This window comes from Loxodonta africana, chromosome 7 (genome assembly GCF_030014295.1).
Source record: "Loxodonta africana isolate mLoxAfr1 chromosome 7, mLoxAfr1.hap2, whole genome shotgun sequence".
NCBI classification, from domain to species: Eukaryota; Metazoa; Chordata; class Mammalia; order Proboscidea; family Elephantidae; genus Loxodonta; species Loxodonta africana.
The window spans coordinates 25,526,103-25,598,191 of NC_087348.1; the positions used below are offsets into that span (position 1 = coordinate 25,526,103).

The 72,089-nt window shown below is 36.2% G+C and overlaps 4 protein-coding genes and 1 pseudogene across 4 annotated transcripts; all 5 read right to left on the reverse strand.

Annotated features, from left to right (window-relative positions):
* Positions 1–11,754: 11,754 nt before the first annotated feature.
* On the reverse strand, positions 11,755–14,563 carry LOC100668226 (olfactory receptor 8K5-like). The gene has a single exon (XM_064288079.1). The coding sequence runs from the start codon at positions 12,773–12,775 to the stop codon at positions 11,957–11,959; it is 819 nt and encodes a 272-aa protein (XP_064144149.1). The 5' UTR covers positions 12,776–14,563; the 3' UTR covers positions 11,755–11,956.
* A 7,178-nt stretch (positions 14,564–21,741) lies between these two features.
* On the reverse strand, positions 21,742–24,803 carry LOC100664056 (olfactory receptor 8K5-like). Its single transcript, XM_003423086.3, has one exon. The coding sequence runs from the start codon at positions 23,366–23,368 to the stop codon at positions 22,427–22,429; it is 942 nt and encodes a 313-aa protein (XP_003423134.2). The 5' UTR covers positions 23,369–24,803; the 3' UTR covers positions 21,742–22,426.
* A 7,863-nt stretch (positions 24,804–32,666) lies between these two features.
* LOC100664338 (olfactory receptor 8K5-like) lies at positions 32,667–33,610 on the reverse strand. Its single transcript, XM_064289063.1, has one exon. It carries the CDS (start codon positions 33,592–33,594, stop codon positions 32,668–32,670), a length of 927 nt encoding a protein of 308 aa, XP_064145133.1. The 5' UTR covers positions 33,595–33,610; the 3' UTR covers position 32,667.
* An 18,265-nt stretch (positions 33,611–51,875) lies between these two features.
* Positions 51,876–52,828, reverse strand: LOC100664905 (olfactory receptor 5AP2-like). The gene has a single exon (XM_064289346.1). The coding sequence runs from the start codon at positions 52,785–52,787 to the stop codon at positions 51,876–51,878; it is 912 nt and encodes a 303-aa protein (XP_064145416.1). The 5' UTR covers positions 52,788–52,828.
* Positions 52,829–64,836: 12,008 nt separating this feature from the next.
* On the reverse strand, positions 64,837–70,228 carry LOC135232063 (olfactory receptor 8K5-like; annotated as a pseudogene).
* Positions 70,229–72,089: the final 1,861 nt, after the last annotated feature.

Below are 72,089 nucleotides of genomic sequence, written 5' to 3' on the forward strand. Positions count from 1 at the left end.
TTTCAAAATCTATTTCACCTGTTAGGATTTCCTGATTAGCATAACATGTTTTCGCTTCCTCATAGCTCTAGTATTTTTTATTGTATGCTGAATATTGTGAAGTTTATGTTAATGGGTGCCACATTTTATTGTACTGTGTAAGAATATTAAAATTTCTATCCAAGACTTGCTTATTTTTAACTCATTATTTTATAAAATTTATTTATTTTATTTGTTAAATATAATTTATTTCGAACTCCCTAGTCCTCCTTCCCTTATCACTGGGAACCAATAATATTCTTCTGTCTTGGTTATTTTGTCTAGTCTACATATTTCACATAAGTGGGATAAGACAGTAATTTTTATTTTGCATCTGACATTTCAGTGAGCATAAGGCTTGCAAGGCTAATACATGTGGCGGCACATACCAGAACTTCATTTCTCTTTATGGCTGAATGATACCTCGTTGTATGTATATACCACATCTGTTTTACCCACTCATCCTTAGGTGGGTACTTCGGTTGCTTCCAGCTTTGGCTATTGTGAACAATGCTATGATAACTTTGGTGTACATGTGTCTGCTTGAGTCAACGCTTTCAACTCTTTTCGGATATACTTTAAGTTGTAATTGCTGGGGCATATGGCGATGGTATGTTTGTATTGAGAGGAACCACGAAACTGTTTCTAGAGTGGCTGGAACATTTTATTCCCACCAGCAATGCATGAGGGTTTAATTTCTCCAATACTTGATGTTTTCTGCTTTCTTGATGATAGCCATTCTAGTGGGTGTGAAGTGCTATTTCACTGTAGTCTGATTTGCATTTCCCTAATGATTGACGGAGGCGTTGGTGGTTCAGAATTCTCAAATTCCTTGTGGGAGACCTAGGTGCAATCCTTGGCCAACCCGCCTCATGCACAGCCACTGTCCATCTGTCAGTGGATGCTTGTGTGTTGATAGGATTGCTGAACAGGGTTCAGTGGAGCTTCCAGACTAAGACGGCCTAGCAAGAAAGGTCTAGTGACCTACTTACAAAAATCAGCCAGTGAAAACCTTCTGGATTACAAGGATACAATCCACAACTGCTCACGGGGATGGTGCAGGACCTGGCAGTGATTTGTTCCTTTGTGCAGCGGTCATCCTGAGTTGGGGGCCAATTTAATGACAGCTAAGAATAACAACAATGACTAATGACTTTGAACATCTTTTCATCTGCTTATTGGACCTATATATCTTCTTTGGAGAAATGTTTATTCAGGTCATTTGCTCATTTTTTAATTGAGTTCTTTGTCTTTTTGTTGCTGAATTATTGGAGTACTTTATATATTCTGGCTATTAAACCATTATCAGATATATGATTTCCAAAAATTTTCTTCTATTTTCTAGGTCATCTTACAACTTTCTTGATAATGTCCCTTGATGTATACATTTTTTTTTTTTTTTCTCACACCCCACTGCTCTCCTGTTCCCTCAGGGGTTCTCTGTTGTGTTCCCTGTCAGGGCAGTCATCGGTTGTGGCCAGGCACCATCTGGTTCTTCTGGTTTCAGGCTGATGTAGTCTCTAGTTTATGTGGTCCTTTCTGTCCCTTAGGCTCATAATTACCTTGTGTCTTTGTTGTTCTTCATTCTTCCTTGCTCCACGTGGGTTGAGACCAATTGATGCATCTAAGATGGCCACTCGCTGGCATTGAAGACCACCGACACCATTCTCCAAAGTGGGATGCAGAATGTTTTCTTAATAGATTTTATTATGCCAATCGACTTAGACGTCCCCTGAAACCATATTCCTCAAACCCCACCCCTGCTACTTTGGCCTTTGAAGGGTTAAGTTTATTCAGGAAACTTCTTTGCTCTTTGCTCTTGGTTTAGTCTAGTTGTGTTGACCTCTCCTGTATTGTGTATTCTCTTTCCCTTAACCTAAAATAAAACTTATCTACTATCTGATTAGTGAATACCCCTCTCCCTCCCTCCTCTTTCCCCCCTCTCGTAACCATCAAAGCACATTTTCTGTCTGCTTAAACTATTTCTCCAGTTCTTATAATAGTGGTCTTGATACAATATTTGTCCTTTTGCAACTGACTGATTTCACTCAGCATAATGTCTTCCAGATTCCTCCATGTTATGAAATGTTTCATGGATTCACCACTGTTCTTTATCGATGTGTAGTATTCCGTTGTGTGAACATACCATAATTTATTTATCCATTCATTTGTTGATGGGCACCTTTGTTGCTTTCAACTTTTTACTACTGTAAACAGTGCTGCAGTGAACATGGGTGTGCATATATCTGTTCATGTAAAGGCTCTTATTTCTCTAGGATATATTATAAGGATTGGGATTGCTGCATTGTATGGTAGTTCTATTTCTAGTTTTTTAAGGATGCGCCAAATCGATTTCCAAAGTGATTGTACCATTTGACATTCCCATCAGCAGTGTATAAGTGTTCCAGTCTCTCCACAACCTCTCCAATATTTATTATTATGTGTATTTTGGATTAATGCCAGCCTTGTTTGAGTGAGATGGAATCTCATTGTAGTTTTGATTTGCATTTCTCTAACGGCTAATGATCCTGAGTATTTCTTCATGTATCTGTTAATAGCCTGAATGTCTTCTTTAGTGAAGTGCCTGTTCATATTCTTTGCCCATTTTTTAATTGTGTTATTTGTCTTTTTGTAGTTGAATTTTAGCAGAATCATGTAGATTTTGGATATTAGGTGCTGATCTGAAATGTCATAGCTAAAAACATTTTCCCAGTCTGTAGGTAGCCTTTTTACTCTTTTGATGAAGTTTTTGGATGAGTATAGGTGTTTGACTTTTAGGATCTCCCAGGCTGTTTTGGCTACTGTGACGGTATAATAGGTTCTAAAATCAGGTAGAGTGAGGCCTCCCACTTTGTTCTTCTTTTTGAGTAACTCTTTACTTGTCGGGGGTCTCTTGCCCTTCTGTATGAAGTTGGTGATTTGTTTCTCCATCTCATTAAAAAGTGTTGTTGGAATTTGGATTGGAATTGCATTGGACCTATAGATGCTTCTTACAATGTTAACTCTTCCTATCCATGAGCAAGTTATGTTTTTCCACTTACGTAGGTCTCTTTTGGTTTCTTGCAGTAGTGTCTCGTAGTTTTCTTTGTGTAGGTCTTTTACATCTCTGGTAAGATTTATTCCTAAGTATTTTGTCTTCTTGGGGGCTACTCTAAATGGTATTGATTTGTTCATTTCATCTTCTATGTTCTTTTTGTTGGTGTAGAGGAATCCAACTGATTTTTGTATGTTTATCGTGTACCCTGATACTTTGCTGAACTCTTCTATTAGTTTCAGTAGTTTTCTTGAGGATTCCTTAGGGTTTTCTGTGTTTATGATCATGTCATCTGCAAATACAGATACTTTTACTTCTTCCTTACCAATATGGATGCTGTTTATGTCTTTATCAAGCCCAATTGCTCTGACTAGGACCTCCAGCACAATGTTGAATAAGAGTGGTGATAAGGGGCATCCTTGTGTGGTCCCTGTTCTCAGGGGGAGTGCTTTCAGAACCTCTCCATGTAGGATGATTTTGGCTGTGGCTTTGTATAAATGCCCTTTATTATGTTGAGGAATTTTCCTTCTATTCTTGTTTTTCTGAGAGGTTTTATCATGAGTAGATTTTGTCAAATGCCTTTTCTGCATCAATTGATAAAATCATTTGATTCTTGTCTTTTGTTTTATTTATGTGATGGATTACATTAATTGTTTTTCTAATGTTGAACCATCCCTGCATACCTGATATGAATCCAACTTAGCCATGTCAAGTTATTTATTTATTTTTTTTGATATGCTGTTGAATTCTATTGGCTAGAATTTTGTTGAGGATTTTTGCATCTAAGTTCATGAGGGATATAGGGCTGTAATTTTCTTTTTTTGTGGTGTCCTTACCTAGTTTTGGTATCAGGGATATGCTGGCCTCATAGAATGAGTTTGGGAGTATTCCGTCCTTTTCTATGCTCTACTACCTTTGGTAGTAGTGGTGTTAATTGTTCTCTGAAAGTTTGGTAGAACTCTGCAGTAAAGCCATCCGGGCCAGGGCTTTTTTTTATTGGGAGTTTTTTTTTATTATTATCTTTTTAATCTCTTTTTTTGTTATGGGTCTATTTAGTTGTTCTACTTCTTATTGTGTTAGTTTAGGTAGGTAGTGTGTTTCTAGGAATTCATCCATTTCTTCTAGGTTTTCAAATTTGTTAGTGTACAATTTTTCATAGTAGTCTGATATGATTCTTTTAATTTCAGTTGGGTGTCTTGTGATATCACCCATCTCATTTCTTATTCGAGTTACTTGTTTCCTTGTCTGTATTTTTTTTTTTTTTGTCAGTCTGGCCAGTGGTTTATCAATTTTGTTAATTTTTTCCAAGAACCAGCTTTTGGTCTTGTTAAGTCTTTCATTTCTTTTTCTGTTCTCTAATTCATTTCTTTCTGCTCTAGTTGTTATTATTTGTTTTCTTCTGGTGCCTGTTACTTTCTTTTGTTGCTCTCTTTCTATTTGTTTGATTGATTTTGGCCCTTTCTTCTTTTTTATGTGTATGTTTATTGGTATAAATTGACCTCTGAGCACTGCTTTTGCTGTGTCCCAAATGTTCTGATAGGAAGTCTTTTCATTCTCATTGGATTCTATGAATTTCTTTATTCCACCCTTAATGTCTTCTATAACCCAGTCTTTTTTGAGCAGGATATTGTTCTGTTTCCAAGCATGTGATTTCTTTTCCCTGGTTTTTCTGTTATTGATTTCTACTTTTATAGCCTTATGGCCTGAGAAGATGCTTTGTAATATTTATGTTTTGGATTCTGCAAAGGCTTTATTTATGACCTAATATATGGTCTATTCTAGAGAATGTTCCATGTGCTCTAGAAAAGAAAGTATACTTTGCAGCTGTTGGGTGGAATCTTCTGAATGTGCCTGTGAGGTCAAGTTGGTTGATTGTGGCATTTAGATCTTCCATGTCTTTAATGAGCTTCTTTCTGGATGTCCTGTCCTTCACTGAAAGTGGTGTCTTGAAGTTCCCTACTATAATTGTGGAGTTGTCTATCTCACATTTTAGTGCTGTTAGAGTTTGTTTTATGTATCTTGCAGCCCTGTCATTGAGTGCATAAATATTTAATATTGCTATTTCTTCCAGGTAAATAGTTCCTTTGCTCATTATATAAAGTGCCCTTCTTTATCCTTCGTGGTGGATTTAACTATAAAGTCTATTTGTCAGAAATTAATATTGTCACTCCTGCTTGTTTTTGATTGTTGTTTGCTTGCAATATTTTTTTACCATCATTTGAGTTTTAGTTTATTTGTGTCTCTAAGTCTAAGGTGTGACTCTTGTAGGCAGCGTGTAGCTGGATTAGGTTTTTTATCCACTGTGCAACTCTCTGTCTCTTTATTGTTGCATTTATTCCATTTACATTCAGTATAATTATGGATAAGTATGAGTTTAGTGCTGTCATTTTGATGCCATTTTTTGTGTGTTGTTGACAATTTCATTTTCCCACTTACTTTTTTGTGCTGAGAAGTTTTTCTTTGTAAATTGTGTGTTCCTCTTTTTCATTGTAGTTGAATTTGTTTTTGCTGAGTGTTTATGTTTATCTTGGTTTTTATTTTGAAATATGGGATTTTTAGTCTTGTTTGTGGTTACCTTAATATTTATCCCTATTTTTCTAATTATGAACCTAACTTGTATCTCCCTATATTGCCTTGATTTCCTCTCCATATGGAAGATCTATGCCTCCTCTATTTAGTCCCACTTTATTGATTATTGTCATCTTTTACATAATGACATCAGTGATTCCCTGTTTTGAGTTTTTTTTTTAAATCTTATTTTATTTTTATGATTTCCCTCTCTGAGTTGATATCAGGATGCTCTGTTCTTTGTCCTTGTGTTGTTCTGATTTCTGATTTTATTGATTTTCTAACCAAAGAATATCCTTTAGTAATTTTTGTAGCTTTGGTTTGGTTTTTGAAAATTCTCTAAGCTTGTGTTTATCTGTAAATGTTTTAATTTCACCTTCGTATTTGAGAGTTTTGATGGATATATGATTCTTCACTGGCAATTTTTCTCCTTCAGTGCTCCATATATATCATCCTATTGCCTTCTTGCCCACATGGTTTCTGCTGAGTAGTCTGAACTTATTCTTATTGATCCTCCTTTGTAGGTGACTTTACATTTATCTCCAGTTGCCTTTAAAATTTTCTCTTTACCTTTGGTTTTGGCACGTTTGATGATAATATGTCTTGGTGATTTTATTTTTGAATCTAGCTCGTATGGGGCTCAATGAGTATCTTGGAAGATATCCATTAATCTTTCACAATGTCAGGAAAGTTTTGCCAACAAATCTTCAACAATTCTCTGTGTATTTTCTGTTATCTCTCCCTGGAATTCCAGTCTCATGCAAGTTATTCTTCTTGATAGATTCCCACGTGATTCTTAGAGTTTATTCATTTAAAAAAAAATTCTTTTATATGATTTTTCTTCAAATATATTGGTGCCAATTGTCTTACCCTCCATCTCCCCAATTCTGCATTCCAGTTCCTCAATTCTGCTCCTCTGACTTCCTATTGAGTTGTCTGATTCTGTAATTTTATTGTTAATCTTTTGAATTTTTGAATGCTGTTTCTCTATGGATTCTTAAAGCTTATTTAATTTTTCATTATATTCTTGAACAATGATTTTAATTTCGTCAACTGCTTTATCTGTGTGTTCCTTGGCCTTTTCTGTATGTTGCCTAATTTCATTTCTGATGTCATCCCTGATATCTTGAAGCGTACTGTATATTAATCTTTTGTATTCTCCATCTGGTAATTCCAGGAATATATCTTCATCTGGGAGAGATTTTGATTCTCTGTTTTGGGGGGTTGTAGAAGTAATCATGGTCTGCTTCTTTATGTGATCTGATATCAACTGCTGTCTCCAAGCCATCTATAAGTTACTGTAATAATTTATTTTACATTTATTCACTGAGTCCTATCTTTTTGTTTGTTTTTTTGTTTTTTGCTTCCAAAATACCCAGATAGGCTACTAGAGTGTGCTAACTTCATTATTGGATCCGTCGAAGCACTAATGTACTATTACCAGGTGGTAAGAGTTGTTGCCAGGGATATGAGCCTATGAATCCACTAACTGTCCTTGAATAGAATCAGCTCAGGTATCCTGATAGTCGGTCACCTAGTGTGTGGTGTAGACTCTTACCTACTATCTTAGAGGAGTAGTGGTGATGGTTGTAGGCACCGGCTTCTGGTAGTGGCAGAGGGTCACACTGAGGAGGGCAGGGTGCAGACAGCCTCCCCCCAAGTTCCAGTGAGGATGGAGCATCTCTGTTCTCTAGAATTGCTCTGGTGGGTGGGCTCTGCAGCTGTACCTTTGGCATCAATGTTTATACCTGTAAAGAATGGTAGGCACCACTATCCTCAGACCCCTTTCACGGGTGACTAGGTGGTGTGGGTGGAGCCTCATCCCTCAGTTCCCTCCTGTGGGTAAAAGAGGGTTCTGTTTAATAGGTAGAGTGGTATCAGACCTCCAAAACCTACCTCTCCAAAGCTCAGCTGACACAATTATAGTCATACCTCTCACAGATTTGCTGTTGCATTACAATAGCCACCTGGTTCCATGTAGGGGTGAAAGCCAAAGCCTGTGGATCTCTTATGCCCGAACTGGAGATGCTTCTGCTCTGATCTTCCAGTTTAGGGGGGTCAGGAAAGTATTTTTCCCCCTTTTGTTCATTTGCTGCTTCTCCCAGGCCAGGAGAATGGGTCAGAAAAAGCAGGGCACTTCTATCTCAGGCCCAGGGAAGTTGAATGTTAATGAAGCTGGCTGGGGCACAGAGGGAAGGGATCAGACAGATAGGAGAGAGTAGTGAGGAAAAATAGGCAAAATCACTTATCTTGTGTCAAGAACATTGTTTTATCTCGGATTCCAGAGGGTTGTGTAGCCTGTGTGCGCTGGCTGGGTCCCCGCTGAGATCGCCCCAGAGGTTTAGGACTGCATCCCGTGCTTCCTGTGTCTCAGAAAACTACCATCAGCCCCACTGCATTCATGCCAAAAGATGGCACAATGTTTAAAATTTTTGATGAAGTCCAGTTAACCTATTTTTTCCTCTTATTTCCTGTCCTGTTGGTATCGTAGCTAAGACTCTGTTGTCAAAAACAAGGTCATAAAATTTAAGCCCCATGTTTTTCTTCTAGGGGTTGTATTTTTATATTTAAATCACTGACCCATTTTGAATTAATTTTTTTATATGGTGTGAGGTGTGGGTTCCACTTCATTCTTTTGCAATTGGAGATCAGTCGTCCAATCACTATTTGTTGAAGAGACTCTTTTCTCCATATTGAATGGATTTGGTAATTTTATCAAAAATCAGTTGGTCATACATGTATGGATTTATTTCTGGATTCTCAAATCTATTTTATTGGCCTATAAGTCTATGCTTAAACTAATACCACACTGTTTTTGATCACTGTATGTTTTGAAATCAAGAAAGGTGAGTCCTCTTATGTTGTTTTTACTTTTTAAGATTGTTTCGGTTATTTGGGGACTGTTATGGATTGAATTGTGTCCTCCAAAAATGTGTGTCGTGTCCATGATTCTCAGTGTTGTGTGATAGTCCACCATTTTGTCATCTGATGTAATCTTGCAATGTGTTGTAAATCCTACCGCTTTGGTGTTAATGAGGCAGGATTAGAGGCAGTTATGTTAATGAGGCAGGACTCAACTTACAAGATTAGGTTGTATCTTGAGTTAATCTCTTCTGAGTTGTAAAAAACAGAAGCTAGCAGTGAGACAGGAGGACTTTATACCGCCAAGAATCTAGTGCCAAAAGCAGTGTGCATCCCTTGGACCCAGATCCCCTGTGCTGAGAAGCTCCTAGACCAGGGGAAGACTGATGACAAGTACCTTCCCCCAGAACCAACAGAGATAGAAAGTCTTCCCCTGTAGCTGACACCCTGAATTCATACTTCTAGCCTCCTAAACTGTGAGAGAATAAATTTCTCTTTGTTAAAGCCATCTACTTGTGGCATTTCTGTTATAGCACCACTAGATAAACTAAGAGAGGAATCCTTGCAATTTCATTGAATTTGAGGATCCTCTTTTCCATTTCTGAAAAAAGTCTTGGAATTTTGATAGGGATTACATCATACCTGCAGATTTCTTTGGGTAGAAAAGACATCTTAACAATATTGTTTCCATTCCATGAAGACAGGATGTCTTTCCATTTAATTAGATATTCTTTAATTACATTCACCAATGTTTTATAGTTTCCGGAGTTGCCACAATATAACATCCAATGTGCCTCATTTCCAAAACAAAATCATGAATCCTGCAAAGAAACAAACAATGTCCCATTCATAGGGCAAAAAAGAAAGAAAGGAATTAACAGAAACTATCCCTGAGGAAGGAAACCCTGGCGGTTTAGTGGTTAAGTGCTATGGCTGCTAACCAAAAGGTTGGCAGTTCGAATCCATAAGGCACTCCTTGGAAACTCTACAGGGTAGTTCTACTCTGTCCTATAGGGTTGCTATGAGTTGGAATCAACTCAGTGACAATGGGTTGGTTTTTCTGGTCTATCCCTAAGGAAACATATGTTGGACTTACTATACAAAGATTGTTAATAAACTGTCTTAAATAAGTTCAGTGAGCTAAAGAAAATTGTGGATAAAAAACTGAAGAGAACCAGGATAACTATGCTTCAACAAATAGAGAATATCAACAAAATTATGATAGAGAAATAATGGAGGTATAAAGTATAATAACTGAAATGAAATGAAACATTGATTGAGATTGCCCAACCTGGGGAGCAGAAAAAAAAAAATGGATAAAGAAAAATTTACATGGCCTAAGAGACCTGTAGTAAACTATTAAGTGTACCAGCATATACATAATGGGAGCCCCAGAAGATAAGGAGAGAAAAAGAAACAGAAAAACATTTGAAAAAATAATGGCTCAAAACTTATAAACTTGGATAAAATACATGAATCTGCATAACCAAGAGCTAAAGTAATCAAGTACGATAAACACAAAGATACTCATGTTTAGACAAATTATAATCAAACGGTCAAAATCAAAGACAAAGGAGACTCTTCAATATTGCAAGTGAGTAGCAACTGATCACATACAATGAATCTCACTAAGATTAACAGTTTATTCTCCTCAGAAAGCATGGAGGTTAAAAGGTAGTGAGATGATGTATTTAAAGTGCTGGGAAGAAATTTTCAACCAAGAATTTCGTATCTGAGAAAATTATCTTAAAATGAAGGTAGTCCTTTGGGATGAAATGAATGAACACTAGACAGTAACTCAAAATGATACAAAGAAATAAGTAAAACTAATTGGCAAAGATAAATGCATGGGCAAATATAAAAGCCAGTATCATTATATTTTGGGTTTTAATTCCTCTTTTTGGTCCAAATGTCAGTGAAAGCAAAATAAAAATTAATAGATAAGTACTGTTGGTATTATGCCATTATGGTAAAATTTATTTAAATGTTTGTTTACTATTTTCTTATTTGACAGTTTAAAATATCTTCTTAGGGCACTATCTATGAAAAAAGAGTTTCATCTATAAGAAAAAAAAATCATCTATGCATTGTGTAAATTACAGTGCTTGATGAGAATTTTTCCTTGTAATTATCCTCTTAAATTAGTTGACTAAGATGAAGAAAGTTTGCTCTTGGTTGTTGTTGTTTCATTGAAGAGAACAAGAATTTGGAATGATATAATTTTATTTCTAGTGAATAAGCACAAAATAATGTAAAAAATGTACTTTATTTTAGTATGATATGTATTTCAGTAAAATTTGCCTACTATCTTTTTGGAGCCCTGGTGGTGCAGTGGATAAGCTTTTGGCTGCTAATCACCAGCTGTTGTTTATAAACTACGGGGCAATTCTACTCTGTCCTATAGGGTGGATATGAGTCAGAATTGAGTGGATGGCAATGGGTTTGGTTTTTTGGTTTAATCCTTTTATACTTTCTCTGTTAATTAATGGCACCGTCTTCCACATAATGCATTTAACAAGATATGTGGGCATTCAGCAATAAAAAAATAAATAAATAAATTTCATCCAAGAGTAATGTGCCCATTTAACATGCCGTTCTTACTTTTTTTTTTTTTTTTACCAGTGTAACGTGTTCCAATCCATTGAAAACAGGAATTAGAAATGTATCAACATTTTCTCTTCATTCTTATAATACTTCTCATCTTCTGGCTGTCCATTAGTTACACTGTTTAATAAATCTTTTAGTCTTTCCCAACAGAGTTCTAGTTTTCCCTTCTTCCTATTGTCATCCTCTCTGTTTTAATTCACTTTGCATTATCCATTCTTTTTTTTTTCCCATAAGTACTATACGGTAATCTGGAATATGGCCATGAGAATCAACATGTAAGACACTAGTTATCTAAGGATGAAATAAATCAAACTAAATGTTAAGAAATCGAAATCATCTAGTCAAATTTACACATTTTAGTTCATCACTGTTAAGAATTTATTTTCACAACAGAATTGACTGATAACGAAAGGACAAATAAAGTCTTCATGTGTTAATTGTAACACAGATAACCCTTTGTCTCCAACATTGTTTACGCGGTTGCTTTAGGCTTAGAAAACGGAATAGAAAAAAGATTGAGAAGATCCTTATAGTTAGAAAAACTGACAGAAACAAACACATATTTTATTAATCAAGAGAGTAATAAATATAATCATTGCAGAAGTATGAGGGTCTATGAAATCACATAAGTAATCAATGACCAGGAAGCAAGGAATGTTGGGGAGGTGACATCTAATTTGAGATCTAAAATAGGATTGGTTTGTCTGAGTATAATCTAAAAAAAAAATCTGTCTAGGATAATTCGTCTTTGCTTTGGAACCAAAGAGAATGCATTTATATCTATAAGAAATATTGTCAAATGATATTACCTTTGACATTGTTTACTAAAACAAGGTTGAATATCGAATATTAAATACAAAGCTGGCATCAGTTTTTAAAAACTCTGTGGAATGCATCTTTTACCTCTTTGTTTCTTAAGCTGTATATCAAAGGGTTAAGCATGGGGATGACCAAAGTGTAAAACACAGAGGCCACTGTGTCAGTATCATATGAGTGAGCAGATTTGGGTTGCATGTACATAAATAATAGAGTTCCATAAAACACAACCACCACTGTCAGATGAGAACCACATGTGGAGAAAGCTTTTTTCCTGCCCTCAGCAGAATGCATTCGAAATATGGCTATCAGAATCAGCAGGTAGGACAGCAGGACAACCAGGAGGGAGGATATCAAATTAAATGCTGAAAACATTATGACCAACAACTGTACCTCTTGTGCATTTGTGCAGAGCATAGGTATCAAGGGGACATCATCACAGTAGAAATGACTGATGACATTAGAGCCACAGGAGGTCAATATGAAAATCTTAATGGTGAACATCAGAGACTGAAAAGTACTATAGAGGTATGGAATATCCATGAGCACATGACAACGTCTTGGGGACATGATAACATTATAGAGCAGAGGGTTACAGATGGCCACGTAGCGGTCATAGGCCATGGCTGACAGCATAAAAAGTTCACTGACAAAGAACAAAATGAAGAAAGCCATCTGTGTGGCACATACATAATAGGAAATGGTACTTTGATCCACAGCAAAATTTTCCAGCACCTTGGGGCAAATGACAGTAGAATTACCAAGATCAATGAAGGCCAGGTGTCTGATGAAAAAATACATAGGTGTGTATAGGTGGGAGTCCACCTTGGTCAAGATGATTATCCCCAGGTTTCCCACTAGTGTTATCATGTAGATAATAAGAAAGACCCCCAAAAGGGGGAGCTGCAGCTCAGGGTGCCTTGTGACTCCTATTAGAATTAATTCAGTGAACACTGTTAGATTCTATTGGCCCATCTGGTCCAGTTACTCCTCTGGGAAGAAACAGTAGTATTTTCTAAACAAATTATAACATTTGAAGAAACAATGGAAAAACAATTCGCATTTTTTGTTGTTATACGTCTTTGAGTTAGTGCTGAATTCACAGTGACCCCAAGTGCAAAGAAATAAAAAGATGCTTAGTCCTGCACCATTGGCATGATCTGTTTGGGATTGAACCCTTGTAATCCATAGGATTTTTACTAGCTGGTTTTCAGAGGATGATCCCTAGGTATTTTTTCGTAGTCTGTCTTAGTCTGGAACCCCTCTGAAACCTGTTCAGCAACATTGCAAGGAATTTACCACTGACAGACCAGTGCTGGCAATGCATAAGTTACATTGGCCAGAAATCTAACTGGGTTACCCACACAGACTATCACTGAACAACCACTGTCCTTTTTCTTCATATTGTTGTTGTTGTGTGTCATTGAGTTGATTCCAACTCTTAGCGACCCTACAGGATGAAGTAGAACCTCTCCATAGGTTTGTCAAGGCTGTAATCTTTATGAAAGCAGATTGCCCATTTTCTCCCACAGGGTGGCTGATCTTTCTGCTAGCAACTGCTGACCTTTCTGTCACTTAACCAGTTAACCACTCTGCCACCAGGACTTTTCATCTGACTTTGAGGTTAAAGTAAGCTTTAGAATCTTCTACATCCCCAAAAATGTAATATATAACACATTACTCATTGATAAACATAGATTAAATTCTAAAGAAATTCAACAGAAATTAATCTATGTTGTGTCAATGAATAATGTGTTTTATGTGGATTCCCCAATCTGGGGACGTAGAAGATTCTAAAGTTTATTTAAACTTCAAGAACCCATAGAGTTGGTAATACAGAGATAGTATACTTAATTTTATCTACAAAGTAACATCAAAGTTTTCCTTTAGTTCGCTTCATTTTTGTCTGAGAATTTATGTGAGATTTTTAGTCTTAGGAAGGAAACCCTGGTGCTATAGCAGATAAGAGTTCTGTTAACCAAAAGGTGGGCAGTTCAAATCTACCAGGCACTCCTTGGAAACGCTGTGGGGCAGTTTTACTCTGTCTATAGGATTGCTATGAGTCAGAATCAACTCGATAACAATAGTTTTTTTTTTTTTTTTTTAAATAGAGAAATGCTGAGGTAATGCAAGTTTAGTGAAAGTTATATGGTAAAACCCATTGCCCTCAAGCCGAGTCTGACTCATAGTGACACCATAGGACTAACTGGAATTGCCCTATAGGGTTTAGAAAGCTATAATTTTTATGGAAGCAGCCTGCCATGTATTTCTCCTGTGGGGTGACTGGTGTGTTTGAACTAGCAACCTTACAGTTAGCATCTGAGCGCTTAACTACTGTGCCACCAGGTATCCCCAACCATAATTGATTTAGAGCACATTCGCTTCCCATTCTGACTTCTACTCTATTGTACTTCACCTAATGTCAGTTTGCACTGGAGTGTCAGCAGGCATTCCTGGGGTCCAGATAGGTGGGAATTGAGTTAATGACACTTTATTCCCTGTTGCCGTCAAGTCAATTCTGACTCATAGTGACCCTATAGTAGGTATATTTCTATGATTCAAAAACAATGGCGTGTATCATTTATTAAAGAGATCTTTCTGGTGTTAGAATAGCTTTTAAGAACACCTAGCACCTGGCATGCTGAGAAGTGTCTTGAATATAATTTAATAATTTTTTTTATATTTATGATTTTGCAAATTTTTTGACCGAGGTCAGTTTGCTTATAACTGAAATTTATTTCTATTTCTTTTTCAGTCTAAATATATATTCACATTTATGCTTCAATTGTGTAAATGAAACTTGAAAAAATTGGGGAGTTTTCGTTAAAAAGTGTAATGCAATTATATATTGCATTACACTTTTTAATTTGCATTAAAGTTGTATTTATAATTGCATTACACTTTTTAATGAAAACTCCCCAATTTTTACAAGTTTCAAGACACATAATATCTGGATACATTCCTCCTAAAAGCTATGGTTTATATCAATATTTAGGGATTTTGACTTTAATTGTATATGCTTTGTTGACTGTAATATGACACCATGGAGAAGACCAATTTCATAAGCCAGTTAAAGTGTTCATTTGTGCATTTATTACATCATATATTACAAACTGTCAATTTATTTCTGGAACTCTACAACAGAGAATTCATAGAATATAAGATTTTAATGATAACATCTGTCTCTTCATTTCATAAAGTTTTACAAAGAAGAAAGTCAGTAAATCAAAGTGGAATTCCCTGATTGGAGCCAATAAATCCCTTTATTTTAATCCATTTGGTTTCCTTTTTGACCTATTCTCATATTCATTGTCCCATCAATGGAAACCTAGGACTCTGTAAGCATGGTTTTCAATTTCATTGATATAAAATGCAGGATTTAGTTATTATTGTCTGATAGAATGCCCATGCTTAGTCTGCACATCTATTAGAAACTTCCAGGGGCCCCAACAAGGTCTAAGTCTACAGTACGCAGTAGCTGAAGTTCAGAGCTGGACTACAGAGAGATGTCCCCTAAGGATGATTTTTGGTCCTGTGGCTGGATGGAATTTTCAGGAGAATAATCCTAGAAATAAGCTAATTTTTAGTTTGATTTTGTCAGCATGATCCAGTAGATTGGGAGGCAGGATGATACTAGAGATTGGTGAGTCACCTCTGTCCCTTCTCTTTTAGATAAGGTTCTCTGTTATTTCTGCACTAGCTCCCATCTCTTTTCCAGGTCTTTCCTCTCTCACAGAATAAAAACTATAAGGCTATGTCCCTTTGAAAACTTTATCTCAAATTTTCTGTATCGTAAACCCTGATATCATAGGATTTTAGTGTAGAATACTAGATTGAGGTAAGGAATTCAGATTTCTACTTCTAATTCTATAACTTTTAAGTTTTCAATGTTCTCTAAGAATTATCCAAATGTTTATTGACTACCAGCATCTTCAGTGTCATTCACTACCTCCCTCTGAAGATGATCAGATTTTTCACCCTGCCCATTCTCCTTTTTGGAAAAGAATATCTCTAATCTGTTCTGTCCTGGAGAAACCCTGGTGGCGTAGTGGTTAAGAGTTCAGCTGCTAACCAAAGGTCAGCAGTTTGAATCCACCAGGAGCCCTTTGGAAACCCTATGGGGCAGCTCATCTCTGTCATATAGAGTCACTATGAGTTAGAATCAACTGAATGACAGCTTTTTTTTTTAAACCTGTCCTGGCCATGTAAATGTGTACATTTTAAATATCTCTTTGTATTTATTATCATCAGAGCAGGAAGAATATACAAGTGTGTAAATGGATGAATGATTTTTCAATCCTCAGGCATGGTAATATCAGGTAGGAATTATTTTAGGTTCAGGGAGTTCTTTGTAACTCCATAACTCTTAAAAGGCACAGTATTTTCCAGTCTACTCCATCAGTTTGTAATGACCATTCTGAAAAACCAGGTCCATTCATAAAGAAACTAATAGGAGAAACAAAAAAAAATCAAAATCGACAACCAAAAATGGCATTTTCATGGGAAAATCATATGTAAAAATTATTCAAAGTTCATCAAATGTTGCATGGTGCATACTTATGTTAACAATATTCATTGTTTAAAAAATATTTCAATGGACATACTCCTACTAAAATAATATTTAATATTGTCTTGGGTATAACCAAACCAAACCAAAACCATTGTCATCAAGTTTATTCCAACTCATTGCAAAGAGTAGAGCTGCCCCTAAGGGTTCTAAGAATAGCTGGTGGATTCGAATTGCTGGCCTTTTGGTTAGCAGCCAAGCTCTTAACCACTGCCTGTACTTCTACTATGAAAACTTATTTAGTTTTGTGAAATTTGAATGTTCCTGGGTGTTCTGTATTATACCTGGCCATTTTTTTATCCTAACCTTAATTTGTTGCTGCTATTGGCTCCAATTTATGGTGACCCCATGTATAACAGAATCAAATGATTTCCATGCATGTGCCATCTTCATGATCATTGGTAATTTTGAGTCCATTATTGGTAATATTGTGTCAACCCACCCCATTGAGCATTCCCTCCTTTTTCTTGGCCCTCTACTTGACCAAACATGAAGTCCTTTTCTAGCTATTGGTCTTTCCTGATGATACACCCAAGGTATGCCTAATCTTAATAGATTTATATTAAAGTGGTGTTGAATTTTCAGGTATTTCTAACTCCCTCTTCACTTTCAATAATCAAATGCCAATGTTAGCTTCCATAAATCAAATAGAGCTATGACACACTTTTAATTTATAGGATTTAATGTTCTAAAAACACCACAGAGCTCATGGAATTCCAGTTAACAAAAAAGAAAATGAGTATTTGTGGTGCAATTGAATGAATCATCTGTGAGTGTCCATAATAGTGTCTGCAGTCAGGAATCAGGAGTTACAGTAAATAACCAAAATCCACATGATAATCAGAATCAAAGACAATTTTTTATTCACTCACCTTGAGTAGAGAATCAGATTCACTTTTCTCAAATAAATTTCTTGTTTTCTTTGGTAGGATGAATTTATGATTTTCCTTCCCTTTGTTGTATTCCCTGAGGAATTAGTATGCATTTCACTGATTATGCTCAAATCATCTGAGGGACTTAAAAAATTGCCTTGATGTGCCTGCTAGTTATACAAGACACCTTACATATTCTCCAGTGAAAAGAAGGAAAGGACAGTTCAATGAAAGGAACAAAACATAAGGGATATATACAGTCTCATGGAACCTACATGATGTAAATGTACTTGTTCAAGAACACAGTCAAAAAATATAAACACAGTGGAGGAAAAAAAAATAATTGTATGTCAGCTCAATTTCAGTAAAACTGGAAGAGTTGCAAAGTCATGATGAAATAGTAAATGCCGGTATCATCATTACATAGGATTTTTTCTTTGAATTTATTACCAAGAGAAATATCTAGCAGGTACTCTGTTATAAATTTATCATTTAACTCTTACATATATTAAACCCATCATTTAACTCATACATTTAGCCCATACTATTTCTATTATGGTGTTCGTGGGTGATGTATATGGTCAACACACTCTGCTGCTAACAAAAAGTTTAAAAGTTCAAGTTCACCCAGAAGAGCCTTAGAAAAAAGGCCTGGCATTCTACTTAAAAAAAAAAAAATCGGCCATTGAAAACTTCAGTGGAGTGCAGTTCTACTTTGACATACATGAAGTCGCCATGACTCAGAAACTACTCAAAGGCAACTAGTATTCTTATATTCAGAAGACACTGAGCTCAGTTAAACTATGCAATTTTCCTGAAATTTCACAATTGGTGACTAGAGGATTTGAGATTAAAACACGATGTCTCCTGGCTCATGTGATATATTTACCTCTGATCTTTGATTGTAAAAGAAATATGCCTTCTTTTTCTTGAAGGACAGCAGGTATTTGCAACCAGGTTGCTTGGTTGGCCTGTTTCCTTTCTGTAGAATTCCAGGAGGCAGGAACTCTCCTTCCTTTTTTACCTGTCTCTGTCCCTTTCAATCTAAGCTGAAGGGGTTTCATCTAGGATGGGTAATTAGGTCCATCTGTCACAGACATAATGTCTTTAGCAAAAGAGAGTGTAGCCACTTTCTTTGATGAAAGATTTCCAGGACACATTTCCTTAGTTTGTACAACAGAATTTTCCAAATCTTTAAGTTCTGGTTTCATTTGCAAAGTTCCCTTTTAAGTCTCTTCGAACATTTGTTTATAATACTTTGTCTTCTCAAGGTGCTCTTTGAAACCTTCTGTTCAGCTCTTTTACTTCATCATTTCTTCCACTAGTTTTTAGCAGCTCTACATTCAAGGGCAAGTTACAGTGTCTCTTCTGACATCAAATTTTTTACCCCATCTTTCCTGTCTTTTTAATGACCTTTCGCTTTCTTCAAGCATTGTGTCCTTCATGTCATCCCCCAACTCTTCTGGTCTTCAATCATTAATGCTTTATGGGTCAAATGTATTCTTCAGATGGTGTCTAAATTAAGATGGGATGTACTCAAAGTCATATTTTGGCTCTTGTGGACTTGTTTTAATTTCTTTCAGCTTTAACTTGAACTTGCGTATAAGCAATTGGTGGTATTTTCCACAGATGGCCAGTGGCCTTGTTCTTATTGATGAAATTAAGCTTCCCCAACATCTCTTCACACAGATGCAGTATATTCAATTTCTATGTAATCCATCCAGTGAGGTGCGTATGTACAGTCACCATTTATGTTGCTGAAAAAAGATATTTGCAATGAATAAATCATTGGTCTCTCAAAATTCTATCATGCAATCTCCTGTGTTGTTTCTGTCACCAAGGCCTGATTTTCCAACCACCAATCCTTCTTCTTTGTTTCCAACTTTTTCATTCCAATCACTAATAGCTATCAATGCCTCTTGACTGAATGTTTGATCAATTTCAGCCTGGAGAAGTTGATAAAAATCTTCAATTTCTTCATCTTTGGCATTAGTGGTTGGTGTATAAATTTGAATAATATTGATATTAACTGATCTTCATTGTAAGTATATAGATATTATCCTAACACAGACAGTGTTGTACTTCAGGATAGATTTTGAAATGTTCTTTTTGAAAATGGATGTGATGCCATTTTTCTTCAGTTTGTCATTCTTGGCGTAGTAGACCACGTGAGTGTACAATTCAGAATGGTTGATACCAGTCCATTTCAGCTCATTAATGCCTAGGATATTGATCTTTATGTGTTCCACTTCATTTTAGATGACTTCCAATTTTCCTAGATTCATACATCATACACTCCACATTGTAATTTATTAATGGATATTTGCAGCTATTTCTTCTCATTTTGGATCTTGCTACGTGAGCAAATAAAGCTCTGAAAAACTTTATCCCACCCACATCATTAAGGTTGACTCGATTTAAGGAAGCAGCTCTTCCTCAGTTGTACTTTGAGTGATTTCAAACCTGAGGGGCTCATCTTCTGGCACTATATCAACCAATGTCCCACTACTATTCATAAGGTTTTCACCTGTCAATTTTTTTTCAGAAGTAGACCACCAGGTTCTTCTTCCTACTGTTTTAGTCTGGAAGCTCTGTTGAAGCTTGTTCACCATGGCTAACCCTGCTAGTATCTGAAATGCCAGTGGCATAGCTTCTAGCATCACAGCAACTCACAAGCCACCACGGTACAACTAGCTAGTACACCACTACTCATCTGTTACTTTGCCTTATTGTGGTGGCTTACATGTTGCTGTGACCACCACTCATAAGTTTAAAACTTATAAAATTGGGTAAAATACACGAATTTGCTTACCAAAAAGCTGAATTAATTTCAAGTAGGATAAATACAAAGAGATTCATGTTTAGACAAATTATAATCAAACTATCAAAGACGAAGAATTTTGAAAGCTACAAGCGAATTGCAACTGAACACACACTTGGAATTTCAGTAAGATTAACAGTTTGTTTCTCAGCAGAAAGCATGGAGGTTTAAAGGCAGTGGGATTACATGTTTCAAGTGCTAGGATAAATAGCACATGTAATCGAATTACATGTCTGACAAAATTACCCTAAAATTAAGGAAGCTGTACAAGATGAAACGAAAGGACAATAGATAGTAAGGCAACATGATACCTAAAAATAAATAACATTGATAATTGATAAATGTATAAGCAAATATAACAGCCAATATCAGTATATTTTGCTTCTTAAATCCTCTTTAGCTGCGAAAGCTAAACCAAAATAAACAGATGAGATATGTGTCGATGTCACTTAATGTTATCGATTGAATTGTGTCCCTCTCAAAAAAATGTGTGTCAACTTGACTAGGTCATAATTCCCAGTATTGAGTGATTGTCCACCATTTTGTTATCTGATGTGATTTTCCTATGTGTTATAAATCCTACCTCTATGATGTTAATGAGGCAGGATTTAGAGGTAGTTATGTTAATGATGCAGGACTCAGTCTACAAGATTAGGTTGTGTTTTGAGTCAACCTCTTTTGAGAAATAACAGAGAGAAATGGACAGAGAGATGAGGGACCTCATACCACCAAGAATCTAGTGACAGGAGCAGTGTGTGTCCTTTGGACTCACAGCCCCTGCACTGAGAATTTCCTAGAACAGGTGTTATCACCGAGGGAACAGAGGTCCTCCAGGCTCAATGGGCCCTTGTCTTTCTCTTGTAAGAAAACGTAGAGGAGGCAAATTTGGGTCCAGCTCTAAAAAGTTTATTTTACTTGTGACAAATAAAAGGAGTCGGTGGGGGCTTATGCCTCTCCAAAAGACTGATTCAAAAAGAGAAGCAAGACTAGGGCTTATTTGGGTTTGGTGGAGACATCACAGCAATGGATATTTAGTGGGTTTCTTTCAAGGGATGGGTACTTCTCAGAATGGCAGTATATACTAATTAGGTTGCATGTGTATCTGGAATCCAAGATGGAACCTGCTGATATTCAAGATATAGTCCTCTTGGCAGCCCTTTGCACCACGTATTATGGGATATAACATAAGTGCACTGATCTTCGGCATTACATCGTCATCTTTGGTGGGCCAAGGAAGGTTAAACAGCAGTCGCACTTTGCTCTTCTGTGCATGGGGAGCCTGTAAAAAAGGAAGGGACTAGAAAAACACTAGGAAGGAGATAGTAAATCACAGGTTGTTTCAACCTAATCTCATGTTGTCAGGGTGTGGTTCCTGTTTACCCAATTTCTAGATGGTAATCTTTTAACAGCTCTTCTGTTCTGCCAGCAGAGTTAACACTATCTGTCTCACAGGGGAAGATTGATGGGAAGGACCTTCCTCCAGAGCTGACCGAGAAACCCTTCCCCTGGAGCCAGTGCCCTGAATTTGGATTTCTGACCTACTAGACTGTGAGAGAATAAATTTTTGTTTGTTAAAGCCATCCACTCGTGGTAATTCTGTCACAGCAGCACTAGATGACTAAGATATCCCATTATGGTAGAATTTATTTAAATGTTTGTTTACTAGCTTCTTATTTACCAGTTTAAAACATTTTCTTAGGGGACCATATATGCCAAAGCAAAGCAGAGAAGAAAGAAATCAAATTAAATACTGACAAATCAAAATTATCTAGTCTACTTCACACTTTTTAGTACTCCATAGTTAAGAATTTATTTTCACAGTAGAATTGATTCATAACAAAATGACAAATAAATTATTCATCTGTTAATAGGACACAATAATTCTTTGACTGTAACACTATTTACGCTGCTGCTTCAGGCCTAGAAAATGCAATGGGAAAAAGATTGAAAGACCCTTGCCCTTAAAAAAACTGACAGAAACAATCATATGTTTTATTGATCAAGAGTGTGTTCAAGTTTATCATTGTGGAAGTGTGAGGGTTTATGAAATCATATAAGTAAGCAATGCATAGGAAGCAAGGAACGATGGGGAAGAAATGACAGTGTAAAATAGGATTAATATGTCTTATTATAACCAATGTGATAGTATCTGATTTATAATTAGCCTTTGCTTTGGAACCAAAAGGAATGCATTTATATCTACTAAAAATATTATCAAGCGACATTGCCTTTTGCATTGTTTACTAAAACAAGGGTGAATATTAAATACAAAGTTGGCAATGATTTTTAAAAACCCTATGGAAGGCATTTTTTACCTCTTTGTTCCTCAAGCTGTATATCAAAGGGTTAAGCATGGGTATGACTAAAGTGTAAAACACAGAGGCCATTGTGTCAGTATCATTTGAGTGAGAAGATTTGGGCTGGACATACATAAATAATAGAGTCCCATAAAACACAACTACCACTGTCAGATGAGAACCACATGTGGAGAAAGCTTTTTTCCTGCTCTTGGCAGAATGCATTCGAAATATGGCTATCAGAATCAGCTGGTAAGACAGCAGGACAACCAGGAGGGAGGATATCAAATTAAATGCTGAAAATATCATAAGCATCAATTCTATTTCTTGTAAATTTGAGCAGAGTATAGATAACACGGGAACTCCATCACGGTAGAAATGACTGATGACATTAGAACCACAGAAGATGGAAGTAAAAGTCTTACTGGTGAACATCAGAGCCTGGAAAGAACTGTAGAAATATGGAATGCCCACAAGCAAATAACAAAGTCTTTGGGACATGATAACATTGTAGAGCAGAGGGTTACAGATAGCCACATAGCGGTCATAGGCCATGGCTGATAGGATAAAAAGTTCACTGATAATGAACAAAATGAAGAAAGCCATCTGTGTGGCACATGCATAATAAGAAATGGTATTTTTATCCACAACAAAATTTACCAACACCTTGGGGCAAATGACAGTAGAATTACCAAGATTAATGACGGCCAAGTGTCTGATGAAAAAATACATAGGCGTGTGTAGGCGGGAGTCCATCTTGGTCAAGATGATCATGCCCAGGTTGCCCACCACAGTGATCATGTAGATGATGAGGAAGACCCCAAAAAGGGGTAGCTGAAGTTCGGGTTTCCTTGTGACTCCCATTAGAATGAATTCAGTTGGCATTGTTAGATTCTGTTGGCCCATTTAGTCTAGTTACCTCTTCTGGAAAAAAACAGACGGTTTGGTATTAGCTTTCATGTAGTATTTTCTAATCAAGTTATAATATATTATAGCAATGGAAGTTTTTTTTTCCTCATATTTTTTGTTGTTATCTGTCATTGAGTTAGCCTCGACTCACAGTGACCACAAACACAATGAAACAAAATACTGCCCAATCCTACACCATCCCTGTGATCTGTTTTGGATTGGACCCTTGCGATCCACAGGGTTTTCACTGGCTAATTAGGGGAAGTTGTGCACTAGGCGTTTTTTCCTAGCCTGCCTTAGTCTAGAACCTCCTCTGAAACCTATCCAGCATCATAGCAATACAGAATTCACTACTGACCGACCCAGTGGTGGTAGTGTATGAAGTATATTGGCCAGAAATTTAACCCAGGTTTCCCATGCAGAAGACTACCAGAGAACAACCACTGATCTTTTTCTTCATACTGTTGTTTTCTGTCATCATTGAGTCATTTCTGACTCATAGTGTCCCTATAGGATGGAATAGATCTTCCTCGTAGGGTTTCCAAGGCTGTAATCTCTACAGAAGCAGGTTGCCACATCATTCTCCCACAGAGTGGCTGATCTTTCTGTTCGCAGCCAAGCACTTAACCACTGTGCCACCAGGGCTCTTCATATGATTTTGAAGTTGAAGTAAACTTTAGAATCTTCTACAGCCAAAAAAAAAAAACTTTGCAGTCTAGTGGATTTCAACTCATAGTGGCCCTATAGGTCAGAGTGGAACTGCCGCATAAAGTTTCCAAAGAGTGGCTGGTGGATTCGAGTTGGAATCCACTTAAGCACTACACCACCATGTTTTCCACATCCAAAAATAAGGAGATCTGTGTGTAACACCTTACTCATTGATATAACATAGATTAAATTCTAAAGAAAGTCAACAGAAATTAATGTCTGTTGTGTCAATGAATAATGTGTTTTATGTGGATCTCCTGATTTGTGATATAGGAGTTCCTAAAGTTAACTTCAAAAATCCATAATGTTGTTAATACAGAAATAGTATATTTTATCTGTAAAATTACATCAAAGTTTTCCTTTAGTCCACTTTATTTTTGTCTGAGAATTTCTGTGGGATTTTGATAATTTTAGAGGAAGAAGCAGGGACAATCTGAGTTTAGTGACACTTATGTGTTATAACCCACTGCCACTGAGTCGATTCCAACTCATAGAGACCCTGTAGGACAAAGGAGAACTGCCTCATAGGGTTTCCAAGGCTGTAATTTTTATGGAAGTTAGCTGACTGCCACACTTTTCTCACCCAGAGCAGCTGATGGGTTCCAACCACCAACTCTCCATTTAGTAGCAGAAAACTTAACCACTCTGCAACCACAGTTTGCCCACCATATTCACAACTGAGGACACATTCTCTTCCCATTCTGACTTCTGCTGTATTGCACTTCACCTACTGTCGATTTGCAATGGAGTGTCAACAGATATTCCTGGGGCCCAGGTAAATGAGAACTGAGTTAACGATAATTTATTTGAGGCTTAGTAGGTATATTTTTTATGGTTCAAAGACAATGGAAAGTATCATTTAATAAGGTGATCTTTCTGTTATTGGAATAAAAAAAAAAAACTAAGAATTCACCTAGCACCTGGTAGGTTGAGATGTGTGTTGAATATAATTAATACTCATTAAATTTTATAAATTTTTATAAATTTTATAAATTTATAAAATTTAATAAAAGTATTAATTATATGCATAGATTTTATAATTTTTTGACCAAGGTCAGTTTGTTTATAAATAAAATTTGTTTCTTTTTGCCTGTTTGTTTTCATTCTTTTTAAACGTTCGTATTCATGCTTCAATTTGTGTTTATACTTGCATGTCATTTTTTAATGAAAACCCCCAAATATGTATAAGTTACAAAACATACAAGATCCTGATATACACTTGTTATAATCTATGGCTTCTACCAATATTCAGGGATTTTGACTAATTGTATATGCACTATTTCTTCTAATATGACACTATAGAGGTGATAGTTTCCATAAGGCATTTGGAATATTTATTTGTGTATTTATTACATTATATACTGCAGACTGCCAATTTATTTCTGGAACTCTATAATACAGAATTTATAGAGTTTAAGACAGTGATTTCAAATATCTTAGTGATAAATTTTGTACCTTCGTGTCATGAAGTTTTACGAAGACAGTCAATAAATCAAAGTGGAACTACTCATTTGGAACTAATGAATCCCTTTAGTGGAATCCACTTGTTTTCCCTTTTAACCTCTCCTCACATTCATTGTCCCATCAAAGGAAACCAAGGGCTCTGTAAGCATGATTTTCAACTGGAACACTAAGTGGCATTCCAAATATTTAGTGATATAAAATGTAGGATATAATTACTATTATGTGATATAATGCCCATGGTTAGTTTGCACAACTATTAGAAACTTTCAGGGGCCCCCAGCAAGGTCTAAGTCTACAGTATGGACTAGCTGAAGTTCAGAGCTGGAGTACAGATGGATGTTTGATAAGGATGACTTTTGATCCTGAGGCTGAATGGAATTTTCAGGAGAATAGCAGTAATCCTAGAAATATGCTAATTTTTCATTTGATTTTGCCAGCCTGAACCAGGAGATTGGGAGGCAGGATAATACTAGAGATTGGTGAGTCACCTCTGTCCCTTCTTTTTTTAGATAAGCTCTCTATTATTTCTGCCCTCAGCTCCAATCTTCTTTCCAGGTCCTTCCTGTCTCACAGAGTAAGAACTATAAACCTATGTTCTTTTGAAAACTTTATCTCAAATTTGTTGTATAGCAAAGCCTGATATCATGGCATTTTCCTGTAGACTATTGGATTGAGGTAAGGAATTCAGATTTTTACTTCCAGTTCTATGACTTTTAAGTTTTCAATGTTCTCTAAGAATTATTCTAATGATTATTGAATCTACAAACAACTTCATTGTTGTTCACTACCTCTCTCTGAAGATGTCTAGATTTTACCTTTTTGGAAAAGGGTATCTATAATCAGTCCTAGACATCAAAATATGTACATTTTTCATATCTCTAAGTAGTGATCAGGAAGAATATACAAGAGTACAGATAAATTATTTTTCAGTTATCAGACATGGTAATATCAGGTAGGAATTACCTTGGGTTCAGGGAGTTCTTCATAACTCCGTAATTCTTAAAAAACAGTATTTTCCAGCCTACTCCATCAGTTTGTATTGCCCATCCTGAAACACCAAGCCTATTAGTAAAGAAACTAGCAGGGAAAACAAAGAACAAACAATATTATCATCATTAATAACCAAAAAATGGTGAGTTTTTTATGGAAAATTCTTATGTAAAAATTATTCAAAATTTATGCAATGCTGCATGGGGCATACTTATACTAAAAATATTCATTTTTTAACAAACATTTCATTGCACATTCTCTTCCTGAAAGAATATTTATTTAACATTGTCTAGGCATAATTCTAATAAAAATTATTTATTTTTGTGAAATTCATTTGTGTCTGGACATTCTGTGTTATACCTGGCAATCCTAACCTTGATTTGATGTTGTTGTTTATTGCTGTTGAATTGGCTCTGACTTATGGTGACTCCATGTATAATAGAATAAAATGATGCTCATTCATGTTCCATAGTCATTATTGTTGGTATGTTTATGCACTTTATTGGTACTATTGTGTCAATCCATCCAATTGAGAGTCCCTTCCTCTTTGTTGACCCTCTACTTGACCAAAAGTGATGTTCTTTTCTAGCAATTTGTCTTTCCTGATGTGTCCAAAGTATGTCTAACCTTAATAAAAAAAAAAAAAAAAATTAATAGATTTCATTAAATTAAATTTGTGTTGAATTTTCAGGTATTCCTAGTTCGCACTTCACTTGCGTAATCAAATGCCAGTATCAGTTCCTATAAAGCAAGTGGAGCTGGAGCTCACTCTTAATTTATAGGATTTAATGTCCTAAAAACACCATTGAGCTCCATGGAATCCTAGTTAAGAAAAGGGAAAATGAATGTGGTGAAGCTGAAGGGGTAATTTGTGAGTGGCCGTAATAGTGTCTGCATTCAGGTGTTAGGAGTGATAGTTAATGACCAAAATCTACCTGATAATCAGAATCAAAAATAATTTTACCCACTCACCTTGAGTAGAGAATCAGATTTGCTTTCCTCAAATGACTCTCATGTTTTCTTTGGTAGGATGAATTTATGATTTCCCTTCCCTTTGCCATATTCCCCAGAGAATTAGCATGCATTTCGTTGATTATGCTCAAAATATCAGAGGGACTTAAGAATTTGCCTGGATGTGCCTGCTAATCATCCAAGAAAACCTACATATTCCCTGGTGAAAAGAAGGAAGGGGTAATTCAATGAAAGAACAAAGCATAATTCATGCATACAGTCTCATGGAACCTATCTGATGTAAAGGTACTAATTCATTTACACAGTGAAGAAATATAGACACAATGGGGAAAAAATGTATATCAGCTCAATCTCAGTAAAACTGGAACAGTTGCAAAGTCAAGATGAAATAATAAATGCCAGTGTCATCATTACATAGGATTTTTCTTTGAATTTATTACCAAAAGAAATATGTAGAAGGCACTTTGCTACAAATATATCAGTTAACTCATACCTATGTTAAAGCCATCATTTAATTTGTAATCTAACCCATACTATTTCCATATTTACTGGGTAGTGTAAGCGCTTAACACACTCTACTGCTAACTAAAAAGGTTGAAAGTTCAAGTCCACCGAAAAGAGCCTCAGAAGAAATGCCTGGCATTCTGGTTTTTAAAAAAGTTAGCCACTGAAAACTCTATAGAGTACTGTTCGTCTCTGACACACATGGGGTTGCCATAGTCAGAATCTATTCTAAGACAACTGGTAATCTCATATTCAGAAGAGATTTAGCTCAGCTGAAACATGTAATTTGCCTGAAATTACATATTAATAACTAGAGAATTTGAAATTAAAACTTTATCTTTCCCGTCCCACACCTCTAAATAAGGTTATATTTACCTTTCCTTTCATATGACAAACCCATAAGAATTATTGTAATGCAATCAGTTACCACGTAATTGTCCAAGTTGAGGAGTTCCTTAGCTACCATTTCGCCCGGGTTGGATAACGTTCAGTAGAACCTCATAAAAAAAAAAAAAAAAATTGAGTCAAATTTACTTGTAAGAAGATATATCTCATCTCATAAAATTTTACCCATGCTTCCTTCCTTGGGGACTTCCGTATGTACAGGAATTGAGGAAACATGGTATATGATGAAACCCAATGATCAGAACGGTACACACTGATGAGTTTTGACAAATGCGTTTTATTTGTACCAACATAAATCAAGATCTAGAACATTGTCAATACAAAGAAAGTTCCTTCGTGCTATGCCCTCTTCACACATGACCACTTATGTCACTAAGGGATTAGCATTATATTATCTCCAGGCAACTCCAGTTCTGAGTTCTGTTACTAGATTTCTTTTCCCTGTATGTGAAATTCACATGAGTCAAACAGTACAATAAGCACTCTCAGTCTTCTTTGAATCATCATATTGTGCTTACATTTAACCATATTGTATTTGTATTGGTGTGTAGTATTCCACTTGTGAATATATCACAATTCTTACATACCACTTGAACTTAGGCTTATAATAAAACAAATCTAGCACAATCATTCTTATATATTTGTGGACATATCCTCTAATTTACCTTGGTTAGAGAAGATAACTGAAGAAGAACTGTTGTGTTTAAATTATGGTATTGAATATTGAATATACATGGACTGTCAGAAGAACAAACAAATCTGTCTTGAAAGAAGTATAGCTGGAATGCTCCTTAGGAGCAAGGTTGACCAAGGCTTCCTCTCACTTATTTTGGACATGTTATCAGGAGGGACCAATTCCAGGATAAGGAAATCATGTTTAGTCACTGAAAAAGAGGAAGACCATCAACAAGATGGACTGACACAGTGGCTACAGCAATGGACTCAAACATAGCAATGATAGTGAGGGCGGTTAATAACTAGAGGATTTGAGATTAACACCTGTTATCTCCTGGCCCAAATCCCTAAATAAGTGATATATTTAACTTTTTCTCTCATATGGTAAACCCATAAGAATTACTGGAATACAATGTGTTACCACATAATCCAACAATGCATACCACCACTGTTGGATAAGGTTTAGTAGAAGCGCATAGTGAGTCAAATTTATTTGTAAGAGAATATATATTTTCTCATAAAATTTTATCCATGTCTTCTTTCTTGATGACCTCCATGTGTGTAAGAATTGAGGAAAATTTGCATACATGAAACACAGTGATCAAAAGGGTACACATTGATGATTTTGAAAACACTATGTCCTTCAACAAATGAATGGATAAAGAAAATATGGTATATTCATTAAATGAAATATTGTTCAGTCATAAAAAAATGTTATAGTGATACATGCTATGATGCGGATGAACCTGAAATATCTAATGCTAAATGAGAAAAGCAAAAAACGGAAGATCACATATTGAACTTTTCCATTTATATGCAATAACCAGAATAGGAAAATTCACAGAGACAAAGAGCAGATTAGTGGTTGTCGGGGGTCATGTGAAGGCAACCTGATAGAGGAGAGATATCTTAATCCATAAAATTTTTTTTTTTTTTTAAAGGAGGACTTTTATCAGGCTGATATAAATTATTTCACCCTAGGTAAATGTGTTGGTTGCACAATATTGTGAATATAATAAAAGTCACTGGAAAGAACACTTTTAAATGGTTCATTTTTTGTGTTGTTCAATTTCACTTCAATAAATAATTATAAATACACCTCTCACCTCTGTACTGTATTTCTTGTCTATTAATGCTCTATTGATCAAATTCTTCATTTTAACCATTTCTTCTGCGTTCTAGAATTTTAAGAACGGTATTTTTTCTGCATAATATAGAAAAATGTTTAAGTTTCACAAGATGTAGATATTTAGAATTTGGATTAATAAATATATAAGTTTATATTGAATGAAAGATTGTGTTAAAAAATTAATTCAATGTGCACTTCGTATTAGCCCAGACCAGACCCAGTGTCGTCGAGTCAATTCCGACTCATAGCGACCCTACAGGACAGAGTAGAACTGCTCCGTAGAGTTTCCAAAGAGCGCCTGGGGGATTCGAACTGCCGGCCCTTTGCTTAGCAGATGTAGCACTTAACCACTACGCCACCACTTTATATTAGACATTGCATTTTTCTTCATTGCCTTTATACGTACATAATACATGCACATATATATCAATACACAAGCTCAATCACGTGCTGTTAAGCAAAAGGTTGGCGGTTGAAACCCACCCAGGAAGGCCTGCAAGAAAAGCTTTGTGTTCTGCTTATGAATACTCACCCCCTGAACCCTGACATAACAGAGGTCTATTCTGACACACGTGTGGTCAACATGATTGGAAGTTGACGTGGCAAAGGTAGACATATAAATAAGAGTGTGTGTGTTTCTTTTATCTGAAATCGATTTTTCAAGCTCTTAATTTCCCTTTTTGTTGATTCAGTACAGTCTTCAATCATACATATATACGTATATGTACATATAAGTCATATAAAATATACTACAAATTAAAATACATAAATCTGTAATTTTATTCCTAAATATGGTGTTATGATTACATATATAATTTTCTGTTTAACTGTTTTACCACAGTAGCTTTCCTGACATAAATTACTGTTGTGATTTCTTGAACAATTTTGAGTCTTTCCAAAATATATAATCATTCTGCATTTCTGATGACATTTCCATTTTAGTTCAGTATTGAGTATTATGCATATTTTCTAGCTCCGTCAGATAGTATAAAATTTCCAAGAAAATATGTACTTTAGGTATAACATACCAAAGTTTGCACTTCTCTAGATGCATGGAACGCATCATTGTGGAGACCAGAATAAAATCAAGGTGGGGTAAGGACAGTCATCATTAGGGTGAAATGTCTTTACATTCTTGTTTTACCAGCCATCTTATTGGGCTATTCAGTATTTTTCTAGAATCCTGTCTATGCCAAGGAAAAACAGAGAGTTAACACTATTTCACTGTTGTTTTGTGTAAATTATGACACTTGATAAGGGTTTTGTAATTAACCTAATGAAGATGAAGACAACATGGAAGTTAGGAAAATTTTTTGTTTGAAGGGAAGAAAGTTTGAAATATTATAAATATTTTTCCCCAAAGTCTTCTAGTGAATAAAAAGAAATTAATGGTGAAAGTAACTACTACTTCAGTAGAATAGCTATTCATTCAGGTGAATTTAGCTAACCATCCTTTACATCCTCTACAAGTAAAGAGAACAATATCCACACTTTACCTTTAGTAAAATATGTGGGTGTTCAGCAATAAAATTGTTTCACTCTTGAGTAACATGCCCTATTGACACATTGTTCTTCCTTCTGTACACATATAATATTCTCCAACACATTGAAAATATGAATTAGAAAGTACGTCAATATTTTCTCTTGGTTTTACGATAGTTTTTTAATCCTCATAATCTATAACAATTATTATCTTTAATAAATACTTTAGTCCTTCACATCAGGCATCCTTAATATTTTTTTTTCACTTCCTTCTCTTCTCCACCCTGTCTCTCTTCATTTTTCAGTATCTTTTTTTTCTTTTCTAACTACTGTCTGTGTGTGAAGAATAGGATAGTGAGAATCAGCATGCAGGGCTAGTTATCTCAGAAGGAAGGAAGCCAAATTAGATGATAGCAAATCAAAATTACCTAGCACACATCACAGATGTTGGAATATAACATAGATAAGAAGTGATTATCACAGGAGAAGAGACAGAAGGCTAATATTCTATTCATGGGGTCAATATGAACACAGATCATGCTTTGTCTCCAATTCTGATTAAAATCTTATATTAGTCTCAGAAAAGACATGAAAACAAGTTTTAAAAGATTCCTGTCAAAAAAAAAAAAAAAAGAAAGAAAAGAAAACTCAGTTGAAACAAACACATAGTTTACTGAATAGTTGCAGAATAAATATTTCTGTGGGGGAACTATGAGGTTCTAAGTTCTAACGGAATCACATAAGGAAGGAATGAATAGGAAGCAAGCTGTGATGAGGAAGAACTGGTATTTAATTTGGGGTATATATTATGAGAATTAATTTGGATGTATATATAAAGTATTTGTTTCTGCATTTAGTTAGTCTTAGCTCTGGTGCCAAATAGAATGTTATTCTGCATTGTAGAAATATCATCCAGTGATATCTGCCTCAGAACAGTATCACATTTTGAATACTAAATACAAAGATTTCATGGATTCTTAATGATCCTGTGGAAGGCATTTTTTACCTCTTTGTTCCTTAAGCTGTAGATCAAGGGGTTAAGCATGGGAATGACTAAAGTGTAAAACACTGAGGCCATTTTGTCAGTTTCAAATGAATGAGCAGATTTGGGCTGCAAATACATGAAGAGTAGGGTCCCATAGAACACAACCACCACTGTCAGATGAGAACCGCATGTGGAGAAAGCTTTTCTCCTGCCCTCAGCAGAATGCATTCGAAATACGGCTATCAGAATCAGCAGGTAGGACAGCAGGACAACCAACAAGGTGGAAATCAGATTAAATGCTGAAAACATTATGATCAACAGCTGTACCTCTTGTGCATTTGAGCAGAGCATAGGTATCAGGGGGACATCATCACAGTAGAAATGACTGATGACATTAGAGCCACAGAAGGTCAAAGTGAAAATCTTAATGGTGAACATAAGGGACTGAAACGTACTATAGAGGTATGGAATACCCACAAGCACATGGCAACGTCTTGGGGACATGATAACATTGTAGAGCAGAGGGTTACAGATGGCCACGTAGCGGTCATAGGCCATGACCGACAGGATGAAAAACTCACTGATAATGAACAAAAGGAAGAAAGCCAGCTGGGTGGCACATTCATAATAGGAAATGATATTTTGATTCACAACAAAATTTACCAGCATCTTGGGACAAATGACAGTAGAATTACCAAGATCAATGACGGCCAGGTGTCTGATGAAAAAATACATCGGCGTGTGTAGGCGGGAGTCCACCTTGGTCAGGAGGATCAGGCCTAGGTTTCCCATCACTGTGATCATGTAGACGAGGAGGAAGACCCCCAAAAGGGGCAGCTGCAGTTCAGGGCGCCTTGTGACTCCGATTAGAATGAATTCAGTCATCACCGTTAGGTTCTTTTGGTCCATTTAGTTCAGTTATCTTTTCTGGGAAAAAAAAAAAAAAAAGAGGGGTTGGTATTATCTTTCACACAGCACCAACTAAACAACAGAAGGCAAGAATTCTACCATTCTACCACTGAGCCACCGATGCTCTCTTCCTTCATATGTGTGGTGAAAAAACATTAATTCCTATGTCTTATTTTAAAGTTAAAATAATCTTTAGAATCTCCATCTGAAAATATGAGGAATTCATATAAAACACATTATTTATTGATACAGCATAGATTAAGTTCTAAATTGGGTCAACATAATTTGTTGTTTATATTCATTAGTAATAAACACATAGTTTTGCTACTGTAGAAATATTATATTTTATTTTATTTACGCAATGCAACAGCAGAATATTGACAGAGAACTGCCAGAAATTCAGGCCAGCCTCAGAAGAGGACGTGTAACCAGGGATATCATTGCTGATGTCAGATGGATCCTGGCTGAAAGCAGAGAATACCAGAAGGATGTTTACCTGTGTTTTAGTGACTATGTAAAGGCATTCGACTGTGTGGATCATAACAAATTATGGATAACATTGCAAAGAATGGGAATTCCAGAACACTTAATTGTGCTCATGAGGTCCCTTTACACAGGTCAAGAAGAAGTTGTTCGGACAGAACAAAGGGCCACTGATTGGTTTAATGTCAGGAAAGGTGTGCGTCAGGGTTGTGTTCTTTCACCATACTTATTCAATCTGTATGCTGAGCAAATAATAGGAGAAGAAGAATGGGACATCAGGATTGGGGGAAGACTCATTAACAACCTGTGTTATGCAGATGACACAACCTTGCTTGCTCAAAGTGAAGAGGACTTGAAGCACTTATTAATGAAGATCAAAGACCACAGCCTTCAGTATGGATTACACCTCAACATAAAGAAAAGAAAAATCCTCACAGCTAGACCAATGAGCAACATCATGATAAATGGAGAAAAGATTGAAGTTGTCAAGGGTTTAATTTTACTTGGATCCACAATCAACAGCCATGGAAGCCACAGTCAAGAAATCAAAAGACTCATTGCATTGGGTAAATCTGCTGCAGAGGACCTCTTTAAAGTGTTGAAGAGCAAAGATGTCACCTTGAAGACTAAGGTGCACCTGACCCAAGCCATGGTATTTTCAATCAAATCATATGCATGTGAAAGCTGGACAATGGATAAGGAAGACCGAAGAAGAATTGACACCTTTGATTTGTGGTGTTGGTGAAGAATATTGAATATACCATGGACTGCCAAAAGAACGAACAAATCTGTCCTAGAAGAAGTACAACCAGAATGCTCCTTAGAAGCAAGGATGGTGAGACTGCGTCTTGTATACTTTGGACATGTTGTCAGGAGGGATCAGTCCCTGGAGAAGGACATCATGCTTGGCAGTGTACAGGGTCAGTGGAAAGGAGGAAGACCCTCAAAGAGGTGGATTAACACAGTGGCTGTAACAACGAGCTCAAGCATAACAACGATTGTAAGAATGGCTCAGGGCCAGGCAATGTTTAGTTCTGTTGTGCACAGGGTTGCTATGAGTTGGAACTGACTCGAGGGCATCTAACAACAACAGCAACAATCATTTTACTTTAGGACACTTCTGTTTTTTGTCTGAGAACATTTGTAAGATGTTGATATTCTTAAAGAGAGTGAAAGAGATAACATGAAATTAATGAAACTTAAGTTTTTTGGCCCCTTATTTGCTCTGGGCCCTTCCAAGACCTTCAGCAAGACCTTAGCAATGTATCTTCATTAGTGTAGTTAAAGTAGAATATTTTAACCATTATCAGTTAATGGCACATTCACTTGCCATTTCAATCTCCTCTCCATTATACTTCACAAAATGTCAGTAGGCATTTCTAGGGTCAAAATGAATGGGAACTGAGTTAATGATACTTTGTTTGAGGCTGAGAAGACCTATCTTTACGGCTTGAAACACTGACATGGATAATTTAATAATGTTTTCATTCTGGTGTTAGGACAGCTTCTAAGAACATGTCTAGCACCCAGTTTGCTGAAACGTGTCTTTAATTTAAGAAAGTTTATATTTCTACATTTAATAATATTTGTCATTAAGGTCAGTTTGTTTATAATCTAATTTTGTTTCTATTTCCTTTCCATTTAAGTAATTATGTATATTTCTGTCTCAGTATTTATAAGTGTATTTGTTGTTTTAATAAAAATCTTCAAATTTATATAAGCTTCAAGACACAGAAGACCTGGATCCACTCCTGTTAAATTGATGGTTTATATCAGTGTTTGGAGATTTGGACTATTTAAAATGTATATGATCCATTTCCTCTAACATAATGACGTGGAGATGAGAGGCTCCATAAGGCATTTAGAATATGTACTTTTGAATTTATAACATCATATATCGCAAATTATCAATTTATTTCTGGACCTCTACAATTGAGAATTCATAGGGTAAAGGACTGTGATTTCCAAATGTCTTAGTGATAACACCAGTCCCTTCATTTTATAAAATTTTACAAAGAAAGTCATTTAATCAAAATGGGAATGCCCTGAATTGAAGTTAATGAAGCTTCTTTAGCTTAATCCAGTTGAATTCCCTTTTAACCTCTTCTCAAATTTATTGCCCACTCAAAGAAAACCTAGTATTCTGTAAAGCTTGATTTTTGATTGGAATAGTAAGAAGATTTCCAAATCCTCAGTGACGTAAAATACAGTCTAGAATTATTATAATGTAATAGAATGCCCAGGTTTAGCCTGTGAAACTATCAGGTAGAAATTTATGGGCCCCCGACAAAGTCTTAGAATATGGTGGCATGGAGTAGCTGAAGTCCTGACATAAGCTACAGGGAAATATCTGCTAAGGATAATTTTTTTATCTTGTGGCTGGCTGGAACTTTCAGGAGACGGGTAGTAATTCTAAGAATCTTCTAGTTTTTGGTTCAATTTTTCTACCCTGATCCAGGAGGTGGGGGGGGGCAATTCTGGAGATTGTGAATCACCTTCACCCCTTCTTCCTAGAAAAGGTTTTCTGCTGTTTCTGCACTTAGCTTAACACTCCCTTCTAGGTCTTTCCTCCCCCACAGCATTTAAAAACTTTATCTCAAATTTGCTACATCACAAGTCCTGATATCATAGGTAATTACTGTAGAATTCTAGACTGAGCAAAGAAATTCAAATTTCTAGTTCCATTCTACTGTCTTTAATTCTTCAGTGTTCTCTAAGAATTATTCTAGTGTGTATTGAGTCTGTTAACATGTTCAGTGTCATTTACTACCTCCCTCTTAAGATATCTGGATTTTTTGACCCAGCTCATTCTCCTTTATGGAAAAGAATATCTCTGATTTGTTCTGGACATCTAAACGTGTACATTTTAAATATATATGGGTAGGGATCATCATTGAAGCAGGCAGAATATAGAAGTTTGTAAATGCATAAATGATTTTTCAATCCTGAGACATGATAATATCAGGTAGGAATATTTTAGGTGCAGGGAGTTCTTCATACACTGTAACGATTAAAAATCATGCTATTTGCCTGTCTACATCATCAGTTTGTAATGCTCATTCTGAAAAACCTGTAATAAACAACTAGTATGGAACAAAAATAAACATCATTATCATGATTGACAACAACAAAAATGGTATGTGTTCATGGGAAATTCCTATGTAAAAATCAGATGAACATGGTGTACTCTTTTACTAACAATATGCATTATTTAGCAAATATTTCATTGGGCAAACTTGCACTAAAAGAATATTTATCAAATATTTTTTTTTTATCATATTTAAACTAGAAAAAATATTTCCTTTTGAGAAATTCCAGTGTATCTTGGTGTTCTATGCTGTATCTGGCATTCTAACCTTAATTTGTTGTTGCCGTGTGTTGCTGCTGAGTTGGCTAGAACTTACGCTGACCCCATGTGTAACAGAATGAAATGATGTCCATTCCTGTGCCATCTTCACGATCGTTGGTATGTTTGAACCTATTGTCTTGCCTACTGTGTCAGTCTATCCCATTGAAGTGTCCATCTACTTTGCCATCCAATTGGCTCCCTACTTTACCAAATAAGATGTCCTTTTCTAGGAATTCTTTCCTGTTTATATATTCAAGGTATACATAACCATAAAAGATTATATTAAACTGGTGATGAAATTTTGACTTATTTCTAACTCTCTCTTCATTTGCAGTAATCGAAGGCCATAATTGTCTTCCACAAATTAAATAGAGCTGGGGCACACTCTTAATTTATAGGTTTTAATGTCCTAAAAACAACACAGAGCTCCATGGAATTCTAATTAACAAAAGAGAAAAATGAATGTTTTTGCTGAAGTTAAAGGGGTAATTTGTGAGTGGCTGTAATAGTGTCTGCAGTTACGAGTCAGGAGTCATAGTCAAAATCCACATGACAGTCGGAATCAAAGACAATTCTTATCCACTTACCTTGAGTAAAGTATCAGATTTTCTTTTCTCAAATGATTCTCTTGTTTTCTTTGGTAGGAAGAATTTATGATTCCCCTCCCCTTTCTGATGTTCCCTGAGGAATTAGCCTATATTTCAGTAGTTGTGCCCAAATCATCTTGAGGGGATTTAAAAAAATATCTTGATGTGTCTACTCATTATCTAGCACATTCTGCAATTTCCCCAGTGAGAAAATAAGGGGTAATTCAGTGAAAGAAACAAAACAGAAGTGATCTATATAGTCTCATGGAAGCTACATAATGTGAAGGTACTCAGTCGCATACACAGCCAGGAATTATAGACAGAACAAAAAACAAAATTAGACGTCAACTCAATCCCAGTAGAACTGAAGTGTTGTGAAGTTATGATGAAATAGTTGATTCCAGTATCACCCTGACTTTGGATTTTTTTCTTTGAATTCATTATTCAAGAAAAATAGGGAGTAAATATTGTGTTATAAATATATCGTTTAACTCATACGTGTATTAAATCCATCATTTAACCGATATTTTTAACTCCTATTATTCCCATATTTCAGAGGGAATATGTAAACCTTGTGCTACTTTCCAGGGTACCTGACAAGGTCGATTGTGATGGTTTTTGCTTATTTTTTTATAGTTCCTTGGAAAAACAGACCATTGGAACTTCCTGCTTTGTCATACTCACTGGCTTCTCTTTAGGCATAAAATTTTTAAGAGCAAAAAATGAGACAATACGTAAAAAAATACAACCAGGTTACAAAAAATACTGAGCTCTGCTCTAAGGATTTATTGAACTTATTTAGTTGATCAACTGAGGTTACTCAGGTCATTCACTATTTCAACCACAAAATAATAGCTAAGCAATACTTTCTTGAATTTTATTGATTTATTGTATATTTCTGGGGAGAGAATCAGATGCTACACTGAAATCATGCTGTTTCTCCACTGCTCTGGCCTCTTTCTTCCGCTGCAATAGAGACACAATAAAATTCCTTTCATTCCTCTGCAGAGTGTTTTCACTTTTTTTTTTTTTTTTAACCCTGTTGTGGATTGACTTGTATCTCCCCAAAATATGTGTTATAATTCCTAACCTTTACACATGTGGCTATGATCTCATCTGGGAAAAGGGTTTTCTTATGTTAAGGAGGTCATATGAGTGTAAGGTGTGTTTCAGGGAAATCCTTTTGGGATATAAAAAGAGAGGGCTAGGCACAGAGCAACCCATCCCCTTTGCCTTACAGCTGATTCCCACACATAGTAACCCTACAGGACAGAGTAGAACTGACCCACAGGGTTTCCAAGATTGTAAATCTTTAAAGAAGCTGACTGCCACATCTTTCTCTCACAGAGAGGCTGGTGTATTCCAATCTCCAAGTGAACTTTCAGTTAGAAGCTGAGCACTTAACTACTGCACCACTGGTCCTCCTTTGGCACAAAGCAAGCAAACAAGTGGAGAGGAAGATAAATACTGCATGAAGATGGCCAAGGAACCAAGGGACAGAAGCTGAGAAGAGACAAGGACCCAGAGCCAGCACAGAGAGAAAACCTTCACTTTGATCCAGTCCCCAGAATTAGGACTTCTGGTCTCCTAAACTGTGAGAGGAGACCTGGTGGAACAGTGGTTAAGAGCTTGGCCACTAACCAAAAACGTCCCCAGTGGGAATCTACCAGCTGCTCCTTGGGAACTCTATGGACAGTTTTACTCTGCCCTGTAGGGTCACTATGAGTCAGAATTGACTTGATGGCAACAAATTTGGTTTTGCTTTTGGTAAGCCATGAGAAAATATATTTATTTCATTAATTCCACTCACTTGTGTTTCTGGTACAGCAACACTAGATAACTAAGACATACCTAAGCCTTTCTAGTCATGAAGCACAATATTCAAGATTTATGTCATGCAGAAAATGGTTGCTATGCATTTAATAAGGTCATACTTTCCATCTCAAATTAGATAAGAGTATAAAGATTTCCAGTCAAAATGCACTCAGGATTATATTCCCTTCAATTATGCAGCAATTAGAATAGATTACTCCCAGAAAGAACTAGAAAATTGCAAGTTATATAGGAAACAAGAGCATTCAGACATTGGACAACAGGTAGAATAGGAGTGTCATTTCTACAAGAAAAGAAGAAGGAAGGTGAAATCTCATGATATTCCTGGCTAACTGAACTAAGACACTTTGTAGCCTGATAATTATCTTTGAGAAACTTTACATCTCTTTGTAAACTATAGGAAACTAATAGTTTAGTTTTCTACCCACATGTTGGACTGGTTCTCACTACATAACTTATGCTGTTCCTTATGTTTCCAAGTGTAATCAATTATCTGAAGGGAAAGTTAGAAATATAGACCAATGATGTAGAAATAGGAGAACAAACTATTGTTCATTTAGATACAGAACTAAATGGAAGTTTGAAAGAACTAACTGAATGCAAGCTTGTAAATTGCTTGACTATGGCAATAATTCCGTTAGTCATGGGTACTACACATTCTTAGGTTTGGAGATACACTTTAAGATTGCAAATGGTATTAGATGAATAGTATTAAAATTAAAAGATTCACTGTTATAAATACAGCAAGTTATCCCTTCCCTATCCAAAGAACTAACAGAAATTAGCAAAATGACTTTACAAAACAGACTAGTTTTAGTTATATGTTGACCTCACAAAGATGTGTTTGTACTTTGATTGTGTTACAAAATCGACTAGCTTTAGTTATATGTTGACCTCACAAAGATGTGTTCGTACTTTGATTGTGTTACAATGCTATGTATACAAAGTGTAGTAACAGCTGACACCCATGCACAAAAAAAGCTGCTAAATCAAAGAAAATAAAACCTGAAACACCATGGGATTTATCTCCTTTCTGAATTTTGTTTTCTAGGGTCTTCGACTCAGAAGAATTTTTCAAACCTTGACTATTGTCCTCTTAGTCATTCATTAAATAAAAAAAAATAATAATAAATAAACCTTTGCCATCAAGTCGATTCCAATTCATAGCGACCCTATAGGACAAAGTAATACTGCCCCATAGAGTTTCCAAGGAGCATCTGTTAGATTCGAACAGCTGATGTTTTGGTTAGCAGCTATAGCACTTAACTACTATGCCACCAGGGTTTCCTTTCATTACAAAAGCCTTCCTAAAATGTATAATATCAAGGGTCAATCTTAGCCAATCAGACAACAAATGATATCCACCATCCTTATTCTGCAGGATCAGACTTTCGATTATATTAATGGAGATTTCTACTAAACAGTGATGAAAATTTTTGACCAAGCTCTCAACATTTCTGAGAGCATGACCAAGAGGAAGGGCTGTTAAATATAAGGAAACTGAGGCCCAGATGGACACAATTATTGAGCCTTCACAAACCCCTCTTTATAAGAAGACATATGTTAACCATAAATTCATTCAGTTTATCTTGTGAAAATAATTTCACTGAAAAGTAAATTAATCTTTGCCCTTATTTCCTGAGAAGATAATTATAAACCTTTGGAGTTTCCTGAGTAATTGAGATATCTTGGCCAGGTCACAAAGCCTACCTGGCAAACTCAGGAAGGACAGATAGGATGATTTAAATATTAAGGTTAGAGAAATGTATGGTCCTTCACATTGGGACACTGTTTGGAATGATGAACCACTGTTTAATATGCATGTAGAAACCCTTTTAAACCTGGAGAAGTTGGTGAGAAGAATTTATCTGAACACGAAAAATCAGCCTCACATGACTAAACTGAGAAATGAAAAAAACAAAAAAAGATGCTCCCAATGTTCTATTTCTTGAATATAGATGGTTCCTAATCAGAACTTAGTTCTCCCTAAATTTTTGCAAACTTCTACTGGAGGCATTGCACATGAATGCCCATTTGGAAACAGAAATAAGACAATAATGTTTTTAAAGAAATATTGGTAGGGGCACATTCTTAAAGCTGCTGAGGAAATGGCTTCCCAGTGTCCTATTTGTTTCCAATTTAATTCTAAGAAAACTTTTAAAGCTCCACTTGGTATAATTCCTTTACCTTCAGAAGCAATGCTTAAAGGTCAAATGGATTTTATTCAGCTTCCACTCTTAAATAATTATAAGTTTGTATTAGAAATAATTTATATATTTTTTCACTGGGTAAAAGCTTTCCTGAGTCGTCAAGCTACTGCCATTTTTTTGGGCAAGAAACTTCTTAAAAATATTAACCCCATTTGAAGAGCCCCAGAGGTCCTTTGTACTAACCAAGACACCCACTTGACTGGACAAATAACTGTGGGGATATATAAAGCTTTCCCCATTTTCCAAAGATTTCATTTTCCTTGTATAATAAAAACTCAACTAGCAAAACTTTCCAAATCTTTACAGTTAACTTGAACAAAAATATTGCCTCTGGTCCTTTTTAAGTTGAGGATTACTCCATTTGAAATTAGTAAATTAACTCATCCTGAAAATATTACTGGGGGGGCGGTTTATGGCCCACCCTTATTTGACAACTTGCTCTGAATCAAATTTAACTCAATCTGGCTTGTTCCAATATTGGAAGTCCTTTACTCAGTACTCTAGGGAATACTGCTCACAACTTAAAAACGCTTTTTATGATCAGAAATCAAAAGTGTCTGAGCTACCCACTATTCAGCCTAGAGATTATGTTTATTAGAAAAAAAATTAAAATACTCTATCAAACCTCAGTAAATAGAGTTTTATCTCATACTCCAGATTATTGGAGGTTAAAATTTTGATCCATCTCTCCAAATTGAAGAATACTGTAGTTCCCACCTGGATTCTTTAATCAAACAAAAGACCAAAATTAAATTTCAGACATTCTATCACCAAAAAGCAGATGACACCTGGTGTTCACAGCTTCTCCCAAGACTCTGGCCACAACTGTACCCTACTAGTGCCTGACCCATAATTTCTCAAGTCATAGATTAACTATTTAGCTATATTCTTTACCCTTGGAGTGACCCTGTCAGTTATCGCTCTATTTTTAAAGTATTGGAGGCATTACTTTTTATTTTAATTAATTAAGTCAAGCCTTTATACCCAGTTTAAAACTAGAATCAGTACTATGTTTGCATGTTCTTACTACATTAGTTATTTTCATTGTGATTGTTTACATGGTTTATAGTCGCTTAGATCTATGATTATAACTATGGGTGTTTACTTTGTGATAGCTAAAATCTACTCTCTAATTCCTTTAATATATTACTTTTAGGCAGTCTTTCTTCACTATGAGGCTTATGTCTGTTATAAGACTATTTTGTCTCCCGATTGCCTTTAATGGTTGCCATAACAATGCCTTTGTGAGACTGGCTCAGGCAGTGGCTAGTGCTGCCAGCTTAATGGACTGTTGGATATGCCATCCTTCCCCACAAACTGTACATGAGAATTCAAATCCTTTAACATTACCCATTTTCAACTATAACCATATACCTGTTGCTGATGTCAATATCAGTACCATAGAAGGATGAGCCATCTGTGTCAGGTAATGGGATCTCTCTAATTCCTCTATTTACCCTTCTGTGCTCTGTTTTTATCTTACCCAAGTATTTATTTGTCCTGGTATGGTTTATGGTAATGAATGTCCTTTCATTTTTCTCCATAACAATAGGCTTATACTGCCTTAGTAGATTTTTGTAATTATCAGAATTCAAAGGTCCCAGTTTAGTCCCATTTTAAGAAAAGATCTAGATTAGAAAGCTTGTCTATTTATAATAACTTCCATACTGAAAAATGACTTGCAAAAGCAAATCAGATTATTCCCTTTCCCTTTTCCCCAATGAGAAAGGGAGTAATGTGTGCCTCTTGTGGGTACATGTTTCTGTGTGGAGGATCAAACTGTCTAGAGAAAAATTCTAATGCTAAACTTTCATTTCATCTTACTTTGTTTACATGGATGGAGTATAAATAGCCAATGTGCCTTTGGGACCCTAGAATTCCCATGAACCCTCCATTCCTATGATGAAAAATATATTGGATAAATAACTCTACTTCTCCAAAGCAGCTCATGCATTTTGATTTTGTTCATTTCTGTAACAGGGCAGAAGAGTCCTGCATGCTGCTTTAGTTCAAATGAAAGGAGCATGTTATTCCTGTAATTCAACAAAGGGCTGTGAATAAATGCCCTCAACTGTTGAATAACTTACAGCATGGTGATGATGGCTTCAATGGTACATGATGAAGAATCAGATGGTATCTGGCTCAAAAATAAATATGTATATACATATATACACACATAAAATCTCAAAGCACGGAGTTTAATAGGCCCCAAAACAAATAGGCTACCATCAAGGAAACAGAGTCCATGCTGAAGATGGCTTAAGTCTATACAGAAAAATGATATTAAAGAAATCAAAGGATGTTCAACTGATCAAAAGGAGGGAATGATATAGAGACCCTAAAACTCTATGAGGTGCTTGGCTGGAGTAAGAAGGCTAAAGTGGAGTAAAGGCCTGGACTCCATTCTGTGTAGAAAACATGTGGAGCCAGAAAACTGAATTGGCTAATAATTATAGAAAGCAAGAGCAGTTCTGCCTGTTGTCTGGTATTTAAGGAAATGTTTTCTTTGTAATCAAGTTAAGAACTAATGTTGTCAGTTTATTGCCAGTCAGGCTTCATGTAACCTCTGGCTTTCCAGAAATGAATATTTGCCAAATCTCTTGTAAATCTCCCTCTTCAAAATGCAAGTATAGTCACTAAGCAGTAATTAATTAGCAAAGCACGTATTACCAGGTGGTAACTAGTCAACAAAAAGTCTTTAAACAAATCACTCTAAATATTCCATTCTGGTTACTATTCCTGTACCAATGATGTATCCATGAAAAACAAATCAGAATTTTTCTCAACTTTACTTCTTTCTGTAACAACATATTAATGACTCCAGGACTGGGATTTAACAGATTCTTTAGTCTCTTGTGCCCAGTGCAAGCTGATTCGAATTATTTTCTTTGCTTTGGTTTAATAAAGATCTATCTTGATTGGATTTGAGTCTGATGTCTTTTCCCCTATCATAATCATGAATTTATTTGTTGTATTAACATATTATTCTTCCTTCTTTATCCATATAACATTCTCCAAATTCACTGAAAATATGAATTAGAAAATGCGTCAGTACTTTCTTCTGGTTCTTAAAATAGTTTTCACCATGATGTTCTCCATCAGTTATCACCTGTAATAAACCCTTTAGTCCTTCCAATTATTCATCATATCTTTCCTTCATTTTTCCTTTTATCATTCTCCACCTTCTCTTTTATTCAATTTTTTCATCCATTCTTACTTTCCTAGCAACTATCTTTGCATTTAAATATGATCAATAGAATCTGCATATAGGACACTAGTAATCTAAGGAGGGCACTAGGTACTGAAGAGTAAAGAAATCAAATCAAATGCTAACAGATCAAAATCATCTAGTATACATACATGTTTGATTATAGAATAGATAATTAGAAATACTTGCCTCAGTCAAATTGCTTGATAAGAGGACAAATAAATCATTCATAGTGTCAACAGGGACACAAAAACCAAAACCAAACCTCTTTGCTGCTGAGTCCATTCCTACTCATAGAGACCCTATGGGGCACAGTAGAACTGCCCCGTAGAGTTTCAAAGGAAAGCCTGTGGATTTGAACTGCCAGCCTTTTGGTTAACAGATGTTCCTCTTAAGCACTGTGCCACCAGGTTTCCAACAAGGACACAGTAAACTCTTTTTCTCCAACTTTGCTTACCCTATTGATTTAGGCTCAGAAAGTACAAAGAAAATTAGATTCAGAAGATCTCCATCCTTAATAAACACTGACAGAAATAAACATGTAATTTATTGATGTAGAGTGTAGTGAGTGTTCCATAGGGTGAACTGTGAGCTCCAATGTAATTACATGAGAAAACATTGAAACAGAAACAAAGAATCTTAGGAAGGACATTACCTTTAAGATAAAAAATATGATTAATATAAATTTGAATGAATATAAGGGAAACAATCCATATGTCTGTGCTTTATAATTAGTTTCTGCTCTAAAACCAAGAAAATGTAATTATATGTAATAGAAATCTGATCAAACACATTTGCCTATTTAATAGTTCATTAGAATAATATTGAATATTAAATACAAAGTTTACAGGGATTTTTAAAGATCCTGTAGAAGGCATTTTTTTACCTCTTTGTTCCTTAAGTTGTGTATGAAGGAGTTAAGCATAGAGATGACTAAAGCATAAAACACGGAAGTAATTTTGTCAGTGCTAAAAGATTGAGCAGATTCAGGGTGCACATACGGAAGTTTTAGAGACTCACAGAATATAACCACCACTTTCAGGTAAGAACCACACGTGGAGAGTCTTTTTTTTTTCCCACCCTCAGCAGAATTCATTCAAAATATGGTTATCAGAATCAACATGCAGGACACCAGGACTACCAGGAGCAAGGACACTGAATTAAATGATGGAAACATGATCAATTCTATTTGTAGTTTATTTGAATGTAGCAAAGGCATTAAGGGAATATTATCACTGAAGAAATAACTGACAACTTTAGAACCACAGAAAGTCGATGTAAAAATATTACTGTTGACCAAGAGAGACTTAAAGGTACAGAAGAGGTACAGAATGACTATTAGCACATGACAAAGTGTCTGGGACATGTTAACATTTTAGAGCAGAGGATTACAGGTGGCCGCATAGCAGTCACAGCCCATCTAGGATATAGAGTTCAGTGATAATGTATAAAATGCGGAATGCCATCTTGTATGGCACATTCATAATAGAAAATGGTATTTTGATCTAACACAAAATTTACTAGAACCTTGGGGTAAATAACAGTAGAATTACCAAGACCAGTGAAAACCAGGTGTCTGATAAAAAAAATAAATGGGTGTGTGTAAGTGGGAGTCCATCTTGGTCAAGATGATTATGCCCAGGATGCCCACAACTGTGATAGTGTAGATGACAAGGAGGACACCAAAAAGAGGGAGAAGCATTTCATGTCTCTTTGATACTCCCAATAACATGAATTCAATCAGCACTGCTAGATTCCGTTGGCCCATTTAGTCCGATTTTCTCTTCTTGGGAAGAACCAGAGGTATTGGTTTTAGCTTTCATGTGGTGTTTATCTAAACAGATGATGATATTTGTGGACACAATGGAGGCTTTTTCTTCATATGAGAAAACATAAAGTAATTCCACATCTGATTTTAAGCTAAAATAAACTGTCAAAGATAATACTTACAAAACTGGAGGATCCCTATGAAACCAACTATACACTGGCATAACATAGGTTCAGCAATATTTGGACTATATACATCTACAATAAACCATATAGTCGTTAATATACAGATGACAGCCTTTATAACCTTTATTTGGGGCCCTGGTGGGATTGTGGTTAAGAGCTCAGCTGCCAGCTAAAAGGTCGGCAGTTCAAATCCACCAGTCAGTCCTTGGAAATCCTCTGGGGTAGTTCTATTCTATTCAATAGACTTTATTTTATCTTCCCAACGTCTTCACAGTTTTCTTTAGTACATTTCCAATTTTGTTTGAGAAATCTTGGGGAAAATTAGTGGCTTAAAAGAGATAGGCAGAGAAAATATGAAGCTAGTGAAGATATGTTTTTGGGTTTCTCATTTGCACCGGCCTCTTCAAAGGCTCTGAGTCAGCTTTTAATAATACACTCACATAGTGATACATCTCTGTAGCATTGGGAAATTAGATATTTTAACCATGATCAGTTAAGGTCATTCCGTCTCTTTCCATCCTGTCTTCAGCTCTTTTGAACCTCACCTACTGTCAGGCTGCATCAGAGTGTTTGCAGGCATTTCTGGACTCTGACTAAGAGGAAATTGAAACAATAAGAATTTATTTGATATGTAATGGTTACATTTGACTGGTTAAAATCAATGGCATGTATAATTGAATAATGCTATTTGTCCTGGTGTTGAAGTGGCTTCCAAGAACATTCTTAACACCTCATATTTTTGGAAGTGCCTGGACATTACTAATATCTTTTTTTAGATATGAATATTTATGGCTAACAATTCCCATTTATGGCTCAATTTACACTTGTAGTTTTATTTCTTTTCCTTTTTTAAGTCAAGATTTATAATTTTTCTAAGCTTCAAAACCCACAAGATCTCGATCCATTCCCACTAAAGTTTAGGATTTATATCATTATTCAAAGATTTTAAATGTTTACATCTATGTGCTTTATTTCCTTTATTATTGCATTGATGGTGGGAAATACATTGCATTTAAAATATGTACACATTTATAGAATCATATATTGGAATTGCCTGTTTTTAGAAATATACAATGCAGAAATTAAATAGTATACTGCTGTGATTTTCAGCTACTTCAGTGATAAGCCCTGTTCCTTCCATTTCATAGAGTTTAACAAGGAAAAGCAGTAAATCAAAGTTACCATATGTTTACCCAAATTACTCCTGCCTTCTATGTTTGTTTGCAAGCCAGATCTCACCCCTCCATGAGGTGCTTTCATAATCTAGCTATGCTAATTTTTTCACAGCAATATGTGAAAAAAATGGCATAGCAGCACTTATGAAAATAACTCCTGGGGGAGGGCACAGCTGGCAAACAAATTTAGAAGGCATGGATTAATTGGGTAAAAACACTGCAACTGCCATGATTGGAGCTAATGAAGCTTTGTAGCCTAATCAACTTAACTTCCCTTATAATCTCCTCTCATATTCAGGGTCTTCTAATGAAAATGAAAACATACTGTATATACATACATACAGAAATTTCTATTTCTGATCACAGGGAAACGTCATATAAGGTAGGTATTGATATTATATTACTTGAAATTTAAGACAAAAGTATTTACAGTAGATGAACTGTTGAGCTGTTGTTGTTAGGTGTCTTCCAGTGGGTTCACACTCATCACTATGAGTACATGTACAAAGAGAAAAAAAGGTTCCTGGTCCTGCTCCATCCTCACAATCATTGCTATACATGATCCCATCGTTGCAGGACTTTGTCAATCCATCTCTTTGAGGGCCTTTACCTCTTTCATTGACCCTCTACCGAGCATTATATCCTTCTGCATGGACTGTTCCCTCCTGATGACATGCTCAAAGTATGTGAGATGAAGTCTCGCTATCCTCGGCTCTAAGGAGGATTCTGGTTGTCCTTCTTGCAAGACAGATTTGTTTGCTCCTCTGGAAGTCTGTGGTATTCTCAACATGCTTCACCAACATCATAACTCAAAAGCATTAGTTATTTTTCAGTCTTCCTTTTTTATTTTCCAGGTTTTGCATGCCTGCAGGGTGATTGAAAATACCATGGCTTGAGTCAGACACACCTTGGTTCTCAAGGTGATATTTTCACTTTTTAACATATTATAGAGGTCTTTTGCAGCCGATTTGCCCAATGTAACGCATCATTTGATTTTCTTGATTGCTAATTCCATGGGTTTTGATTACGGATCCAAGTAAAATGAAATCCTAGACAACTTCAAACTTTTCTCCATTTTTCATGATGTTGCTTATTGGTTCATTTGTGAGGATTTTTGTTTCATTAATGTGGAGGTGTAATCCATACTCGAGGCTGTAGTCTTTGAACTTCATCAATAAGTGCTTCAAGTCCTTTTCACTTTCAGCAAGCAAGGTTGTGTCATCTACATATCTCAAGTTGTTAATGAGTGTTCCCTCCAATCCTGATGTCAAATTTTTCTGCATATAGTCCAGATTATCAGATTATTTGTTCAGCATACAGATTGAATAATATGGTGAAAGGATACGACCCTGATGCACACCTTTCATGATTTTAAACTGTGCATATCACCTTGTTCTGTTCTAACAATTACCTCTTAGTCTATGTATAGGTTCCTCATGAACATGATTAAGAGTTCTGAAACTCCCATTTTTCACAATGTTATCCATAATTTGTTATGATCCACACAGCTGAGTCTCTTTGTATAGTCAATAAAACAGAGGTAAACATCTTTCTGGTACTCTCTGCTTTCAGCCAAGAGAATTCTACAATCAGAAATGATGACCCTCATCCCAGTACTCTTCTGAATGCTCAAGGGACTCAAATTGTATTCCTTTTAAATGTTCTTAAGTTTTGGAAACAAAAAGAAATCTGAAGGGCCAAGGTCCGGGCTATGGGGCAGATGGGGTAAGTTTTCCCAGTGATTTCTCAAAGAATGCTACCCTCTAAGAATAAGCAGGTACATTGTCGTGATGGAAAAAAAATTCCTTGGCACAGGTTTCCTGGCCTTTTTGTCGCTAGTGCAGTTTTCTGTTTTCTTAAAACTTCTTCATAATAAGCCCCTGTGATCATTTTGTGTCCTTTGAGAAAATCTATCAAGATTATCCCTTTGGAACCCTCCCAAACAAAACAGTTGCCATAACCTTCTGAGCAGTCTTCCCTCTCTTGGCTCATTCTGGAGGTCTTTCCGACCTTCCTTAAAATGTTTGATCTATATGAAAACTTGTTTTATGTTGGACAGGATTCTCATAAATTTGTTGCAAAGTTTCAGTGATTTAGGAAGATGTCCACTTAAGTTTTGTTAAAATTTTAATATTAGTCCAGACCTCAAAATTGTTTTTTTCCATGGCACAAAAAGTATCTTTTTTTTTTTTTTTAAGGCATCCTAAAGACATTAAGACAAGTGTATTACTGAGAGAACTTTTTGCAGCCATCCGATGATAACAGAGAAATATTTAAATACATTTTGTTTTGAGTAGGTCTATGCATATATGGACTGGAACCCTGGTAACAATACCTTTCTACTTACCCTCGTATGTGAGGATCACAAGTAGTTTATTTTAATCCAATACCAAGCCGGTCAAAGCACTTTTGTTTCACATGTCAGTGGTCACCATCTGTAAAGAAAATCAAGTCCTTTGGGGAGACACCCCAGTCATGAAAATACCAATCCGATTAACTCAAAACCTTATAAAAGTTCAGACAGTAGTAAAATAGATATGTACAGCTATTTATTAAGACATTATTGTTGTTAGGTGCCATTGAGCTAGTTCTGACTCATACTGACCCTATATACAACAGAACAAAACACTTGATGCAGTCCTGTGCCATCCTCACAATCATGACTATGTTTGAGCCTGTTGCTACAGCCACTGTGTCAATTCATCTCATTGAGGGTCTTTTTTGCTGACCTGCTAGGGAAATGATATTCATCTTGCTCTAGCTTTTCATGCCTACACAGGATAACACACAAATGACAGACAATTTGAGAATTTATCTCCACAAATTATGAAAAATATTTTTTCTAAACCCCAGTAACTTCCATTCTGTGACCCTTAATTTTCTTCCTCTGTTATCCTCTTAGATTTGGTCAATAGTCTGTTCACATTATTCCCTAAGCAGTCTAGTTTACTTGCCCAGGTTAGAAGCGCTGGACTTCAGCACCCCTATCAAGACTTAGTTCTAAAATTTGCCTCTGATTCACTAGGGAAAAAGGCAGCCTCAAAACCCTGTCAGAGTCCATTGGGATATTCTGACTCAGCTCGGTCGTAATCACCTCTCCTCTGACAGGTCCACCACTACCTGATAAAGATGCCATTAGACAGGGAAGAAGATTGGAATCAGTGCCCTGGCCACTCACTCTCTCTCTCTCCCCCATCTATTTCTATACTGGGATTTACACCTATGAACACGGTATTAAAATGTGATATTTGGTTATTTTCTGGAGTTTAGGCTCTGCGGAATGAGTGGTATTTATACAGAGTGACCATATTCCCTGACATATCTGGGACATTTAGTCCAACTTTGTTATCAGAAGAAAGCTTATGACAAGATAAAGTCAGGAGCCAGGGTGAATGCAGCTGAGTTCAGTTACAGCTAATTTCCATTGTAGTCCTCAAATCCCACCCTTTTATGATTCTAACAACACGAGTAAAAATAATTGGTTTAAAAAATTTTCCCTAAGGAAGATTTGACCTCTTTGTTTCTCAGACTATAGATGAGAGGATTTAACACAGGGATGATAAGTGTATAAAACACAGATACCACTTTGTCTTGGTCCATTGAGTAGCTGGGACTGGGGCGCAGATACATGAAGAGGATTGTCCCAAAGAAGATGGTGACTGCCATCAAATGGGAAGCACAGGTGGAGAAGGCTTTGCACCTTCCCTCAGCAGACTGGATCCTCAAGATGGCCACCAGGATGTAAAGATAAGAAATGAGAATAGTCAGGAGGCAGCTCAGTTCATTAAAACTGGCAAAAGCAAAAATGACAACCTCATTGATGTGTGTGTCAGAACAAGAGAGTTTAAGGAGCGGTGGGGTGTCACAGAAAAAGTGGTTGATGATATTTGCGCAACAGAAAGATAGCTGGAAGGTGAAGCCAGTGTGAATGGCAGCATTTATAAAGCCTGCAAGATATGTAAATAACACCAAGAGGATGCTGAGATGGGGGGACATGGTGACTGTGTAGAGGAGAGGCTTGCAGATGGCCACATAACAGTCATAGGCCATCACAGCCAACAGGAAGCCCTCAATGCCAGCAAAGGAACCAAAAAAGAAGAATTGGGTGGCACATCCATTAAATGAAATGACTGGGTTCTTCACCCAGAAGTTCAGCAGCATATTGGGGGCAATGACAGAAGCGTAGCAGAAATCAGCAAGGGACAAGTTACTGAGAAAGAAGTACATGGGACTGTGGAAACGGGAGTCAATTTTGATTAACAGGATCATGCCAAGATTTCCAATCACAGTGGTCGTATAGGTAAGTAGGAACAGCACAAAAAGAAAGCGCTGTAGCTCTGGATGATCCCTGAATCCCAGGAGAACAAATTCAGTCACGGTTGTGTGGTTGGTCATGATTTTGTCTCAGATTGGAGGGTGCTTTTGCTGGGATAAGAAAAAAAAAAAAAAAAACCAAGAAAATAAACTGTGCAAAAATATAAGGAAAATCGAATAGTTCATTCTCAGCCTTAAACAAGAATACTTTTAAGGTCTCGTCTATGATGTTCTGAGGACACGAGAATTAAATCTATTTGTTTTCTTATTAAAGAGGAAGAGCCCTTAAGTACACTCAGTAAACTCCTGCATTTAAATAGGATTATGTGCATGCTCCTGTGTGTGGGGCTGGGGGTTTCCACACCTGTGATCCTGCTGCCTGTCCCTCCTCATCTTAGCCTGAATGATATAATAACACTTCAAAAATAGCTCTTCCACTCTACTGTTTAAAATTTCTCATTGTCAATTTTTATTATTTTTTTTTAAGTCACCCCCTTTATAAAGGACTTTGATAATCTGGCCTTTATTTGTTCACATTCCACCCTTCCTCTCAATTTTCCTCTCCTCTTCTCCTCCCCTTCCCTACTCTACCTTCACCTCCACACTCTTCGCATCCTCTTTTCTTTACTCTTTTCTCTTCTTTCTTTCCTTCCCTCTTTTCCCTTTCCTTCCCTTTCCCAGTCCCTCCTTTCTTCTCACTTTCCTTTCCTTTCCTTTCTTTACTATCTCTTCTCTCCTCCTCCCGAAACTCCTCACCTCCCTGCTTCTTTCTCTCTCTTCTTTCCTCCTCCTTCTTCTTTTTCTCCTTCTTATTCTCTCTGTCTCTATGCTCCAACAATCCAACTATTATGAACCATGTTATAATTGAGTGACTAGATCATATAATCTAGTCATCTAAAATCATATCACCTTCATATCATTGTGTGACAGAGAAAAGATTGAGGTTGTCAAGGATGTCATTTTACTTGGATCCAAAATCAACACCCAAGCAACCTGATGTCAAGAAATCAAAAAATGCATTGCATTGGACAAATAGGCTGCAAAAGACCTCTTTAAAGTGTTGAAAAGCAAAGATGATACCTTGACGACTAAGGTGCACCTGACACAAGCCAGGGTGTTTTCAGTCACCTCATATGCATGTGAAAGCTGGATGATGAACAAAGAAAACCAAAGGAGAACTGAGACCTTCGAATTGTGGTGTTGGAGAAGAACATTGAATATATCAAATCAAAAAAACCAAGTCCGTTGCCGTCGAGTGGATTCTGACTCATAGCGACCCTATAGGGCAGAGTAGAACTGCCCCATAGAGTTTCCAAGGTGCATCTGGTGGATTCAAACTGCCAGTCTTTTGGTTAGAAGCCATAGCTAACCACTACACCACCAGGTTTCCTTGAATATACCATGGGCTGCCAAAAGAAAGAAACAAATCTGTCCTGGAAGAAGTACAGCCAGAATGATCCTTAGAAGTCAGTATTGTGAGTCTTCATCTCACATAATTTGGACTTGTTATCCGGAAGAATTAGTCCCTGGAGAAGGACATCATGTTTGGTAAAGTAGAGGGTCAGGGAAAAGAGGAAGACCCTCAATGAGATGAATTGACACGGTGGCTGCAACAATGGCTTCAAGCATAACAATTGTGAGGATGGCTTAGGACCAGGCAGTGTTTCATTCTGTTGTGCACAGGATAGCTGAGTCATAATGGACTCAAGAGCACCTAACTACAAGTAACAACAATCACTCCGGAACCCAGGTGGTATAGTGGTTAAGAACTCAGCTGCTAACTTAAGGTTGACAGTTCAAATCCACCAGCTGCTCCTTAGAAACTCTAGGGGCAGTTCTACTCTGTCCTATAGGGTAACCAGGATCGGAATTCACTTGATAGCTTTTTTTTTTCTTCTTCTTTTACTAACACTCCAGGGAGAAACTGCCTGTTATGGATTGAATTATGTCCCCCAAAAATGTGTGTCAACTTGGCCAGTCCATGATTCCCAGTATTGTATGATTATCCACCAACCACATCATCTGATGTGATTTTCCTATGTGTTGTAAATCCTACCGCTATGATGTTAATGAGGGAGGACTTAATGTACAAGATTAGATTGTATATTGAGTCAATCTCTTGTGAGATATAAAAGAGAGAAGCAAGCAGAGAGACAGGTTGACCTCATGTCACCAATAATGAAGAACCAGGAGGGAAGCACATCATTTGGACCCAGGGTTCCTGCACCGAGAAGCTTCTAGACTAGGGGAAGATCAATGAGAAGATTGAGCCTACCTAGAGAGAAAGCCTTCCCCTGGACTTGGCACCCTGAATTTGGACTTTTAGCTTCCTAGACTGTGAGAGAATAAATTTATCTTTGTTAAAGCCATTCGTTTCTGGTGTTTCTGTTATAGCAGCACTAGATAACAAAGACACTGCTCTTGTCAAAGTCTCACTGATTTTTATCTTGCTAAACCCTGTGGTCAATTCTCAGTCCTCATCTTTCTTGACCTGCTGGTAACACTTGACAGAGTTGATTGCTTACTCCTCATGGAAAGGCTTTCTTCTTTTAGCTTTCAGGACACTGGACTCTGAGTTTTCGTCCTACCACATGAGTTGGACCGGCTCATCCTTCTTTGCTTTCGTTCCTTTCTCTCTGTTTCTTAATGTTGGAGTAACTCAGATCTTAGTCCTTGACCTTCTTGTCTTTTCCATTTACACTTTTTTCCCAAGTGATCTTATTCAGTCTCATGGTTTTAAATACGATCTATATACTTATAACTCCTGAATTTATATCTCCACTACTAAACTCTTTCCCAAACTTTATATTTATAATTCAACTATCTACTTATAATATATCCATGTGAATATTATATAGCAACACAACATGACCCAAACTGAACTTATCACGCACCCATCCCCCAAATTTGCTACACTCATAGCATCCTCCATCTCAAGTCAATGATAACACTATACTTCCATTTGCTCAGATGAGATTACTTAAACAAAGAAACAGATATTGGAGAAACTGTTCTCTCTTCTCTTTCTCATACACTCCATATCCAATACATCAGAAAATTCTGTATGATCTACCTTCAAAATATCACTATCCGTAAAAGCCAACTAACTTATCTACTCATAAAACTGAGGACCAAGCCAACATCATCTTTCACCTAGATTATTACAGAGTGAGATATTAGCTGATTTTATATCCTCTGTAGGATAATCTTTAAAAAAAAATCTGTTATAAGCATACAATTTTTGGAAAAAATAATCTATATGATATATGTCATTATATATGTGTGTGTATGTGCATGTGTGTTTAAGAAGGGGGCAGCTTGTTTGGCTTTTCTAACTCTGCTCTCCACCATGTGTACAAAACTTCAGAGAAAATTATATGGAGTACACCACATGTCAGGCATTGCAAAAGAGCATTGTATTCATCATCCCTCGGGGGCAATTCAAGGCAGAACTGAATGGAAATAGGATTCTCCTTGTTGTAGAAATGAAAATTTGATCTTGCAGCTATTAAATAACTAGTCTAATGTCACAAATGTAGCACATCTAACTACAAGATGAAGGCTGCAAATGGTCAGTCTCTTCATTTATCCATAAAATAACATTTAGTTAGCTTATTCAACACCCTTTATTAGCCTTTAAATTTTCCAGATATTTTGGGGAATCTTACTACAAAAAAATTAATTAAATTTCCCTGTTTCACATGAACACATACATTTTTGTATATATAAATACATAAAAACATTCATGTGTGTATACGTATGCATATGTTCAATATTCTATTCATCTGTTATTAGTGATTCCATAGTCCTCTCCTCTAAAAAAAGAATAAAAAATCCATGTTCATAGTTCAATTAGTATCTTAGTTACCTGGTGCTGCCATAACAAAATATACCACGAGTGAGTGTTTTAAAAAGAGGAATTTATTTTCCCACAGTACAAGGAGCAGGAAGTCCAAATTCTGAGTGTGGCTCTAGAGGGAGATGCTTCTTAGTCTGTTTCAGCTTCTAGTAGCTGCCAGAAATCCCAGGCATTCCTGGGCTTGTAAGTGCATCTGTCTCTGTTGTCTATCCTCCTCTTCTCTCTGTTTGGCTGTGTCTATTCTTCTCTTTTTATAATGCAGAAGTGATTAGGTTTAGGACCCATCATACTCTGGCATGGCCACATTAACATAACAGAAGAAAATTCCTGTTTCCAATCAGGGTCGTCTTTATAAGCACAGGCATTGAGGTTTCAACACATGTTTTGAGAAGACACAATTGAATCCATATCAGTTGGTCATATTTATGTCACTAGTTCAGACACATTCAGGTTGAGATGTTTAGTATCACTATTGTATATTTTTTTGAGTCTTCTTAAAAATTTTATACATCTAAACACTTTGAGATAAATAAATCATCTTACTCTTTGTCATTAGATATTCTTTAGAGGTAGTGGTATTTGTCAGCTTAGTTTTATTTACTGGCTTCTGGATGAGTACAATTTTTCTGTTTTTCACCAATGGGATTTACAGCTTTGATGATCATGGAAGTGGCTTAAAGGGATCAGTTATGGCAGAATGAACACACAGCTAATTTAATCCAACAAAGAACAGAAAGCGCTGCTTCTGAATCCAAGTCATAGGATTGGCGTTATTAAGGTTGTGATCCTTCTTTTGGGACTTAGTCTCTGCAAAACATTAAAATGTCTAAGGTCTGAAATATGCTGAGAATCCACAATTAAAGCATGTCTATTTTCTACTAAGATAATTGAACTACATTCTCCTCAGTGAGCAATGTATACCCTGGCAAGTAACATAGACATTTAGGAAAGTACAACAAATATGTTATGTTCCTGAGACTCTATTGATCAAACCCAAACAAACAAACCCATTGCCATTAAGTCGATTCCGACTCATAGCGACCCAATAGGACAGAGTAGAGCTGCCCCATAGAGTTTCCAAGGAGCGCCTGGTGAAGTTGAACTGCCGACCTTTGGGTTAACCACTATGCCACCAGGGTTTCCCTCTATTAATCACAGCATGAAATTAAATGCTACAGGATTGTCCAACTCCCACCTTCAAACCTCAGAATTCCATTAAAAAAAATGGAATCCCTACTTATTTCTACAGGAAGATGGCTCTCCATTCATTTATTTCTCTCTTCTTTCATTTAACAAATATTTATTGAATTTGTTCCATGGGGCAAACACAGTCCTAAAAGCTGGGTGGAGTAGTCAACAAAAATCAGTCTTGCCCATTCCTTTATGAAGCTTACAGTCTGGATTGTAATGATAATATCACACACAAGAAAAATTTTAGTGAAGATAATTTAAAAGTGATTGCTGCAGTACATTGACAGAAATACAAGCCAGATTTAGGAGGTTACAGAAAATGAATAAAATGAAAGAAAATGGGCAGATCAATATGATTTACCTGTAACATGGGAAGATGGGTGAGTGAATAAGACCAAAAGTCACTTCTGGAAATGTCATGAGACATTTACAACATATGCCCAAGCATGCAATGCCAGAAAGTTTACTTATTTCTGCAAGTTATATGTGTGGACACATTATTTGTGAAAAAAATATGAAACCATTCTGAAAGGATAATATTTAAATTGCAATAGAAGTTGGAGTTCAAAACATTCAGTGACATAAATACAAAACTAAAATATTAGAATTAATGTAATATACAGGTTAACCTGCACAACTATCAGGTAAAACCTTCTAAGGGCACCCAGAAGGTTCATACTTACTGTTTGGATCAGCTGCAGTCCAAATGCACTTTGCAGCAGGTGTCTATTAAGGATGACTTTTGGTCCTGTGGCTGGCTAAAATGGTCAGGAGGATGACATCGGTCTAGGGGTTGCACACTATTGGTGTCGATTTCACATACCTTGTGCAGGACATAAAGTGGAGGGCAATACTAAAGATTGGTGAGCCACTTCCATCCCCTTCTTCCTAAAACAGTCTGCTGTTTCTCAACTGAGTCCAAATCTCCCTTCCATGTCCTGAACCAAACATTATATAATAATGATAAGCCTATGCTCTTTAGAAAATTTTATCTGAAATTTGCTTATAACAGGACCTGTAATGTAAGAGTTTATTGTGGTATGAGCTGCACTGAATTGTGCAAAGGAACTTGGGACTGAGTGCCATTCCAACTGCTTTGAAGTCTTCAATATTTTCTTAACATATATTCTAGTTTTATTGAGTCTATGCCCCACTTACTGTCAGTTACCGCTCTTTCTGAAGATGACTGGATTCTTTCTTTCCTCCCATTCTTCTTTTGTGGGAGAGAATATCTATGACTTGTATTTAACATCTCAATGGATATATTTAAAATACCCTCATTTCTTGATAAGCATTTGAGCAGGCAGGACACAAAAGTATGCAGATCCAGTGATATCAGGTAAGATTTATTTGGTTTCAGTGAGTTCTCTGTTATTCTGTAACTTTAAACAAAGCACACAATGTATTTGTCTGTCCACTGAATCAGTTTGCAATGCCCTTTTAAAACAATCAGGTCCATTTTTAAGCAACCTACTAAGGAGAACAAATAACCAAAAAACTTCAACCAGCACCACAACAATGAAACACCATATATTTGAATGGGAGTGCTATTCTTAAAATGTTCCCAGTTTATCAAATATTGGGTGTTTCCTACTTATATTCAAATTTAAGCAAACATTTTTATGAAAAGAACCTTTGCAATTAATCAAATATTGCATAGGACATATTTATACTAAAAAATTAGCCATTTTTTAAATCTGATATTTAAACATAATTTTGTATCCTGTATTTCTTCTGACGGTCATAATTCTAATAGACTCTGGGAGATGAGAAATGAAGTTTTCAGATATAAAAAAACCCTCTTCTCTTGCAGTATCCCAATGGCAATAGCAGCTCATACAAATAAGATAGAATTGGGATACATATTTGACTAATAGGATTTATGCACTGAAAACAGCATAAGGACCCAGGGAACTCTAGATAACAAAGGAAATAACAAATTGTTGTGGTAAACTTGAAAGGGCTTAGCTGTGAGTGACCATAAGAGCATCTACAGTCAGGATGCAAGACTCATGGGAAATTATCAAGATCCAGGTGATAATCAAAATGAAGGACAATTGTTACATGCTCACCTTTATTGAACAAGCAAAAATCTTCCAACTTGATCCTCCTCTGTCTTGAGAAGAAAGAATTTATGTTTGTTCTCCTTCTTTGTGATATTACCTGTGGAAGAAGTGTGTAATTCGTGAATTACATCCAAATCATCTGAAAGACTTAAAAAAAAAAAAAAAAAAAGACCTTGACATGCCTGGTAATTATCTAGGACAATTTACATATTCGCCGGTGGGAAGAGTTAAGGTGCAATTCAAGGAAAGTAGCAAAACTACTTAAGGTAACTGTATAGTGTTCTAGAGACCTTCATGATGTAAAGATACTCATGAATATAGTCAGTGATTAAAGGTACAATGGAAAAAAAATCAGATGTAAGTTCAATCTTGATAAACCTGGAACATTTGCAAAGTCATTATGGACGTAATGACATTATTGTTATGACATAGCGTTTATTATAACTTCATTACTCAAAGAAAATATCTAAAAGACACTGTGTTATCATTATATCATTTAACCCATTCACATAAAGCAGATATTAAACAAAACCAAGCCCCTGGAGAGAATTCTGACTCATGGGGATCCCATGTGTCTCACAGTAGGATTGCTCCATAAGGTTTTCTTGACTGTGTTCTTTACAGGAGCAAATTGTGAGTCCTTTCTTCTTGGTGTAGCTTGTTAGGTACAAACCACAAACCTTAGGTTAGTAGTCAATTGCAAACAAAGAGCACAACCCAGGGACTATGAGGTAAATATTACTATTCCCATATGCAGAGTACACTGATCCCAGTTAAACTATATAATTTGCCTAAAGTCAAAGAATCACTACTACAGCATTTGAAATTAATGTCAGATTTCTTCAGATCCACATCACTAAGTGAGTGATAAATAATGTTTTATTAGCCCCAATCTCCTGTTCTTCAACATGGTAGCCCAGAGCCGTGAGCTTTGGATGGCAGCCCCATCCTCTTGGCCTACCAGAATGTTAACCTTACACTTAAGAAAGGACGTGGTTGAGACCTGACTCTTTGTAACTTAGGAGGCAATTTTTTCCCTCTTTTGAAACCTGGGAGGGGGTAGTACTATCCTTGGAAATAGATGTAGCCACCTCCAACCCTTCTGCTGATCTTTGAACTTAGAAGAAATGTGCCTTCTTTTTCTTGAAGGACAATGGATATTTGAAACCAAGTTGATCCATTGGCCTGCTTCCTTTCTGTAGAATTCCAGGAGGTAGATGATTTTCCTTCCTTTTGTCTTGTCTCTGTCCCTTTCAGTCTAAGCTGAAGGAATTTCAGCTAGGGTGGTTGATTAGATCCATTTGTCACAGATATAGTGTCTTTAGCAAAACATTATGTAGACACTTCCTTGATGAAAGAATTCCAGGACACATTTCCTTAGTTTGTACAACAGAATTTTCCAAATCTTTAAGTTCTAGTTTCATTTGTAAATAAAACTAGAACTTAAACATTTGTTTATAATACTTTATGTCTTCTCAAGCTGCTCTTTGAAATCTTCTGTTCCCCTCTTTTCCTTCATTATTTCTTCTATTAGCTTTAGCTGCTCTACATTCAAGGGCAAGTTTCAGTGTCTCTTCTGACATCCTTTTTTTTTCCCCCCTATCTTTCCTGTCTTTCTGATGACCTTTTCTTTCTTTGAGCATTATGTCCTTGATGTCATCCCACAACTCTTCTGGTCTTTCATCATTAATTCTTAGAGGGTCAAATGTATTCTTGAGATGGTCTCTAAATTCAGTTGGGATATATTCAAGGTCATATTTTGGCTCTTGTAGACTTGTTTTAATTTTCTTCAGCTTCAACTTGAACTTGCAAATGAGCAATTGGTAATATTTTCCACAGATGGCCAGTGGCCATGTTCTGACTGATGAAATTGAGCTTCTCCATCGTCTCTTCTCACAGATGTAGTCTATTTGATTTCTATATATTCCATCCAGTGAAGTCCATGTGTGTAGTCACTGTTTATATTTCTGAAAAAAGGTATTCACAATGAAGAAGTCATTGACCTCTTAAAATTTTATCAAGGGATCTCTAGTGTTGTTTCTGTCACCAAGGCCATATTTTCCAATTGCCTATCCTTCTTGGTTTCCAACTTTTGCGTTCCAATCATTAATAATGATCAATAAATCTTGTTTGCATATTTGATCAATTTCAGATGGAGAAATTGATAAAAATCTTCAATTTTTTCATCTTTGGCATTAATGGTTGGTGCATAAAATTGAATAATATTGATATTAACTGGTCTTCATTGTAGGTATATAGATTTTATCCTAACACAGACAGTGTTAAACTTCAGGATAGCTCTTGAAATGTTCTTTTTGAAAATGAATGTGATGCCATTTTGCTTCAGTTTGTCGTTCCTGGCATAGTAGACCATACAACTGTACAATTTAAAATGGCTGATACCAGTCCATTTCAGCTCATTAATGCCTAGGGTATTGACCTTTATGTGTCCCATTTCATTTTAGATGACTTCCAATTTTCCTAGATTCGTACGTCATACACTCCACGTTGTAATTTACTAATGGATATTTGCAGCTATTTCTTCTCATTTTGGATCTTGCTACATGAGCAAATGAAGCTCCCAGAAGCTGTACTCCACCCACGTCATTAAGGTCGACTCTATTTAAGGTAGCAGCTCTTCCTTAGTCATATTTTGAGTGATTTCAGACTTGAGGGGCTCATCGTCTGGCACTGCATCAGGCAATGTCCCACTACTATTCATAAGGTTTTCGCCTGTCATTTTTTTCAGAAGTAGATCATGAGGTCCTTCTTCCTATTCTGTTTTAGACTGGAAGCTCTGTTGAAACTTGTCCATCATGGGTGACCCTGATAGTGTTTGAAATACCAGTGGCATAACTTCTAGCATCACAGCAACTCACAAGCCACCACAGTATGACTAGCTAGTACACCACTACTCATCTGTCAGTTTGTCTTACTGTAGCTGCTTGCGTGTTGCTGTGACTACCACTCATCTGTCAAATAATGGTTTAAATGTTTTGAAGTTGGGTAAAATACATTATTTTGATTACCCCAAAGTTAAATTCAACTCAAGTAGGCTAAATACATGTTTAGACAAATTATAATCAAACTGTCACGGATGAAGAATTTTGAAAGCTGCAAGTGATCTGCAACTGATCACACACATGGAATTTCAGTAAGATTAACATTTTATTTCTCAACAGAAAGCGTGGAGGTTTAAAGGCATTGGGATTACATGTTTAAAGTGCTAAAGTAAATATTTCAACATAGAATTACATGCTTGACAAAATTACCCTAAAATGAAGGAAGGTCTATAAGATGAAATGAAAGGACAATAAACAGTAAGGCAAAATAAATAAATGTATAAACAAATATAAAAACCAACTTCATTATATTTTGCTTCTTAATTCCTCTTTTTGGCCCAAATGTCTGCGAAAGCTAAATCAGAATTAACAGATGGGATTAGATATGTTGATATTACTCAATGTTATCGATTGAATTGTGTCCCTCTCAAAAAAATGTCTGTCAGCTTGACTAGGTCATGATTCCCAGCGTTGTGTGATTGTCCACCATTTTGTTATCTGACGTGATTTTCCTGTGTGTTGTAAATCCTACCTCTATGATGTTAATGAGGCAGGATTAGAGGCAGTTACATTAATGAGGCAGGGCTCAATCTACAAGATGAGTTTGTGTCAAGAGTCAATCTCTTTTGAGACATAACAGAGAGAAGTGAACAGAGAAATGGGGGACCTCATACCACCAAGAATCTAGTGACAGGAGCAGTTTGTGTCCTTTGGACTCACAACCCCTGCACCGAGAATTTCCTAGAGCATGTGTTACCACTGAGTGAATGGTAGGCCCTCCAGACTCAATGGGTCCTTGTTTTCCTCTTGTAAGAACACACAGCGGAGAATTTTGGGTTCAGCTCTAATAGGTTTATTTTACTTGTGAAAAGTAAAAGGAGTCAGAGGGGGCTTATGCCTCTCCAAAAGACTGACTTGAAAAGGGAAGTAAAGGTAGGGCTTATATGAGTTCGGTGGAGACAAAAGAGTAATGAATATTTACTGGGTTTCTTTCAAGGGGTGGGTACTTCTCAGAACTGTGGTGCATACTAATTAGGTAGCGTGTGCATCTGGAATCCAAGATGGAAACCACTGATATTCAAGATGGAGCCCTCTCGGCAGCCCTTGGCATCACTTATTAAGTTATATAGTACAAGCACACTGATCTTTGACACTACATGGCCATCTTTGGTAGGCTAAGGAAGGTTTAAACAGCATTCACATTTTGTTCTTCTGCTAATGCAGAGCCTGTAAAGGTGGAAGGAACCAGAAAAACACTAAGAAGGAGATAGTAATTCATGGGTTATTTCAACCTTATCTCATGTTGACAAGGTATGATTCTTGTTTATCCAACTTCTAGATGGTAATTTTTTAACAGTTCTTTTGTTCCACAAGCACAATTAACTCTATGTGTCTCAAAGGGAAAGATTGATGACAAGGACCTTCCTCTAGAGCTGACAGAGAAAGCCTTCCCCTGGAGTTCATGCCCTGAATTCAGACTTTTGAACTACTAGACAATGAGAGAATAAATTTTTGTTTGTTAAAGCCATCAAATACCCTAGAATTTATTTAACTGCTTGTTTACTAGCTTCTTATTTACCAGTTTAAAATATTTTCTTAGGGCACTATCTATGCCAAAGCAAAGCAGAGAAGAAAGAAATCAAATTAAATGCTAATAAATGAAAATTATCTAGTCCACTTCACATGATTTAGTACATAATAGCTAAGAATTTATTTTCACAGTAGAATTGATTGACAACAAAAGGGCACATAAATTATTCATGTGTTAATAGGACACTAGAACTCTGACTATAGCATTATTTACGCTGCTGCTTCAGGCTTAGAAAATGCGATGGGAAAACAATTGAGAAGATGCCTGTCCTTAAAAAAATTGACAGAAACAATCACGTTTTATTGATCAAGAGTGTATTCAAATTTATCATTGTGGAAGTATGAGGGTCTATCAAATCATGTAAGTAAGCAATGCATAGGAAGAAAGAAACATTGGGGAAGGAATGACTCTTAATTTGAGATGTAAAAAAGGGTTAATTTGTCTTACTATAAACAATGTAACGGTATCTGACTTATAATTAGCCTCTGCCTTGGAACCAAAAGGAGTGCATTTATATCTATTAAAAATATTATCAAGTGACATTGCCTTTGGCAGTTTTTACTAAAACAAGGGTGAATATTGAATATTATATGTAAAGTTGGCATCAATTATTAAAAACCCTGTGGAAGGCACTTTTTACCTCTTTGTTCCTCAAACTGTATATCAAAGGGTTAAGCATCGGGATGACTAAAGTGTAAAACACAGAGGCCATTGTGTCAGTGTCATATGAGTGAGCAGATTTGGGCTGCACATACATAAATAATAGAGTCCCGTAAAACACAACCACCACTGTCAGATGAGAGCCACATGTGGAGAAAGCTTTTTTCCTGCTCTTGGCAGAATGCATTCGAAATATGGCTTTCAGAATCAGCAGGTAGGACAGCAGGACAACCAGGAGGGATGATATCAAATTAAATGCTGAAAATATTAGGAGCATCAATTCTATTTCTTGTGAATTTGAGCAAAGCATAGATAGCAAGGGAACATCATCACAGTAGAAACGACTGATGACATTAGAGCCACAGAAGATGGATGTAAAAGTCTTACTGGTAAACATCAGAGACTGAAGGGTACTGTAGAGATATGGAATGCCCACCAGCACATGGCAAAGTCTTTGGGACATGATAACATTGTAGAGCAGAGGGTTACAGACAGCCACATAGCGGTCATAGGCCATGGCCGAAAGGATAAGAAGTTCACTGATAATGAACAAAATGAAGAAAGCCATCTGTGTGGCACATGCATAACAGGAAATGGTATTTTTATCCACAACAAAATTTACTAACATCTTGGGAGAAATGACAGTAGAATTACCAAGATCAATAAAGGCCAGGTGTCTGATGAAAAACTACATAGGTGTGTGTAGGCGGGAGTCCATCTTGGTCAAGATGATCAGGCCCAGATTGCCCACCACTGTGATCATGTAGATGAGGAGAAACACCCCAAAAAGCGGGTACTGCAACTCAGGGTGCCTTGTGACTCCCATTAGAATGAATTCAGTCAGCACTGTTAGATTCTGTTGGCCCACTTGGTCCAGTTTATCATTTCTGGGAAGAAACAGAGGGTTTGGTATTAGCTTTCATGTAGTATTGTCTAAATAAGTTATAATATTTTAGGAGCAATGGAACTTTTTTTCATGTCTTTTGTTGTTATATGTCATTGAGTTAGGCTCGACTCACAGTGACCACAACCACACTGGAACAAAACACAGCCGGTTCTTGCACCATCCCCATGATCTGTTTTGGTTTGGACCCTTGTGTTCCATATGGTTTTCACTGGCTGATTTTCAGAATTTGATCACTGTGCATTTTTTCCTAGCTAGTCTTAGTCTAGAATCTCTACTGAAACCTGTCCAGCATCCTAGCAATACAGAATGTGCTACAGACAGACACAGTGACAGTAGTGTATGAGGTGTACTGGCCAGAAATCTAACCTAGGTTTCCCATACAGAAGACTACCACTGAACAGCCAGTGATCATTTTCTTCATATTGTTGTTATTTTGTGCCATTGTTGAGTCATTTCTGACTCATAGCATCCCTATGGGATGGAATGGAACTTTCTCCTAGGTTTTCCCAGGCTGTAATCTTTATGGAAGCAGGTTGCCACATATTTATCCCCCAGAGTGGCTTACCTTTCTGTTAGCAGACAAGCACTTAACCACTGTAAAACCAGGGCTCCTCATCTGATTTTGAAGTTGAGGTAAACTTTAGAAACTTCTATATCCCTCAAGAAAAGAAAAAACTCATTGCCAGGGATTCAGTTCCTAGTCAAAGCAACCTTATAGGTCAGAGTAGAACTGCCTCATAGAGTTTCCAAGAAGCACCTAGTGAATTTGAGTTTGAACCCATATAACCACTACACCACCAGGGTTTCCACATCCGACAATAGGGGGATCCACATGTAACACATTACTCATTAATATAACATAGATTGAATTCTAAAGTAACTCAACACAAATCAATCTATGTTGTGTCAATGAATAATGCGTTTTATGTTGATCCCCCTATTTTGCAATATAGGAGATCCTAAAGTTTATTTTAACTTCAAAAATCTGTAATATTAATATAAAAAAAAAGTAGAAATAGAAATAGTATATTTTAAATACAAGATAACATCAAAGTTTTCCTTTAGTCCACTTCATTTTTGTCTGAGAATTTATGTGGGATTTTGATAGTTTTAGAAAAAGAAGCAGAGACAACATGAAGCTAGTAAAACTTGTTTTATAACCCGCTGCTGTCGAGTCAATTACAACACATAGTGACTCTATAGGACAAAAGAGAACTGCCTCATAGGGTTTCCAAGGCTGTAATTTTTATGGAAGCAGACCGCCACATCTTACTCCGTGGAGCAGCTGGAAGGTTCCAACTGCCAACTTTCCATTTAGTAACAGAAAACTTGACCACTGTGAAGGCACGGTTTGCCCACCATAATCATGATTTAGGACATAGTCTCTTCCCATTCTGACTTCTGCTATATTGTACTTCACATAATGTCAATTTGGCTTGGAGTGTCAACAGACATTCCTGGGGCCCAGATAAATAGGAACTGAGTTAATGATACTTTATTTGAGGTTTAGTAAGTATATTTGTATGGTTCAAAAATAACAGAAAGTATCATTTAATAAGGTAATGATTCTGTTATTGGAATATCTTCTAAGAACACACCTAGCAGCTGGTATGCTGAGATGTGTCTTGAATATAATTAATAAACTCTTTTTATATGTATAGATTTTATAATTTTTTGACCAAGGTCAGTTTTATATTGAAATCTGTTTCTTTTCTTTTTTTCATTCCAAATAAATATTCACGTTCATGCTTCAATTTGTATTTATAATTGCATGTCATTTTTTAATGAAAACCTCCAAATTTGTATAAGTTTCAAAACACACAAGATCTGGATATATACCTGTTATAATCTATGCTTATATCAACATTCAAAGATTTTGACTACTTAATTGTATATACTCTATTTCCTCTAATATGACATTATGGAAGTGGTAGCTTCCATAAGGCATTTAGAATATTTATTTGGGAATTTATTACTTCATGTGCTGAAAACAGTCAATTTATTTTGGGAACTATATAATAGATAATTTATACAGTTTGAGTGTGATTTTCAAATATCTTAGTGATTTTTTTTTTAAAGTGATAACTTCTGTACCTTGTTTCATGAAGTTTTACAAAGAAAGTCAGTAACTTGAAGTTGAACTACCTGATTGGAACAAATGAATCTCTTTAGTGGGATACACTTGTTTTCCTTTTTAACCTCTTCTCACATCATTGTCCTTCAATGGAAACCCAGGACTCTGTAAGCATGATTTTCAATTGGAACTGTAAGTGATGTTCCAAATATTCACTGATATAAAATGCAGGATATAATTATTATCATGTGGTATAATGTCCATGCTTAGTCTGCACAACTATTAGAAACTTCTAGGGGCCCCCGGCAAGATCTAAGTCTACAGTATGGACTAGCTGAAGTTCAGAGCTGGAGTACAGACAGATGTTTGTAAGGATGACTTTTGATCCCGAGGCCGGACGGAATTTTCAGGAGAATAGCAGTAATCCTAGAAATATGCTAATTTGGGGGCTGATTTTCCTAGCCTGAGCCAGGAGATTGGGAGGCAGGGTGATACTGGAGATTGGTGAGTCACCTCTGTTCCTTCTTTTTTTAGATAAGTTTTCTGTTATTTCTGCCCTCAGCTCCAATCTTTTTTCCAGGTCCTTTTTTTTTTTTTTTTTTTTTTTCTTGCCTCACAGAATAAGAACTCTAAACCTATGTTCTTTTGAAAACTTTATCTCAAATTTGCTGTATCACAAAGCCTGAAATCATAGGATTTTCCTGTAGAATACTGGATTGAGGTAAAGAATTCAGATTTTTACTTCTAATTCTATGACTTTTAAATTTTCAATGTTCTCTAACAATTATTCTAGTGTTTATGGACATCTTCAGTGTCATTTACTAACTTTCTCCGAAAACGTCTAGTTTTTACCTTTTTGGAAAAGAATACCTCTAATCTGTCCTGGACATCGAAATGTGTACATTTTTCATATCTCTGAGTAGTGATCATCATTAAAGAAGAAAGGATATAAAAGTGTACAGATAAACTATTTTTCAGTCCTCATATATGGTAGTATCAGGTAGGAATTACTTTAGGTTCAAGGAGTTCTTCATAACTCCATAACTCGTAAAAAACGCTGTATTTTTCAGTCTGCTCCATCAGTTTAAATTGCCCATACTGAAAAATCAAGCCCATTAGTAAAGAAACTACTAGGGAAAACAAAGAGCAAAAACAAACAATATTATCACCATTAACAACCAAAAAATGGTGTGTTTTTCATGGGAAATTTTATGTAAAAATTGTTCAAAATATCACAAATGTTGCATGGGGCACACCTGTACTAACAATATTCATTTTTTAACAAATATTTCACTGGACACTCTCATACTGAAAAAATATTTATTTATTTAATATTGTCTCGGGCATAATTCTAACAAAAAAATTTTATATTTTGCTGAAATTCAGTTGTGCCTGGAAGTTCTGTATTATATCTGGCAATGCTAACCTTAATTTGATGTTGTTGCTTCTTGTTGTCAAATTGGCTCTGACTTATGGTGACCCCATGTATAACAGAGCAAAATGACGTCCATTCCTTTTCCATCTTCATAATTGTTGGTATGTTAGAGTGCATTATTGGTATGAACTATTGTGTCAATCCATCCCATTGATCCCATTGAGAGTTCCTTCCTTTTGTTGGCCCTCTATTTGATCAAATGTGATGTCCTTTTCTAGCATTTGATCTTTCCTGATGAAGCACTCAAAGTATGTCTAACCCTAATAGATTTTAGTAAATTAAATTGGTGCTGAATTTTCAAGTATTTCTTGTTCCCTCTTCACCTGCAGTAATCAAATGCCAATATCAGCTCCTATAAAACAAATACAGTTGGGGCACACTCTTAACTTATAGGATTTAATGTTCTAAAAACACCGTTGAGCTCCACGGAATCCTAGTTAAGAAAAGAGAAAATGAATGTTCGTGGCAAAGCTGAAGGGGTAATTTGTGAGTGGCCATAATAGTGTCTGCATTCAGGTGTTAAGAGTGATGGTAAATGACTGAAATCTGCCTGATAATCAGAATCGAAGAGAATTTCAACCCACTCACCTTGAGTAGGAAATCAGATTTGTTTTCCTTAAATGATTCTCTTGTTTTCTTTGGTAGGATGAATTTATGATTTCCCTTCTCTTTGTCATATTCCCCAAAGAATTAGCAGGCATTTCACTGATTATGCTCAAAACATCTGAGGGACTTATAAATTTGCCTTTTTGTGCCTGCTAATTATCCAAGATATCTTACATATTCCCCAGTGAAAAGAAGGAAGGGGTAACTCAATGGAAGAACAGAACATAAGTCATATATATAGTATCATGGAATCTACATGATGTGAACGTATTCATTCATTTACATGGTCAAGAAATATAGACACAATGAAAAAAATGGATATCAGCTCAATCTCAGTAAAACTGCAACAGTTGCAAAGTCATGATGAAATAGTAAATGCCTCTATCATCATTACATAGGATTTTTCTTTGAATTTATTACCAAAAGAAATATGTACCTGGCCCTGTGCTATAAATATATAATTTAACACACACATATGTTAATCCCAACATTTAACTCATAATTTAACCCATACTATTTCCATATTTACTAGAAGGAGCCTCAGAAGAAATGCCTGGCATTCTAGTTTTCAAAAAAGTCAGCCATTGAACACGTTATACTGTGCAGTTCTACTCTGACACACATGGGGTTGCTGTAAGTCAGAATCTACTCTAAGGCAACTGGTGTTCTCATATTCAGAAGAGATTGAGCCAAGCTAAAATATATAATTTGTCTGAAATACATAATTAACAACTAAAGGATTTGAAATTAGCTACCATAACACCTGGGTTGAATAATGTTCAGTAGAACTTCATTGTGAGTCAAATTTACTGGTAAGAGACTATATCTCATCTCATAAAATTTTATCCATGCCTCCTTCCTTGGTGACTTCCATATGTACAAGAATTGAGGAAACATTACTTACAGTGAAATGCACTGATCAAAAGGATACACATTGACGAGTTTTGCCAAATGCGTTTTATTTGTACCAAGATGAATCAAGATCTAGAACGTTGTCAATACAAAGGAAGTTCCTTCACACTATGCCCTCCACACCCTTGACCATTTATGTCACTAAGGGATTAGCTTTATATTATCCCCAGGCAACTGCTGATCTGAGTTCTGTCACTAGGTTTCTTTTCCCAGTATGTGAAATTCACATGAGTCAAATCATACGATAAATACTCTGTTTGTCCTCCTTGAATCACCATACTGCGTTTTACATTTTCCATATCATATTTGTATTGCTGTGTAGTATTCTACTTGTGAATATGCCACAATTCTTATATACCACTTGAACTTAGGCCTATAATAAAACAAATCTAGCAGAATCATTCTTATATATTTGTGGAAATACCCTCTAATTTACCTTGGTTAGAGAAGATAACTGAAGAAGAACTGATGTGTTTAAATTATGGTATTGGTGAAGAATATTGAATATACATGGACTGTCAGAAGAACAAACAAATCTGTCTTGAAACAAGTACAGCTGGAATGCTCCTTAGAAGCAAGGAGGGCCAAGGCTTCCTCTCACTTACTTTGGACATGTTATCAGGAGGGATCAATTCCAGGATAAGGACATGATGTTTGGTCAGTGAAAAAGAGGAAGACCATCAACAAGATGGACTAACACAGTGGCTACAGAAATGGACTCAAACCTAGCAATAATTGTGAGGACAATTAATAACTAGAGGATTTGAGATTAAAACCTGTCTCATGGCCCACATCTCTAAATAACTGATATATTTGCCTTTTTCTCTCATCTGGCAAACCCACAGGATTTACCGGAATACAATGAGTTAGCACATAAACCAACAGTAGATACCACCAGTGTTGAATGATGTTCAGTAGAACCTCACAGTGAGTCAAATTTAGTTGAAAGAGAATATATCTTGTCTCAAAAAATTTTATCCATTTCTCTTTTTTTGATGACCTCCATGTGTGCAAGGATTG

Excerpts from the sequence above, each read along its gene's own strand:
- LOC100668226 (XM_064288079.1), bottom strand. The coding sequence starts at position 12,775 with ATGATAACACTAGTGGGAAACCTGGGGATAATCATCTTGACCAAGGTG.
- LOC100664905 (XM_064289346.1), bottom strand. The coding sequence starts at position 52,787 with ATGACCAACCACACAACCGTGACTGAATTTGTTCTCCTGGGATTCAGG.
- LOC100664056 (XM_003423086.3), bottom strand. The coding sequence starts at position 23,368 with ATGGGCCAACAGAATCTAACAATGCCAACTGAATTCATTCTAATGGGA.
- LOC100664338 (XM_064289063.1), bottom strand. The coding sequence starts at position 33,594 with ATGGACCAAAAGAACCTAACGGTGATGACTGAATTCATTCTAATCGGA.